The sequence below is a fragment of the Haliotis rufescens genome, unplaced genomic scaffold (genome assembly GCF_023055435.1).
Source record: "Haliotis rufescens isolate VD_foot unplaced genomic scaffold, xgHalRufe1.0.p SCAF_6, whole genome shotgun sequence".
NCBI lineage: Eukaryota > Metazoa > Mollusca > Gastropoda > Lepetellida > Haliotidae > Haliotis > Haliotis rufescens.
This window is the reverse complement of record NW_025964334.1, coordinates 16,747,023-16,807,970: the sequence shown is the minus strand read 5'-3', so window position 1 is coordinate 16,807,970 and position 60,948 is coordinate 16,747,023. Positions and strand designations below refer to the sequence as shown.

Genomic DNA, 60,948 nt, shown 5'->3' with positions numbered 1-60,948 from the left:
GCGGTCGGGTAGCCTAGTGGTTAAAGCGTTCGCTCGTCACGCCGAAGACCCGGGTTCGATTCCCGACATGGGTACAATGTGTGAAGCCCATTTCTGGTGTCCCCCGCCGTGATATTGCTGGAATATTGCTAAAAGCGGCGTAAAACCATACTCACTCACTCACTCACTCATTGAGACGTCCATGTGCACGTCACCTGTTACTCATTGATATGATACATGTAATATCGCCTATGACACCCGTATCAAATACATCACTATGGGGCAGCCATTGCTTGTTTGTTTCACTTTTAGCCACTACTAAACATGGGTGTATGCTTTCTTTTGCACGGCAGTTTATGAGGCATGTAGTTCATAAACTTAGGAGCAAAAGAAAATCATTTTCAATTGAAAATATCTTAGGTGAGGTGAGGTGAAACGGGGTTTAACGTCGCGTCCAAGATTATTGCACCCATATAGCGACGTGCATGTACGTGTGTGTGTGTGGCTGTTTGGACTGATGCCGATTTATAGTGCCAGCTCACTGAGATACCATGCCGCAGTTTAACATGAATACCCCACTCAGACACAGTATACTGACTCCGAGCCGACCAGTCCTTGATTTAGCCCCTTAATGCCGAGCGCCAGACAGGGTAACAACAAGTACCATCTTTTAACGTCTTTTGGTATGACGTGGCCGGGAATCGAACCCCGGACCTTTCGCTCTCCGGGCGGACGCTCTACCACTAGACCAAGGAGGCGGTCCTGAAAATATCTTAAGTTAGGCATATTATATCCAAGACATGAACGATCACTGGCGCTCAGTCAGCACTTAAAGAATACTTCTACATTGTTTTAATTTTTAGAATATAATTTGAAGTTTAACTTTTAATTTTCTTTCCGCATAATGCACATTTGCTGATGGGTATCTTAGATATATTATTATCTTTGAAAATCAGTCACTATGACTTTTTTGGCACACATTTACAACATTTCAAACCTGGTAGGGATCATGTTGTTGCAAGTTCATTTCTTTCCCCAGTCTTCATTGAACCAATTCATGTTTACACACAATTTTCCAGCCACAAATTACTTTTTACAAACTGTTGCAGGGATGCGTGATGGTTAAATATACATAATGACATTTAACAACAGTTCTTTCAATTGTCAGTTAGAAAATTCGGTATACTTTCTTTTGCCCTTCACTTTATTAAGTGATCTCGCATCACTGCCCCGCAATGGACTTGACTTTGCATGTGTTTGTGGCGGTTGCCACCGGTGGGGCAGGATACGTTCACCTGGTATCAGTTCTATGTTATAGTGATTCATAAATACATGCTCATGGTATAGTCGGAATCTTACAATGGACTCTGCTTATAGAAACGGCTTTTGTGGTTTTTATTCACGCGTGACAGATAAACCGGACACTCCAGTATCGAGCAGGTTATTCTGTATATTACACATCTGACGTAAGAACAAATCTACACACTCGGACTAAGTTAGCCTGTTGTTCAGATGGCAGAATGTTATCATTTTTTTACAAGAACAACCAGTGTCGTCATATGGTACTGTTTCTCAACAATGAAGAAATATCCTATCGCTTTAACTGACCAGTCAAAATTCAGACCTGCTAACATGCGCATGTACAGATAATGGAAATATCGATCATGCCACCGTCCTGTGAAATATGCAGGCTAATGAAAGGCTAATACACGGAGCGAATCTGGGATTCGGAGCTCAAAAAATGAAGCAAAGAAGTGAATCATAAACCCAAGACCAAAGTCATTTCGAAAAATAGTTTATTGTTCTTTATCAAATGCATTTGTGACAAAATAAATAATTCATGTTTATCACACAAGATATGTTATTTACAACGTAATATAATATATTTATTTATCACACAATGTATTTCATTGGTCAAGTTTCTAAGTGGTCCTTTCCAACCGGAAACAACACGTCAGGTTTACAGCTTTGCAGGTCTACAGCCCTGTTACGGCTTGTTGATAAATAATGTTAAAGCTCTGGTCATGTGTATACGTGTTATAAGAGCAGCAACAATAGGCATATGGCAGTGGCTTCAGGTAACTGGAAGTGTTTCGTTCTTTGCATGAAGCCGAGATGTAACACTTGATACACTGTCTCAATGCAATATGAAAACAGATAGATTTTTTGTTGGCACTTTAAGAGACCCTGTTTGGTTGTAATAACCGCATAATGTCGACCTTGTACCTTATAAAGTATATATATATTAGTAGTAATACACTGCAACGTCACACATCAGCTTTCGGTCAGTATAGTTGCTTGACTTGCCACTTGAACGAGAACACCATCACACCTTATTCACACACATCATCACCGAACATAATTCGGAACGTGTTCATTAATTCAGAGTTCATTTATCACCAGTCACTGTTACGCGAGACATGCATTCTTTAACGTGACAATGGCCAACACGCACTGTACTATTCCCCATTGTCCAACATTTGTATCGGGAATGTAACCGGCCTGGTAGCCCATACATAAAATGACCACTTCAGAAAGACAGAATATGATTCATCAAAGGAAATGTTAAAAAACACACATAAGTCACACAAAGGTCCATTTTTTCCTTTTATATCAAGTCTGATTGTCATGGCAACGGAATATGATTATTCTGTATACACTGATCCGGAAAACATGACACACATTTAAATGAATATATACAGATGAATTGAAAGACTGCGTAATGGACACCATCTTGCGAGTAAGGATGGCACTATAAGCGACGGGTTTGATGCTTCGGCATCTTTGAAGGCACATCGTCAGCTGCTTCGGAGTCACTGTCCGACTGTGAAGAGTCCAATCTTTGAAGCTCCCCCCTCACACGTTCCAACAATGCTGCCGTGCTGTCACTAGTTCGTGCTCTGGAAGATCTGGGAGCAGCCCGAGAGGAACCTGGACCACGTGGTACGGGTGGCTCTGATGGCTTTGGGTAATCATGCTTGTGTTTGCCAGAGGAACCTCCTGAATGACCCATACGAGGTCGCGGAACAGGCATTTCAGGATTCTTTGAACTAGAAGGCTTGGAACCAGAAACAGATGTCCCAGAGTTCTTTACTTCTTCCCTTATACGTTCCATCAAAGCCGAAGTAAAGTCTGATTGCGCTTCCCCAATTGGGGCAAGAGCGAATCCAAGTGCATGAGTCTGATTCAGAAGTTGTTGAGCTCGTTGTGTGGTCTCCTCTGTCTTCCTCACAGCTTCTTCCTCTTCAGATATTGCTTCCTGTTCTATATGTGCTGCGTGTGAGTGTTTCGATGAACTATCGTGAGTGTACTTGTGTGCACTAGTCCTCGGTTCAGGCTGCGATGATTCCACAACATGATCGGCGTCTATAACACAGCCTTGTGCGGGATAAATCTGCCTGTATTCTTTAGATGATTCACCAGATTCACTACCAACGTATGTAACGCCACTAGATTTCCTACTCCACGTTGTTGTCATCTCCGTTTGTTGGGCTATTTGTAACGGACCCAGAGCTAGAATGGCGTCCTCTAGACTATCGTCTTCCAGAGAAAGCTGATCTGAGTTGATGGTCACGTCACTGTCAGACTCCAGCGAACTGATGGAGGGAGAGTTAAGGTCCTGTTCGGCGTGTTCTGTCAGGTTCCTCCTCTGCTGCACCGCCTCCACCATCAGCTGCTGGGCCTGGGCACGCCTGGCTTCCTCTTCACGCTGAAACAGGAATTGGTGAAGAAAGGTTTAAGACGAAATAATAGAATACATGAGACTAGTCTTATCAAAAGATAATTTTAAAGGAATAACCATACATATGACATGCTGGTGCTTCACGGTATGCACACCTGTAATGTAGTAAAGTGTTTGGCGACGAAAGAAAAAAATATACGAAAGGCGATTATAAAAAAGATTTTCAAAGTCTTAAGTACAATTAAAGCTCCTTCAAAAGAACATAACGATAATCATTATCTTCAGGCTCTATGAGGGAGCTGATGACAGAATACATGTCTAATGACTATTTTCACTATAAAGGCAAAATAGACACAATTTATGGATAACAAATTCTTATTAACTGTTTTAGTATAGCTCCCTTTACCGTGGACAACGGCCGCCTATACAGTTCAAACGATTGTTTCTACTTTGTCATCCGTCAACTTCTAATATCAAATTTGCCATTGTCATTTTATGTATCAAGCATAAAGGTACCTATATGTACACCATGAACAGACTGTGTCCAGAGACATGTTCCCAAATAATTTGAACTAAAGTGTACTTTATGCCATCTTGTTTAACTTTTTATTAAAAACTGTTCTGCTGGTCTCCAGTGCAGTATGCTAGTGGTAAGTGGATGACTCAACTGGATACATGGGGATTAGTATGTGGGATCATGACCTGGTTGATTATGTGACAAACTTCTCGATTCCACCAACTATTAGTTTGCCTGGTCGGATTGATTTACATACTATTCTTATAGTGATGTGATAGTGAATGAGTGACTTGGGGTTAACGCCGTTTCGGTCACATCCCAGCATGTCAGTTTAATGTGAGAAGAAAGCCTAAAGTGATGCAGGTCTCAGATGTTTACCACAGTGGTGAAACCCATGAGGGGTATTGAGCACTGGTATGGTGCTGACACAGCTAGAAACATTTTATGTTAACTATTTTATTTTATTTTACATTGGGACCTGAGAAGAACCGGGTTATATGGAAACCCAAGCTTGTAAGAGGCGACTAACGGGATCGGGTGATCAGGCTAGCTGACTTGGTTGACGTATGTCATCCTATCCCAATGGCATAGATCGATTCTTATGATGCCAATCACTGGGTAGTCTGGTCCGAACACGATTATTTACATACCGCCATCATAAAGCCGGAATATTGCTGAGTGCGGTGTTAAACAAAGAAACAAACACGCTAACGTACATTCATTCACTCACTCACCCACCACGATGGCCAGATCAGATTAATGGGGGCGGTGGGGCAGCCTAGTGGGTAAAACGTTCGCTCGTCACGCCGAAGACCTGGGTTCGATTCCCCACATGGGTACAATGTGTGAAGCCATTTCTGGTGTCGCCCGCCGTGATATTGCTGGAATATTGCTAAAAGCAGCGTAAAACCACATTCACTCACTCACTCACGTTAATGTGCTGTTGGTAAATAGATCTTAACCGCATCCTACCTTATGTATAGTCAGCGTCTCGGGAAAGATGAACTTGGATGTTTCTCCAGACCCGGCACTGATGCTGAGCCGAGTGTTGACGGGGGAGTTTGGACAGCTGAGATCGTCGTCATCAATGAAGATGTCATGTGTCTCACGTCTGGTGGAGGAGAGAAGAACAGTAAAGGAACAAGAGCCTAACAACCTTCAGCCTAACCCCTTACCACGTAACATCCTGTAATTGGGCATGTTGATAATTCATGATGTGTGACGTTCTGGCTTCTGTTGCCTTGATATTGTAAAGGTCAGCACGTTTGTAGATACATAACGGCTGTTCACCTAAAACAGTCATTCATAAGCTACAGTGTTGGTGAGCTTGAGAGAAGAATGCACGCGTAACTAAACTTATACCCAAAAGCCAGATGCTAGAATACTGTATCAACAAGGTTGTTTAATGGCGGTCAGTTGACCATCAAACGTCTCTCACCTTAGTCCATTCGTAAGATAATGAATAAAGCAGACAGGCCAGTATACCAACAGCACCTTAGCGCTGGTGGAGATGCAGGCTACGATCGATACTAACTTACAGGTGGGAAGATTCCATTAGAAGGAAGGGCATTAAATAATTAATGGCTATTCACAAGAGTGGTTATATCAGCAGTAAACACGGACACAATGCAATATGATTCTGATAAATGCTGAAAATACCATAAGATATTGCTGAATATATCATAAGAATGCGTTCATGAATCACTATCTCTATCACCGTTGGGCGGGAAATGATAACCCTTTTCGGAAACACCTGGGGTCATCGCTGATTTTTCTTTCACCATCATTTTGTCTTTTTGAATAGAATCTGTTTCGGTGGATATTTTTAATACAGAATTTGACTGGTTGACCGAATTTGAGTTCGGTATATCCGACTTGCCTGCACATACATGCATGCATACATACACACACGCACGCACGAACGCACGCACACATAAACACAAACACACAGACACACACACACAGACACACACACACACACACAGACACACAGACACATACGCACACATAAACACAAACACACAGACACACACACACACACACAGACACACACACACACACACACACACACACACACACACACACACACACACACACACACACATACATACATACATACATACATACATACATACATACATAGAAACATACATACATACCACTAGACTAGAATGTGATATGGAAGAGCAATATCTTACATTTTATGTACCCACGGCGTTTGAACCTGCTTGGACTCTGTTCCAGGTTGACATCCTTGATTGTCTCTCATCTTCGATGTCTCTCCTTTCTCATCCGGGCTACTATCAGTGTCACTCGTGAGGCTGGCATCCTTTGATGTCTGTGTGTCCACGGAACGCGTCTCAGGACAGACGTTCAACGGCTCAGCTTCTGAAGCCTGTACCACAGACGTTGACAGAAATTCCGAAACTTTAGTCATAGAAGCAGCTGCATCATCTGATGCCGAACCTTGAGTAGAGATAGATTCCTTTTGGTTTTTGGCGTCAATCTTAGGAGATTTTGTCTTTGGTATAATAACAGTGAATTCGTCAGATGCATCGGTGTGGTCACCACTGTCAATAGAGCTGACCGTTGTCATGGAACCGGACGAAGGGAGAAGAGGACATTCACTTCCCACGGTGTTATACTGGGAGGACGCAGCCTTCCCTTTCCCCTTTTTGGATCTGGTTCTCCGGGGTAGTTCCAAGGTTTGTTCATCACAGGAATCTACTTCCTTCTGAATTTCATGAACCCCAAGCTTCTCCAGGAGTTCCTTCTCTCTGAGGATGAGGCTTCTGTGTGAGCCCTTCTCCTGGTCGGCCAGGAGCACTTGCTCGGAGTAGTCCGTCTCCGTGAGTTCCCGGTACTTGTCCGAGTCCTGCCTCCGCAGTCCGTCCCCATCGCCAACACCGGGCAGCACACACACACCACCCAGCAAGGGCACCTTCTTCGAGGTGGAGGAGTTCGACCGGGGGGTAAGGCATGGAGTGCTGGCTGGGGTCTTGTCCACAATTTCCCCCTTTTCGACGTCAACCGTTAGATTGTGATCCTCAAGGGTTTCTCCTCTCTATAATAACATTAGAACGTAGTTCATCTTAGAGGCATAATAATAGTAATCATCTTTGAGGCATGTTTAAACTGTGAATAGACAATGAGTTTTAGAACATGATCAAATGTAACATATGTTGTATTTAGGATTGCATTTATTTTGTAAAGTACAAATTATTGTGCTTTGTTTGGGTGGAGTCCAGGGATGGGTACACAAAGTAAGTAATATATACTACCAGTTGTCGGACTTCCATATCGTGGAGTGTATGAGTGAGTGAGTATGGTTTTACGCTGCTTTTAGCAATATTCCAGCAATATCACGGCATGGGACACCAGAAATGGGCTTCACACATTGTACCCATGTCAGGAATCGAACCCGGGTCTTTGGCGTGACGAGCGAACGCTTTAACCACTAGGCTACCCGACCGGGGGGGGGGGGGGGCAGAGATTCTGTGCTGACGTTTAGATGAGTGTGTGGTTTCCCATCCCGAATGGGACCCCGCTAAAATAACTTTACTAAGAAAGTGTAATCGTGTTTAAAACTGTCGGTCATCTGACTGATGTGTCCGAGTCCCATGGTTTCATAACACAGGTTGTTTTGTAACAACGTTTAATCTAAAAGACGGATGACGTTATGATAAGTGCTCATTTCTAGTGAATTTCTAGTTTTTGATTAACCAACATGGCAGTAGCAGAAGCAGATTGTTGTACGCCTTCATTATATGTGATTGAAATATCAAACCAGAACCCCCAATCACGTGCATATAACTTATAACGAGGATATATCAATGATTTCTTTCGTGAGCTTGTAAACTGTCTGTTGTGTCGGGCCAAACATACCTGATATCGAGGCGGGAGGTCCCCAACTGCGTTAGCCCTTCGTCTTCGCCTCATCCGGGTAACAAGGAACAAGACGGCAAGGATCAGTAGCGTTACAGGAATCACGATGCAGAGGATCAAAATGTAGCTAGTGTCATTCTTGTCTTCAAGTTGGGGTCTACTAGATGTCTGGGCGGCCGTGATTGGCTCAAGCACCTGGAAGTAACACATTCATTGGTAAATGAGGTTTGTCTTTTGAGATATCAGTGTATAAAATTCACCAAAATTTCAGTCAAAGCTACCAGACCAGATAAAATGTTGCCTGCCCAGAATTGTCTAGACTAACGAACACAGTGAGTGAGTGAGTTGGTTTAACGCCGCATTTGACAGTATTCCAGTTATATCACGACGTGTCAGCTTAATGTGGGAGGAAAGCCCGAAGTGATGCAGGTCTCAGACGTTTACCACTTCGGTGAAACCCACGAGCACGGGTATGGTGCTGACAAACCTAGAAACATAATCGGGGCGAACCGGGATTCGAAGCCACAATCATAGCTTTCTGGCGTGCCAAAGGGACGCAACTCTGCACAGCGAATTGCTAACGAACACAAGTCATAAAAGGGTAAACATAAAAATAGTATTAGGACAGAAATCAACATACGCGGAAGTGACTGAAAAATGTGTTGAACATTCACATTTCATTTACCTCTTATATTAGATTAAAACTAGCATGCTTAGGTAATTTAGGGAACGCAATAATAGCCCGACCATCGGGCGTGCAACGTTTCAAAACTGACCGTCCGTCAGCAAAAAAGATTTTAAACACTGGAGATACAACTAAAATGGTTAAACTAGTCATCAGCCACCAGTAACCAATCGGAATGAATTACGAGGTTTTTTCCAAGTTTGTGAGGATACCTATTTGAAGCAATGCGTTGACATCGTTGGTACATGTAGATACAGGCAATATACATGTACACGTAGACGTGTCCTCGATCTTGAGTGTTATTATCCTGACAGCAAGAGACGTAACGCCTGCTTCAATATATTTAATCTGGACCTCTGTCTCAACCGTACTAAACTAGCTACCTTATAAGACAGCTCCCCGCCTGTACAGACATCATGACGTCATAACGTTTGACGTGACGGAACTTGCTTGTCAGGTCACTGACAACGTGAATACTTCGTATAACCATATCCGGGTTAGAATTGTTCTTTTGATACCGTAATCTTCACTAAATATATGACCCGTGGATATCCGGGCTGGAATTGGTCTTAAACAGGGGTCTTCAGCAACCCCAAAGAGGGGACTAACAGGATCGGTGTGTAAGGCTTGGTGACTTTGTTGATGCATGTCATACCCAAGTTGCGTAGATAGATGCTCATGATGTCAATCACTGGCTTGTCTGGCTCAGACTCGATAATTAACAGCTCTGATTCACATACATTTACCTGGGGTATTGCTGAGTGCGGAGTCAAAGAAGCAAACAAAAGAACATACGAGTCCAATGGCGGTAACAAGATCGTCTCCTACAAATATGTCACTGAACTAATTCCTTGTAACTTGTGTGCACTCTTTATGATGCCCGTAACTCTAAATTTGCCACATCTGCTACTGACTGGATGTTGGGATTTTAAGAGCCCTTTCAGCTCGTAACATGAAAATTAAAATATCAATTTTTGTATGTTGATGACCCGTAACAACGTTGACGTACGGAATGGGCGAGAGCGGTAGAGATCTGTTCTTGGGACATCCTGTTGTAGACGGGGACAGCGACGTCGGCCGTCACGAAGTCGCCACCATCACTCACGGCAAACGTCGTCGTCACCTTGAAATCATCACCCGGATCTCTTTCATTCGAAACCACCTGAAACGGAGGTGTTGTGTTCATTAATTGCTGAAATTACTGAAAACTATGTAAATCGTGGCATGTATAGACATCGCCTCACCTAACAATGCCGTCCGGATGACGTACATAATGCACTTGTGCGCGTTAAGTGACATTTGAACCAGGGTACAAACGATTTTTATAAACTCGGTATTTCATAACCCTATGGGAAATAAAAGTAGTTATTACATGGATATACATCAACACTCAATAGTGGTATGCGAGGTAATTAAAAAAAAGCAGAGGTTATTCAAATGTGACGTAATTTTACTAATTAGGTGATTAACATGCTGCGCAGAGCTATGTTACTTGTAGATTTGCGCTGAAGGGAATTTGGTGAGGTGAAATTTGGTTTAACGACGAGTTCAACATTATTATTATATACATCATACATATATATCAGACAAAGTTCATTTTTACAATAAAATCTTGTTTGTTCTCATTTTCTGTTTCACAGTGAAAGACGACGAGCCAGCGTTAGCAAAAACATGAGGGCGTCGGGCTTGTGCATCTAATTTCGCATTTGTTGTTCTCCTGCTATGATTAAACATTACTTGTTTGAAAACAAGTCTCTTTGTTGTGATATTAAATGTTCACACTTAATATCCATATTCAATAATTTTGCATGTATTTCAACTGGGTGATACTGGGTAACATCTCACTACTACATGGCGTTATGTAGGTGGAAGAGACCTCAAGTACATGTTTCTCTATGTTAATATTGAATTGCCTGACGAGAAATGGTAGCATGGGAGGTAACTCGTGTCGGACTACTGACACAATGTCGAGGAAATTACAGCTAACGATCGAGGTGGTGAGCTCGCGGTGACTGCGTTGTACCTGACACTCTTTTAATAGTTAATTCAATTGACTTCAATGTTTTGCGATAATGGAGTTATAATCGTATACACCGTTGTGTACACTTTGCGTATATCCGCTACGCTAGGCGTATTAACAGTGTGCTCACCTTTTTTTTTAAATATTGTCGTCAATTCTTAAGTGAACAAAGGTAAAAAATGAACGAAAAATCACTTTCAAATCTGCTTTTCTCAGGTGTCCGTCTAACATACACAGGGTACTTCACGGCTGTAAAATCAACAAGTTTATTGTATATTCGTGATCAACTGGACTAATCAATACATTAGAACCATATCACTGAATGTCATTTATTTATCTCACACTAAGATATACGATTTGAAAATGTTTCATGTTCTGATTATGAATATTCACACAATAATAGGACCTTTCGTTTGACGAGTCAAAAGTCTCCAAAAGGGCTCATTAAAAGAAACAATCAAGAGAAGAGTAAAAACACTACTTCCTTGAATCAGGATCTGATATTCCTCGAATGAATACAAACATCTGCTTTTTGCAAATCACACATCATATTATTGTCTTGGACAGAAGTATCTCAAGTGTCATGCTATTTTAGGCATTCGACATGTCGACATGAATTAAAAACTTGAACATTTCTACATCATCACTTCTAAATCAAATAGGGTCGCTTTGCAGGAATGTGACTAAACAAACATGTCGGCGCTGAAATTGAATTGGACCGGCGATGTTTCACACGTAAGCTCCGTTAATCCTATATCAAACGCCTCTTTTGAATAAACACTAAAGACGAATGTCTGAATAACTCCAAATAATAAACATTTGTCTCCAGAATGTACACGATGTATACCTGAGCGTTAACGCCACTCTGACGCCTGTATCTGTCCAGCCGCTCTGTAACATCTCGTCTTCTCCGCTGTTTGAGGGCAGTTTCATACAACTCGGCCAGATCTGGAATGAGTGAGTGGGTTGTGTTGAAGTCGCTTTTAGCAGTATTCAGTTTTAACTGGAGAGCTTAATGTGTGAGAAAAGCCAGAAGTGTTTACTTCAGAGAAACCCTGGGCTACGGATGGTGTGTTGATAAATCTCGAATCATGATCATTGGTGCGCAGAAACTCAAATCCGCAATTATGTATCAAGGCATATATTCTGAAGCTATCATCAATGTAAGTTAGTGAGAGAATGTTGTTAAACGCCGCTGTCAGCAATATTGGAGCTATATCGGTGGCTTGTTGAAAATCGAGTCTGCACCAGGCAAACTAGTGACCGAAAGTATGATCCATGCCACAAGGATATGATGACACGGTCACATTATCTGACTGGTCTCCATTCTAACCAGCTTGGGGCACTGGGGACATTATCTGAATGCGAAATCATACATACAAGAGGGTGAATGAGTTTGGTTTTACGCCGCTGTTAGCAATATTCCAGTAATATCACGTCGGAGGACACCAGAAATGAGCTACACATCACCATGCGGGGCTTCGGCGTGACGAGCGAACGCTTTAAGCACGAGGCCATCCTACCGTCCACATACATGAGATGATCTCTCTTTCCATATACATTATCATTTATTCATTAAAGGCGATTTATCATTCAAAAACTGGCTTCCGCAGGACACAATGACAAAGTGTTGTGAGATCAAGCCATGTCTCCTTGGAGATATCACTTCAATGACACTGCATCCCAATGATTTTGCAGATGACACCTCAATCAAATGACGTCACTGATGTCTCTCTCACTGAAGCTGGATAGATGTACTGAAGTCACTGTTTATTACTGTTTACAAACTGGGAAAATTGGAAAAATTAATTTGGATGATAATTTAATCCCACTTTATGTCTTTTTCTATCACATATACCAATACTCGTCAACAACATTTTAACATTCAACCTCAAGCCACGGAGTTTGTAACGTCTATCGGCTCGTGTATATATATTTGATATTAAGGACACTCGAGTAAGATTCTATGTATATAGATTCAATTAGGTAAGAACCATACCTTTCTCCAGCTGGCGGCTGAACTGTGTGCTCGATATGTTGACATCAAGGCCTATGTTCATAATTAGCAGCATCAATGTATCAACAGGGGGGCCGTTTGCAGGACGAGTAGTTGTGGGGGGTGGTGAAGATGAGTCAGGGTGAGCGGTAGAGAAAACAGGGATGGTTGAAGATTCAGGGTCTGGTTGTTGAACCGAACTTGGCATTGTAGACATGGTTGGCTCAGATGTAGGAATTGTTGGTGGCGATGAAGATGGGTTGGTGGAAAGGGTTATTGTGGTTGAAGTGAAAGGTTCTCTTGAAGATGGTGGGTTAATGAAAAGAGTTGTTGTGGCGAAAGTTGAACGTCCCCCTGTAGTTGATGGGTTGATGGGAAGAGCTGTTGTGGCTAAAACCAAAGTTTCTCCTGTAGATGATGAGTTTAGTTGAAGAGTTGTTGTGGCTAAAACTGAAAGCCCTGGAGTTGATGGGTTGACGGGGTGACTTGTGGGTAAAACTGAAGGTTTTCCCGGAGTTGATGATTTGATAGGAAGAGCTGTGGCTGAAACTACAGTTTCTCCTGGAGTTGATGGATTGATGGGAAGAGCTGTTGTTATTGTAGGTGATATGTTTTCTGGAGTTGATGGGTTGATGGGAGGAGCTGTTGTGGTTGGAGCTGAAATCATTTCTGGAGTTGATGGGTTGATTGGAAGAGCTGTTGTGGCTGAAGCTGAAGGACCTCCTGGAGATGAAGGCCATGAAGATATTGCAATCAGAATCGAAGGAAGAACTGATTTAGACGAGGGCTGTGAACCCGTGTTATGTTCAGAAAGTGATGCTTCTAAGGCAGATGAGGCCTTTGTAGGTCGAAGTGTTGCTGTAGATGACGATTGTGTCAACTCGTGTGAATATAAAGTCACTGTTGGATACACAGGAGAGGAATTAATGTCCGAGTTTGTTGACATTGATGAAGAATGTTCATAATAAGGTGTTCGAGATGGAGGTAGAAAGATTGTTGTGGATGATGACCTTTCTGTAGAGAGTAGCGCTGGAGATGAAACTAAAGATCCTTCACGAGACAGGAGAAATGTAGGAGACGATGACTTCTCAGAGGACGGGGACATTGTAAATAAAGACGATGATTCTTCGGTAGACAGGGATATTGTTGATAAAGACGATGACTCCTCAGCAGACAGGGATATTGTTGACAAAGACGAGGACGCCTCAGTAGACGGGGTCATTGCAGATAAAGACGGAGACCCTTCTGTAGATGGGAACGTTGTAGATATAGGCGATGACCTTTCAGTAGACAGGGATATTGTTGACAAAGACGATGACCTTTCAGTAGACAGGGATATTGTTGATAAAGACGATGACCTTTCAGCAGACAGGGATATTGTTGACAAAGACGATGACGCCTCAGTAGACGGGGTCATTGCAGATAAAGACGGAGACCCTTCTGTAGATGGGAACGTTGTAGATATAGGCGATGACCTTTCAGTAGACAGGGATATTGTTGATAAAGACGATGACCTTTCAGTAGACAGGGATATTGTTGACAAAGACGATGACGCCTCAGTAGACGGGGTCATTGCAGATAAAGACGGAGACCCTTCTGTAGATGGGAACGTTGTAGATATAGGCGATGACCCTTCAGTAGACGAGGATATTGTAGATATAGATGATGACTCCTCAGTGGACAGGGCCAGTGTTGACAAAGAGGGAAATATTTTAGTGTTTGTTAAAGGTGAAGTAGATACCGATAACACTGTCCACACTGAGGAAGAAGTCATTGTTTTGGTAGACGACATGATCGACATTATTGAGGATTCAAAAGATGAGATATCTGTTACGGAATCCATGGCTGGTAAACTAGACACTGCAGACGTTATTGATGACAACTTTTGAAACGAGGAATATCTGACATTCGTTCCATATATTGTGGGAGTTGCACGCGAGGTTGTCATTGGTACATGTGTGAAAGATTTAGAGGATATGATATACCCAGATGACTCTTCTTCACCAGACAACAGGATGGGCGGTGGTTCTGATACATCCACACTTGATACTCGATATGTTTCAAGGGGTAATATCGGAGACGATTCTTCGGATGATGAAGTGGAATGTAATAGAATGTTTGGCTTGCTTGATAGTGAGATCTTCAAATCAGGAGGTGATGATACAGTACTGGGAATAGCACCTTTTGTGCTACTGACTGGTGTAGAGAAAGCTGTCTCAACTGGAGTTGGTGCTGTAATTAAGCTAAAGGCATCAACGAATATACGTGAAGTTGATGATGTTTCTTTTTGCAATGAAGCTGTTCCTTGTGACATTGATGCTATGACTGAGACAGATGCAGCGTCATCAGTGTACATACTCGATGACATCTGTGAAAGTGTGCGCTGAGAGTCTACTGGAGACAACATGGAAGCTTTCATAGAGAATTTCAGTCGACTTGAAGGCAACATGGTTCCAGTAATATGCATGGTTTCTGTTCCATGTATATTTGAGTCTATAGATCCTGTTCTTGAACTCCATTCATTCGTAAATGCACCTGATGTTGGATTTATAGCTAGACCTGTAGAATAAGATGCGAGGACATCATTTGATGAAAACTGCAACGTGTCTGGTTCTAATGCGTTTGCTACTGATTCACTCAATGAGTTTAATGCTGATTCACCCATCTCATATGTAGGAGTTACACCAGTGACGGAAGATGATATTGCAACGTTTGACGAGTCAGCACTAAATAAATCTTCAAACACGGATGGAAATGAAGACATGTCTTCAGAGTCCGTCCTTGTATCGAAAGGCGATTGCTGTCCTGGTGAAGATGAATCCGTTCTCGTTGCATTGCTTCTGTTTGCTGGAGAGAACCGTGTTATATTCATATATGTGGAAGAGGATGTATGAGATACAAATGTCTCCAACTTATGCCCAGAGGCGTCAAATAATGTGTCAAATCCATAATCAGAAGACATGGACGAGGATAACGTCTCTGTCTGATTCTCTGTTACTATGTGGTCAGACTTGATCTTGGAGCTCATTCCGACGTTGATAGACAGCGACACTTTACCTGTTGATGACGCAAAAGCATCCATGCCAGTTGAAAATGATGGGAAAGCATCAATCATGTCTGAGGGAGACGTTTCTTCAGAGTATTGGGTTGCCAACGAGGATGCAGATTTCAGTATATAATTCTGGGAGTCTAAAACACTGGATGATAGATATGTTATTGGCTTCAACGGCACCCTATGGGATGATGTCATCTTTGGTGTTGCTTGGATAAATGCTGTGGCAGACTTGTGATTAAGTGACGATGAAAATGATAGCTCGTAAGATGATCTGACACTAGCTGTATCAGAAGACAGTTGAGGATCATTTGTGGCCAATGTAAGAAATAGCTCAGTACTGGTTAGTGAGATGTTTTTAGGAATCAGTTCGTTTACTGTCGCATCTGGGGTCATTGATTCATCTATCCCTGACAAGGGTGATTCATTGTAGAGGGGAGTGGACGGTAATCTTTCATTATCAAACGTTGTGACCAGATTGTCATCCCAAGCAGCAACAGCATTAGGGAAGCTTGTGTGTCTCTCGGTTTCTAGAGGTGTAAACACTGTAGCCTGGTGATCATGATCTAAAGATTGGGAAGGTTCTCCAGAAGATGGTCGCAATTCTGATCCAAGTGGTGTTGTGACTTGCTCTAAAACGGAATAATATGTTGTATCCTCAGACATCAATGAACTTTCACTCAGAGTTACACTTGAGTGAATATGCCTGGTAGTGGATAAACTAGACTCCATGCTCTTCTGTTGGAATCCATTATTAATATCAGTTGATGATACTAACTGCATTTCTTTTGAGAACTCAGGCTGCCTTTGATTGGATATGATTACCATTTCTATTATGACATCATTTGACAAGGCACTGGATACAGATCTTTGATATTTATCTATAGATGTCATGACATGACCACTGACTTGTGTGTCAGTTGTAGCATGTGCTGCAGCAACCATGCTTATAAGCTTTGCACTAGGACTTCTCTCCGGCATCTCAGTAGTCTTTGACTGGATTAATACATCTCCACGACTGTCCTTTGTTTCCACAGTCGCCATCGCATCCCTTGCAGAAGTGCCAGGCTGTGGAACATCATTAGTGTTTGAGTTAATGTTACTTTTTCGCTGGGCCTCTTTGCCAGAGGCAGAGAGATCATTAACTAAGACTTGTTCTTGTTGCAGTGATGTTAACCCCATCATACCAAGACTCTGAAAAGGCAAAGATTTGGAGATAAATGCTGAATCTCAGCACATATAAATACACATCCTCGATTATCTAGTGGATCATATTATAGATTTGTAATGCGACATTGCTCTCACATTTCTCTTACTGGTAGCTGCCCACAGATTTCTCTCACACTTGGAAATAGAATGTATTTGAAGACATTATGAGACTTGAACAGCTATTTGTGAGAGATATGAAAATCTAGGTAACTGTGTGGTAATGGAATGTAACAGTAGCCTAAACAAATTCTACCTTCACTCCAGTATAATGATTGAGTTCTTCTGAGGATATTTTGTTGAAGGTAACTTCTGCATCCTTGGCAAGAACCTTTTGTCCATTTCTGATGACTGTGAACTCCATCTCCATACTACCGTCCGACCGAGGTTTGGTACTCTTTATCTATAAAGAAACAGTTGATTTTAAATATATATCACACATCACCACATGATCACAAATATAGTACACTTATATGTTTGTGATAGGAATAGGAATAGAAATTTATGGATAAAAACATTGTTGCTGTCTGAACAATCAGGAAACCCAGGATAGAATAGGTCCACAGAACGCTATTGCTTGTGGTAAAAGGCAATTATATTGGATCAGGTGGTGAGGTTCGGTCACATGTTTGACTTTATGTCATCACACGCAGCAATGTTTCAGTTGTATAACAGCGGTCTGTACATGACCAAGTTTGGACCAGACAATCAAGTGATTGATATCATGAGCAGCGATCTATGCAATTGGGATACGATGACATACATCAACCAGGTCAACAAGCCTGACCATCCGATCCCGTCAGTCGCCTCTTACAACAAGAAATGTCACCTCTTATGACAAGCATGGTTTTCTGAAGACCAAGTCTAACCTGGATTTTAATAAGTTACAGTTTGTATAGCCTAGACACAGTCCTTCAGCTTTTATTTCAGTGACAAAAATCATCTTACGGCAAGTCTGTCCAAACTTGTTGTTCATGATCTCTCTTTGTGTCTCATTTTCATTACGAAACTAAGGTAAAGGACTGGACATTACATAACGTTTAAGTCACGCATTATTATATTCCAATAGCAATATGTACTCACCTGTACATTGACGTTACTTGTGCTTACTGTGTCTCTTCGCAACCTAACATTCACTTGACGCTTTAACCCCTTTTCGTATGACAGCTCAAGACCTGAAATTATGAATATGTTAACTTGAGAAAGAAATCAACATTAAGACATGTGAAACTTCCAGTGATAGTTGAAAAAACTATGTCATCGTTATTTGATCACTTGTAGTTGGATTGCAATGATAGTTTTGATATAACAGGAAGTACTTTGCCTCTTCTACGGGAAAAAAGCATCAAGTATTTACCTTTTACTACTTTAGCCAGGAATTCTGCAGAGGTTACATCTTCTCCCTTGGGATCGAACACCCACTTTAGGATAAAGTCACTTTCTCGTGATTCTGTTTCAGGGTCTTGTGTGGGATTACCAACAGTTGGTTGTGGGTTAGCTGATGATGTCATTAATGTTGATGTTGTTGGAAATATTGACTTCATAATTGTTGAGGTTAATTTGTTGCTGCTCATTTCTGACAATAGTTGAGTCCCTCTGATACTTTGTGTGGGCCTTATTGGTAATGAGGAAGCATGTGGTGTGTATATAGACAAATCCTTTGTGGAGAGAATCTCTCTTTCCATTACAGTTGTGAAAATTTGCACATCACTGCTTTCAACATTAGATCCTAAGGATTCCGGTGTATCAATGGCATCATAACTAATCTGTGAGGAAGGATGTTCCTTTAAGAAGGTGTCTGAAATTGAATTAATATATTGCGATGAAGTAGCAATTGGCTCAAGAATTTTGCTTGTGTGGAGAAGAGGAGTCGTACTTCTGATATGGCCTGAAGATGTGCTGTGCTGAGGTTGACCTAACACCAAAGCAGAAGATGACGTAATTCGGTAACTCTCAGTATAGAGACGCGAACCAAAGTCTTGGTCATGATATCCAGTGGTACCTGGTGAAGCGCTTTCATAAGGTAAGCCCTCTGGCAACAGTGAAGCCATGTCAGATCTGCTTTGGAATTGAGATACTTCTGAATCTATTGTTACTGTTGCGGAAATAGCATCTGAACTCAAAGGTTCCTTCTTGTCTGCAACGTGTTTAACTGTTAGAATCAACGATTGTTCCATGATTTGGTCCATGTCTGAATTACTAACAATCATATCTGTAGACATGAGAAGGTCAGCATTGGATTTCACAGATGCAGTAGTTTTGGAGGAGCCTTGGTTGAGTGATGTCGATAATGGTATGGAACCACTATGAGATTGCATTCCTATATTAGGCAATGCTGAATTAATGGATTCACCTGCCATTCCCTCTGGGTAGAATTGGGTTGATTCAGGTTGATCTGTATGTTGATAGATGGAAGACGGCTGTTGGGTATCCAACACATCCATACCGATATCAGATGTCAGTCTGTATATTTCGTGTACGGTCGGGTCACCACCTCCGCTGGATCCGACAGAATTGACATAAGATAGCCACTGAGTAGCTGGCTGTTTAGGAATTGCACTGTCAGATATTGCAGGCCACATACTGGCTTGAGATCCTGTCACGGCTGGTTGGGGTTTTACGTTGTGTGATGAATCAACAATTGAATATAACGTAACATCAGCATCCTCAATGGTTCGGCTCGATTTGGTAATCTGAGCCTTTAGTGATTGATAATCTTCCACAGGCGATGATGTATAAAAAGACGAACTTTCTGCACCAAGGATATACTCATTTCTACTGATTGGCGCGTACCTCATTGTCGCAGCATATGGGACGATGATGTCAGCATCACGAGGGGCTGTTGCACTGTGGCCAGTATTGTCAGTTCTAGTAGTGGCAGCATATGGGACTATGATGTCAGCATCCAGAGGGGCTGTTGCACTGGGGTCAGTATTGTCAGTGAAAGTAGTAGTTGCGCGAAAGGGATCAATTCCATTTGACTGGTGCCCTGAAAGTCTGGAGTCAGCTAGACTGGAACCCACTGTATCTATTCCCGTGTCCGTCGAACTGTAATCATTAGGTGTTGTTGCACTTGAGCTTGACTTGATATACTTAGCAGCAGCATTGCGTGACTCTGTGTAATCGGGTGCAGACATGCTGTTATGCATGGTACCTACTGATGGATTGACACTTGTTTGAAGAGTATCTTCTTTCCTTATAAAGGTTGTGCTGTGTCCGTGTGCTGTAGACACAGCTGAAGGGGAATCTTTGTGAATGTCCCCACTGCTACCTTTCTTCTTGGAATGTTTTGTCTTGATGTTTATGGAAATAGATGGCATTTGCAAGAATGGTTCAGCATTTGATTTAGAATGTAATTCAGATGAATGCATTTCCATTGAAGTGGGTGCAAGTAATTGTGCTACCAATGACGACACTGTGATGTCACTGACTAGTGGATTACTGGAATAACCTTCGAAAGTCCTTGCAGTCGTTGTACTGATTTCGATTGGCAGATCACTGGAAGATGTAGTCACAACAACTGTTGATACTGTATTGACATCACTGGGTACTATACTTGAAGATGATTCCACTTCATTTGCAGTCATTTTGATATCACTGACAGGCAGGTGACTGGGGTATATAGCTATGTTACTTGACATCTTAACGGACTGATCACTGGAATATGTAACACTAGGACGTGTAAAAATGACATTGTCACCAATAGGCTGATTACTTAATTGTCTTGTCATGTCACTCGCTGAAATAGATTTGTAATCAATCAACAGGGTACTAGCAAATGTTCTCTTATTACTGGCAGATGGTTTAATGTCACTGACGATCCCCACACTGGAATATGATGCAATTTCACTCATTTTAACAACGGGTTGATTCCATGAATCCGTTACAATAGCACTCCCAGAGCTTGAAATTACAGAAGCATCTTCTTGAGAGACTGAGACTCCAACAGAGCTACTGATGTTGTTACTGGTCTCTGATAGCAATTGTTGTGATACGGAGTGGCTATCCAGGTTTTTAAGCAGAGATGAAAGGGAGCTATCACGCTGAGGAGCTAAATATAGTGGAAGATCTATATTGATGCTTGTGGATAGTAATGGTGATTGAGATGGTGATGGAACTTCGAGAAAGGGACTTAACTCTGACGAAAGTAATATTGGATTCGTAGACAAAACATTTTGAGAAATTTTTGGAGGAGCCATGCTGGATGAATATATAAAAGTGCCAGAAGACTCAAGCGGTAAGCTTGTCCATGATGTTTCTTCTACAGCTGATGACCTGTAAAGCCTTGTCGTTCTGTCTGTACTGTGTAATCCAGTTTGTAAATCACCTTTATCTGGCTGAAAGGAAGCGCGCAGATCTGTAACGATGTTTGGAAAGCCAGCACCACTTGTTTGAGACATAGATGAAATATCTGAGCTCTGGGTTCTCGTTGCATCAGTAAATAGAGTTCTCGAGGATGTAACTGATAGCATGTTTCTCCCTGTTTCGGATGAAAACGCTGACCTGGCATTTTCTGACTGCACTTTGGAAACACTGACATGATTCTCACTTAACTCTGATACAGAAGGTGTCTGTTCCCCAGGCCTCTCCTCAGGATCCTCATATGATTTCGTACTCAATTTATGGCTGCTTGTTTCACTCATAAATTGTGATCGAAGAGATAGTGTCTTTATAACTTCTGTATTTTCTGTAGATGGTGGTGCTGAAGACGATAGGGGTGACTGTAAAGACTTTTGAAGATCCCTTTCTAAATATGACTCCTTACTTTTGTCCAAATCACTAGTTTGCGATACACTTTCTCTCTGTGTCGTATGGGAAAGTGATGTATTACCTAACAGAGACGTAGTGTTTGCTAAATTGGTTCCCTTGGTCGTTTGTGTGACCCCCTCGTCATCTGAATGCGCCTTGAATACATTTATAAGAGAATACGTTACTAAGAAATCTGACGCTGATGAATATTTGATAGAATCGGTTTTCTTGACCATGCTCGCGACATTTGTGAACATAAAGTCGCTGGACGAGTATCTGCTACTGTCAGCACTTTGTATCGTGTTACTAATGCTGGTTGGGGTTGTGAGTAATGACAAAGGAGTTCCAGGCATGTCATCACTACCTTTGGAGTATGTAGAAGTATGCAAAGACCTTTGTGCAGAATTACTTTGGGGATCAATAATGTCTTTGTCAGTTTGGGCAGAATTATCTGATGCTGATGTAGTGTTTGATTTAGACTTGGACTTGGAGATGCCAGACTCAAACCAATCAGCTATCTGTGAAGCTGTGAAGTTATAGTCTCTTAAAATGTCAAACGTTGATACAGAAGATGTAGACTTTTGTGTCTGATGGTTCTTTACTTTCGAACTGTCTGCTACAGTTTCCAAGAACGTCTCGAAAAGATTATTCATTGTTTCGGTATTCACAGTTCCACTACTGGCAGCTTGACTTGAGCCAAGTGTATCCATACCATATTCCTCTGCAACCATGGAGCTTTGGAGGTGGAGCTTGGTTTGTGCGACGTCTGAAAATTGCATTGCAGGTGCTGTATGGGTGGACGAATCTGATGCTGAGTCACTGATTATGGGATCTGTTGTCCTTAAATTTGTATGATTATATGAATACCTCGGAGAGATCACCTTTGTTGCACTTGCTTGGTGATATGTTGTAGATGGCACGATTGGTTGATTTGCCGAGGTAGAAGTCGTGGTAGATATTGAGGATGATACGGATGAGGTGAATGGCGTCTGAACCGGAACTGACGTCATAGTTATATACGGTGATGCTCTGTTGTGCGATGACGTATATTGTGATCCATGATAATCTTTCAAAGGAGGCGTTCCTGACTGGTGAATCCATCGACTTGTTTCTGAAAGTAAACAGTTATATTAGAAGCGAAACTGTACCAAATAGTACACATAATTATTACCTGTTATTTAAATCATATTGTTTGTGATTGTGTCAGTGGCATAATAAACAAAAACATATTATAGTATTATATATAACATAAATAATATGTAGCATTGTGTGTATTAAATTGTTTCAATATTAAAAATTGCATTTTGTGTTCGTTATATAAGTATAATATGGCTTAAGTTTCGCTTCCGCATATTAGTTGCTATAATGAAGATTAAAACCAAGGTTTTAACCCAAAAAATAACTTCTTGTCTAACAGATATTTCATTTGCAAATTTTGATAAGATAAATAGTTTCAACAGAACAAGATATGTTATTCTAAACACATCAGGCCACGTCCATCTTTACGAAATGGGAAGCAAGAAGCATTGCCAAATTTGCTAATTACATATTTATTATTCATTAGCACCAACCATTTAATGGTTACTCTTCACATCAAAAAGCAGGAAGCAAGACGCATTGCTGAAGGTGCTAATAACATATTCACTAACACCAAACCTTTGATGATTATTCTTCACACCAACGACTCTATGTTGCATTTTGCTAATCAAATATTCAACTCGAAACATTAACTGCTCTGAAACCATATGTGTTGGAATATCTCCTTGTATAACTCAAACCAACATATTGTTTGGTCCTATTCTGTTTAATCTGTTACAACCGCCCAAGGCCGTCATGCCAATTTAACACACGTTCGGCAACATTTCATACCCATGATTCACAATATTACCCTAGCACTGTGTAATAAGCAGGAGGGGCACTGCTAGCGTTTTATCAATTCACCGCTTGTCTCAGCTCTCTAGAAGTGTCAGACACTGTAGAAGACTATAAAAGGAACAAGCTTGTGAAAATTTGGGCGATGCTGAAAAACGATCTTTTATCGCCGTGACAAGCCAGGGTTGCTATCAATGACATTCACTAGGTGGTAGCAAGTTGTGCGTAAATAAATCACAATCAACGACCAAACTAGAATTAAAAAGGGGCAGATTAGAGTTCAACTGGAATGCCTTTCTATCCAGTAAGACGGCTCTCAAACTGTAGTATATTGTTTGACACCTGGGTAAATATCACGAAAGCCCTTGATATCTTGTGTTGAGGTTGTTTGTACAGCACATACGGATGAATGGTGTATTCACAAGGCAACACTTTCGTTGAAAGCGTACATGAATAGACGTTTCAAGACGTGTTTTCTTCGAGTGTACATGTAATAGGGAATATCTATTATTACACTTCTGTAGTTGCCCTGTTGAATTATGTATCGTTACTTGAATGGATATTTCATAGCTTAGTTACACAGATTTGCGTAGACGATGTGAAATAAAGGATAATGTGTAAGTGCAAACATTAAACAAACAACTTGCAGTCATGTCTGATCTATAATACAATTGTGGAGGAAGTGATCAGGTAAGTGAATGATTAGGCTTTACATATTATTGTTTTGTACAGTAGAACACGGATATAACGAACACGGATATAGCGAACACGGATATAACGAACACGGATATAGCGAACAAACGGATACAACGAACTGTTAAAAAATCCCCGATTTTATCTCCTGTACAATATCATATAAAGTTTACGTACATGTATATAACGAACTCTCTACAGCGAACTAACGGATACAGCGAACTGATATCTTATCACCGACAAGCCCATCTATCACTAATTAGTGACGTGTATAGCGAACTGAGAAAAGAGTAGTTCGTTATATCCGTGTTCAACTGTAATTGATATTTAATGTCTGAGCCCAAGTTACAGATAAGACATGACACCCAGGGTATAGCCTGGCCCAAGTAAGGAAAGGCAATTCTAGAAAACACAAAGAAGGTTTTTAAAGTTCTTGAAGCTATAGTTATGCATGTTGATACTATCAGTAAAGTTACAATTACATGTATGAGTATTCGGGTGTGTTTTTGTAATTGGATATTAGCATAGACACTCATTCACACTCGCACCCAATCCCTTTCTGTATCAAACCATAAGAAGGTTTAATCAAGTGACATTGAAACATAACGTTGAGTTAGGCTTTACACATAATTGACGCGATCTTTGGGTCACCCCCATACTACACCGTCCACACTATCCAAGAATACTAATGGTATAAAGAAGCTATATGTACTGGTGAAAGAATCCCCTAAAGAACACCCAAACTTTTTATCTGACTAAAGTTAATCTGATATGACAGATTAAGTATAATCGTATGACAAATCGGGTGTTCTTTATTTAAGAATTGACTTTCACTTTGTGTGAGTTCATGAAATATGGACACTCAAAGAGTGAGGGCCAAACTGCCGGAGCTTCGGTTTGTTCACTAGGATTGGTCGTAGCGGGGATGTCCTTGAACGGGCATGCAATGAAACTCTCTGACTTATCCCATTGTATGCTAAAACGGTAAGTTTAAGATTAAAGTGTCTAAATGATCAAAACCAACGCTTCTGTATTTATTTGTGCTAGGGAAGTCCCAGGGGATTTCACAGGAATGTGCAAGTAGTCCGTCAGTGGTTACGTCATTTCAAGAATACATGTACAGTCTCGTGAAAACGTATGAACGTCAAAATGTGTCCTTCATACACTTATGAAAGTCAGTTTCGCGGTCATGTGATCGACCTGTCGTCGATGGAAAAGTCGTACATTGTATAACTTCACATTAAAAATATCTTCTTTTGAGTAATATATATTTCTTCAAAAGATGATGAACGTTTAACCTGCGGAGAATGTTTGTGATGATGTTGATCAACTGCATCCTTTGAACAAAACAATGACAGCGTTCAGAACCATTCGTTTCACCGCGACAGTAAACGTTGTCGATAAAACACAAAAAGGTATAATCATCACAGATATTATCAAAAGGTATCAGTGTATCACACTGAAAAGAACACACATGTAAGCGACACATATATCAGCGATACATATGTGAGACACATGTAAGAGCTACACACATAATAGATATAATTTCAAGGCGCCAATATCTCTTGCTCCAGATTTGTTTGTTTGTTTGTTGTTTAGGTCGCACTGAGCAATATTCCAGCTATATGACGGCGGTCTGTTAATAATCGGGTCTGGACAAGACAATCCAGCGAATGACATCATGAACATCGATCTACGCAATTAGGATAAGATGACATGCATCAACCAAGTCAGCGAACCTGATTGCCCGATCCCTATAGTCGAGTCTTACAAGCATGGGTTGCTGAAGACCAGTTCTAACCCGGATCTTCACAGGTCTCTTAAGACATAACAATATGTATAAAATATTCAGAAATTTGAATTTAAAATATACAAGCTGTCAAAGCACTTTTTTCTGTCAGCATTGCACAAACATTGATATTCCCTGACAGAACACGATCTAGACACGATTGTAAACAGGCAAACAGGCATCAGACAATATTTAACAATTAACAGATCCCAGTTGCTCGAAAGTCAACAAACAGCTTCCCATATCAAATGCTTCGGGGATAAAACAAATAGCCTAGGATTATCCTGACGACATCCCTCATTTGCTTCTTGTGGAAACAGTATCCGGATTTGTTGCCAGTAAACACTAGTGTCTGTTTCTCTCTCCCCAATATCTCACCACCGTGCTATTTAGATACCATGGTTCTTTCTTCAGACATAGCTTGTTACTGAAATAAAAACTGAATTCACTGTCCAGGTAAATTAGTACTACTCTGTAAAGGGAGTAGTTAGATACATGAGAGATCCACATTGAAGTGCTAGGTTTCCTGGCGTGGGATCATGTGGCGACCTCTGGGCTTGTCCTGCCGACTACAGCAGCGCTGTTATCGTGATGACGTATATGTATGGCGTTGTGCAAGAATAAAAACATGATACTCTTACCTTTAATGTCGCAATGTGTATTTGTGTTTTGGCATTTGAATTATATATTGAATTTGAAATTTGTGTGAAAAACGTAATCACAACAAAATGAATCCAACAAGCCACTTGTCAAATTGTTAACTACAATTCGTGTAAAACATATATCTAGTTTTATCACTTGTTCTGAATATCCCCTTACTTTCTCCTGTTTTTATTTTACACGTGCATTGGAAATTATATATATTGTACTACAGAGCCATAAAGCATCATGAATTATGTGGAGGCTGTGGGTAGCCTAGTGGTTAACGCGTTCGCTCGTCACTCCGAAGACCGGGTTCGAGTCCCGCCATTGGTACAATGTGTGATGCATATTCCTGATATTTCCCCGCGTGCTAATGGTAGAATATTACCAACACGGGAATGACTCCCAGCTCGCTTATGAATCGTGTAATTCGGTTTCAGAGTGTCACGCCTTCCTCCGGGAGAAACTGGATTATATTCTTTAGGCTGATGTTCCAATTCATTGGGCATGTCAGTTATAAAGGGATGCTAATTAATAAAATGTTATTATCAAATTGAACTCACTCCTCTCAGATGGCGTTCCTGCTTGCCTCACAGACTAATTCAACACACGTGTACAGGGTATACCATTGACGGCAATCAGTCAAAAACAAATAAAAGCGACAAAACAGTTTCCATAATCATAAGAAATCTCTGCTAAACGTCACTTAGCGATTCCGACTAAACACGTGTTTATGAATCGTTATCAAATAGCGATGAAACCAGCTGTTCGCGGAAGAAGACATCTATTGGGAACTTTTGCATAAATACAATGCACTCGTTCATGTTTTTAAAACATATCCATCGTTCCCTGCCATAAAACAACAAGGGGTTACAATGTTTACAAATATCGCGTGCTTCTGATAAATATGTATAAACTGCATGTCAGATAACACCAACCTATATGGAGCGAGAGATATTCCAACCCGTCTTCTACTTAACTACGTGCAGCAGGCACCGTTGTACAGATAACGTTGAGTAATGGAGATTAAACCATATCTAGTAGGGTTGGGTACTAGTTCGCATGTGTGTTTGAGCGCATTCTGAAGTGTCACCCCTCCTGTGCTAGAACAACTCATTAGAGTTGAAATACGCCCAAAACTGACCGGATATGAAAGGTTCCCCCTTACTTGAGTATTTTGACACTAAACGGAAAATAAATAGTGGAATTTACACAAGCTTTCACTTAGCATGCTGATGGCTGGTGTTGATTTTCTTCGAACCAACTAACCAGTTTAGCGTTTCACACACTTCTCGTCACAAAATTGCTATCGTTAATATGATCACCCAAAGTCGGTTATAATTGAACTCACAATACATGTCAATTTTTGACAAATGGTGTTTGATCTAAATTTTAAGTAGTCTGAGCATATTTAATAATTAGAATGTGTTTGCGTAACTAGACTATAAGCTAGTGTAAATTGGAATATATTAAAAAAATCACAGACATGAAGGGATCTATTGTTATAAAATGTTACCTCTTTAATCCGAACTGTCAGTTCCCCGTTAAATCATCCGGATTAACACATTTCTGGATTAGCGAAACACGTGTAGGGGATTAAATACAGCATACTTCCGGATGTGTGGTTTCTGTGCTGACGGGGTTCAGAGTAACTGTTTAACTGATCAACCCATCAATTGATCAACTCAGGGGTGATATCGGTAGTCACGAGGTCATTTGTAGGACCCAGAATACCTGCGTACGGTATTGTGTGTATCTTCAGTTTGAATTGTTAGTTAAATAGCCATCGTAGACGCCTGATATTGTTCCTATCAATTTCATGTGCCTCTCGCCAAACACTCAGTTTACCAGCCCTGCGTCACGAAGATGAACACCGAGAGGATATAAATTAAATCAATGTCAACACGTGCTTCTGGGTTACGGAAACGTGACAAACGGTGATGTGTATAAATATCACTTTCTATGTGTGTTTTTTAAATAATCGGGAAGGACAATATGCATGTTCTCCGCTTTATTTTGCAACAAGACGTGATGTTTCAGCTGATGCCTCTCATCATTGAACGGTTTCTACTTGGTAACGCCAAGAGGACATTTTGCAGAGCTGTAATGCACTGGATGAAGTTAACGTTGTTTCTTCTCAAATATGATGGATGATTGGTGATCTCTGCGTGCCACTGGGCATATGGCATCTATATTTATGGCATGATATATCAGTTTGTATGGCCAGAGGAGGTGTCAAGAGGTGGACGTGTTGGCAGGACCAGTTACACGTGTTTGATAATTACGTGATGATGCTATGAGTGGACATTTAACACGTGATAGATGATGATACAACGTGGTGATGTTATTATGGGACGGGGATACAACGTGGAGATGTTATATCCTGACTGGTATAACGTGGTAGATAATGATACAACGTGGAGATGTTATATCCTGACTGGTATAACGTGGTAGATGATGATGCAACGTGGTGATGTTATTATGGGACGGGGATAAGGTGATAAGATAATGATACAACGTGGAGATGTTATTACCGGACTGGCATAACGTGGTAGATAATGACACAACGTAAGGGTGTTATTACGGGAGGGGTATGAGGTGGTAGATAATGATACAACGTGGAGATGTTATTACCGGACTGGCATAACGTGGTAGATAACAACACAACGTAAGGGTGTTATTACGGGAGGGGTATGAGGTGGTAGATAATGATACAACGTGGAGATGTTATTACCGGACTGGCATAACGTGGTAGATAACAACACAACGTAAGGGTGTTATTACGGGAGGGGTATGAGGTGGTAGATAATGATACAACGTGGAGATGTTATTACCGGACTGGCATAACGTGGTAGATAATGACACAACGTAAGGGTTTAATTACGGGAGGGGTATGAGGTGGTAGTTAATGATACAACGTGGAGATGTTATTACCGGACTGGCATAACGTGGTAGATAATGACACAACGTAAGGGTGTTATTACGGGAGGGGTATGAGATGGTAGATAATGATACAACCTGGAGATGTTATTACCGGACTGGCATAACGTGGTAGATAACAACACAACGTAAGGGTGTTATTACGGGAGGGGTATGAGGTGGTAGTTAATGATACAACGTGGAGATGTTATTACCGGACTGGCATAACGTGGTAGATAATGACACAACGTAAGGGTGTTATTACGGGAGGGGTATGAGGTGGTAGATAATGATACAACGTGGAGATGTTATTACCGGACTGGCATAACGTGGTAGATAATGACACAACGTAAGGGTGTTATTACGGGAGGGGTATGAGATGGTAGATAATGATACAACGTGGAGATGTTATTACCGGACTGGCATAACGTGGTAGATAATGACACAACGTAAGGGTGTTATTACGGGAGGGGTATGAGGTGGTAGATAATGATACAACGTGGAGATGTTATTACCGGACTGGCATAACGTGGTAGATAATGACACAACGTAAGGGTGTTATTACGGGAGGGGTATGAGGTGGTAGATAATGATACAACGTGGAGATGTTATTACCGGACTGGCATAACGTGGTAGATAATGACACAACGTAAGGGTGTTATTACGGGAGGGGTATGAGGTGGTAGATAATGATACAACGTGGAGATGTCATTACCGGACTGGCATAACGTGGTAGATGATGATGCAAAGTGGTGATGAGATGGCCGTATGGGATGAAAAGAGTTTAAAATATCATGGGTGGTTCTTCAGAGTAACTCTCTGCCTAAATATAATACTATCTTTTCTGTTGAAATTTTCATTTCTTGTAACATAAATTATTTTTAGAAGTCAAATAAAAACTATTTCTACAGTTATCGTATTGATAATGACAATGGCGAAAGTCCAACTGTACCAACCCTTTAAAAACTTGATCTGTCCGACTCCCATGCTAATTCCCATGTTCGAGGATAAAACCTACTTGTTTCCCAGGAATATGCTTCTTCCTAGGCATCATAAAAAAATGACCTTCTAGAAACTACAATCCCAGAAAATATGCAAACAGCAGCAATGTGTTATGTCAGCTAGGTTTATCGCTGTGCTTCGTAAACTAACGAAACACAAGGCAGTTAGGCGTATTAACATTGTGCAGTCATTACCTTTCCCACACAATCTACAAAAGCACACAACATCTTTTTGCGCTGAAATTCTACACGAGAAAGAGCTGAGCATTAATCTTAGCGTATACACAGACAGTCGGCTCTACTTTCTCGTGGAAGCACGAACCAGTCATTAAACATAACACAGGGAACACAAGATCGTCTGAACAGAGTGTAAGTTGATTTCCTAGACTATCATACACATAAACTGATGTTCTTTAAGATAGTACATCATATGTGATTATGCTCAAAGGAATTTTAATAAAAGTCTTATCTTTCCTTAAAGAAGGGCGTTTATATGTGCGCGATATAAAGGAAAGCATGCACGGATATAATTACGAGTAAAAAATTATCAACGTTGAAATAACACAGCCTCCTTTCAAAAAAGAGGAATTTTGTAGACTGTAAATACAACGAAATGGCCATATCCTGTAGGGAGAGTAACTCGTTCCAAGCTCGGAGTTGTCGAGACTTATGGGGATTTCCCGTATCTTAGACATTGGATGAATTAAACTAGTTTAAGATTGATCGTAGTTAATCCTGATTTAATCACAGAACCTAATTTCTCAAAGCAGATGAACTAAGTTTGGAAAGTGCTTTATGAAGCAAGTACAATCGAAACAATAACGATACCAAGCACGGAAAAGATTAAAGGGACATTTCATTGATGTGACCAGCGTGAAAACGTTTGTTTACAACTGTTTACTAGTTGGATTAATTTGGGAGCAAATGTAACAGACAGCCAGGAAGCTGTCGCCGTTACTGGTACAGTTGCACAACTGATCGTATTTTGAATCCTTACCGAAAATGATATTGAGGTAAAAGTTAAGTTTCATAAAGAATGAATGAACATTTTATACTGACATCCCTTGGAAAAGTCAATGTTAAGCTATCTTAAGCGGCTAATCAATGTGTACAAGCCACGCAGAAGCCTTGGGTCAGCCGACCAGCTCATGTTCCAAGCTCCTTGAACTACCAAGACATACAGCGACATCGCTATTCAGAAAAATTATATAATTATATATATATATATATAGAGAGAGAGAGAGAGAGAGAGAGAGAGAGAGAGAGAGAGAGATAGAGAGAGAGAGAGAGAGTAAAATACATAAATGCAGCAAAGGGGTTTTGGGTTATCCTGGCACAGTCAGGATGGTAAGGCTCATCATCTGCTCAGGGCCCTTGCCCCCTCTATGCGCACCCCAGACAGCGCATGGGATTTCTCCAAGGAAGCGCCCACCCAGAAAGTGAAGACTCCCCAACACTGCAACCTTCTGCATTACCGATATTGTCAGAAGGGCTGTATTCCTGGCAGCAAACCTGGCTACTCTACCAATGTCAGCCAACAGATTTGGAGGTACCAAACCTAAGGCACCGAGGAGAATGGGGAGTCGGACAACTTTTGTGCTTATTATTATTAATAGTAGTAGTAGTAGTAGTGGTAGTAGTAGTAGTAGTAGTAGTAGTAGTAGTAGTAGTAGTAGTATCATCACCATCATCATCATCATCATTATTATTATTATTACGATGACATGCAATCAACTTAGCCATCGAGACCGACCACCCGATCGAAGCTAATCTTATGCGCAAACATTCCATGTAGCACCTGGTATAGAGACATGAGCGTAAAGAGTATATAGTCCCTTAGGCATGCCAAAATCCCATTATCATGGGTTCTAATCCCGGATTCCCGTTGATTATGGTTCTTGGTTTGTCAACACCATACCTGTGCTCATGGGTTTCGCATGTATTAGTGCTACACGCCTATAAAGATCTGCATCTCGTTTCTTCCCACAATTAGCTGTCACGCCGCGATATATCTGCAACTGATCAAAGTGTCGTCAAATAACACTAACTCACTTGCACACTCATTTCCCCGTGAAGATCTGGGTTAGAAATAAAGTGCTTTAACAGCATATATATTTTAAATTCCTAAATATTTGTACCATTTGTATGTCTTTATAGACAGTGGTCAGAAGATCAGGCTTAGAAATGGTCTTCAACAATCCATGTTTGTCGTATGAGGCGACTAACGGGGTCGTGGGGTCAAGATCGTTGAATTTGTTGATGCATGTCATCGTACCCCAGTTGAGTAGATCGATGCTCATGATGTCAATCACTGGATTGTCTCTTCCAGACTCGTCTTTACAGACCGTCGTCATATCACTCATCCGTTCTATCATTTTATACATCCCGACGAAACTGCGCAAAGATCGGTCAAAACTACGTTGTCTACACCTGTCCATCGTGGGAGGGGGAGCGTGGAGTACACAACTTACTTAACGATGGTCAGTCCCACCCAATCCGGCCAAATATCAACATGTCCAGGTCGGGATAAGTTCTGTGGTCAGTGAAAACACGACACGGTGCAGTCACTACCCTTCCTCTCTACACAGATAGTGTATTCTTACAGGAAGTGGAATATACACCGACACACACTCTCAGCCTAACCAAACGCACCTAACACCGGGGGCTTTAGAGTGTCAACACATTGCTGCTGCAACAGGCTTCTTTGTGACCGAGGATTGTACTGGTGATACTGTTTGACGACAAATCAGACGAACCTGTAGATTTCACATACTGTCCAAAAATATTGGTTGAGGAAGCGATTGAAAAACATAACACCATGAAGTTAGCCATCAGTCAGCGCACTTCAAGGAGATCATCCACGTTCGAGCCAAATGTCAGTCCCAGCAAATTTGAGTCAAGTCCACCAAACAACACTTGTGATTATCTGTTCCTATAAACCGTTGATCCCTGGTTATTAAGGATGACGGTTAATCTCTTGTTCTGAAACGCTAAAGGAGAGGTGAAATGGGATTCATGGTGGCGTTCAGTACACTATTTCACTGACATGTCGACGTGTTACGCGTGTGTGTGATTGCATGTACGCCGACTAACGCCGGTTTTACGCAACCACAGTATACTTACTCCGAGCTGACCAGTGCTTGGCTTAACCCATTAATGCCGAGACCCAGGCATGTAACAACAAGTACCATATTGTAAGATCTGTTGGTATGCCTCGGCCAGGAAATCGAACCCCCGACCTTCTGCTCACAGGGCAGACGCACTACCCACTACACCATGGAGGCAGTAAAACTGCTGAAACTTGGTATACATAGTGCTCTGTATGATAAGAACTTTATGTCCGAACGACATGAAACAGATTACCAGCGTCTTTGATGTATTGATCCAGAAATGGGTTTATCAACTCCTCCATGCTTGCTTGGACGTTTCAGTCGAACGCCTCATTTAACAGATTTCAGTTTTTGCACAAGCCAGACTGATATGGGAGGAACACTGATAGAACGGTAGTCTTTCTCACAGTCCCTGAACCATATTATTGTCCCTTCCGCCCAGCACTTGCTGTAATGCAAAAGCCCTAAAAGAAGCAAGTCTAGATTTCCCTCTAAATCTTCTATCTCACTGGGGCTACTTTTCAATTTAAATTATTATTTGTTTCTATCAATATTATTTAGTTACAGAGACTGAACATCAGTCTAATAGAACGAGTGAGAATGATGTACGTTGCTTTTAGCAATATTTTCCAGCAAAATAAAGGCTTGGAACAGAAAAAAATGGGCTTCACACATTGTACCCATGTGGGGAGTCAAACTTTGGTCTTCGTCGTGACGAGACGCCGCTTTGACCACAAGCCCCAGCGTCCCCTGACAGAACGAGCGAAAATAACCAGAGTGAAATATCCTCCCCAATAACCATCAAGATGACTACAACTAGTAATTAAGTCACCGAAACCCACACGACAAGATTAAACATAGTTCGAGCCCATCGGAAACAACGTCCCTTCTGTGATTAACAGGGCTGTCAGTAACGTTTACTTTTGCCTTATGAAAGAGTGAGTGAGTATGGTTTGCCATATGAAGTATAACGTTCACGTTCTTACTACACGGGAAAATTGGTCAACCGGGGAACTAAAAGGAAAACAAAGATTTGAAAATTTGATTTAACCAAAAACTTACTTACGTTCTCGAAACGTTACTTGGCGCAAGTGCGGTCGGGTAGCCTAGTGGTTAAAGCGTTCGCTCGTCACGCCGAAGACCCGGGTTCGATGCCCCACATGGCTACAATGTGTGAAGCCCATTTTTGGTGTCCCCCGCTGTGATATTGCTGGAATATTGCTAAAAGCGGCGAAAAACCATACTCACTAACTACTTGGCTCACACCGGTCGCCGAAACGGCGGAGCTGGGATCTTTTTTAAAGACAAATTAGCTTTTCAGGTACAGCTGCAAACCCAGATCTTTGTTTAATTAAAACAGTGAGCCGAAATATTCCAAAAAACACATACCTTGCATCAATGACAATTTCATTTGAGTCAACAATCTTTAGATTAAGGTTTTTTCGAGCATTTTCTGAGACAAATTATTTTTATTCGAAAATATCCCAGCCCCTACTCCCAACAACCCCTCTCTCAAATGGTCCGTCTCTAAATCCCCTGAAAGGGCACGGTGTCAACGGGTTTTGATAAGATTAAAAGGAGAAGGATTCGCATGCCTGCATAAGAGCTGTTGTATGGTATCATATAGCCTGGTTTCAGACACTGCTGATGCATCATGCCATGGCTCAAGCATGTGTTATGTGTTTTCCCATGAAACATTGACCGTCACGTACTGAAGCCTAACGATCAGTGTGATACATTTCACGAATCTGCCTACAGCTGTTTGTCCAGGCTTACATCTACGCACCCACGTCGACACGAGACGGCTAGGCGCCTTCGTAAAGTGTTTGTTGTCAAAAAGGGAACAAAACGCTTCTATATTTGTCACAGGCCATCGTCCGGCCATTTAACACTTGTTCCGATTGTCCCTCGATTTAACACCACAAATTCTCCAACAATCAATTAACATGGGGAAGTCGCCACTTGTTCCTACAACTTCCATAACGTTGAAGCTCTTTGACGTGCGCAGGGAAAGGTCAACCATACGGAAATGACCCCAGCCAAATTGAGAGTTATCTCCTCTTGTTGACAGTGCATTGTCACCGCGAGCCGCACAGCACCGAAAACCCTTAATAAGCCAATGTCAAATAGTGGAATTAGGGCCAAGGCGCTAAAAAGTAACTTGTTGTTAGGATAATCCTTTTGTGCGGATGTCTGGGACTAAAGACTGGCAGGGGAATGTCTCAAAGGTGATCGTCTACATTTTAAAAAGACTTTAGTTGTACACTGTACATCAAGTTCAAATTTTCAATTAAGTATGTGTCAGGTGTGATTGTCTTTCTCTTCTCCTTGCAAAAACGTGCTGCGTGTGTTCTTTTGTCACATAGTAAATCAAATAGTCTTTATTAAACCAGAAAATAAAGATTATGAGAAATCCTTCCTGGGGATAGCTTAGTACAAATCTCAAAGCTTTTTCACATTAGGGATTTGGCTTGGGGTTTTTTATAGGATGTGGGGAGCCTTCGACCTCAGACGGAAATCCTAAAAGCATGCACATATAGTTGGACTTTACCTTTAAAGGATGAAGTTCAAGCAAAAGCTGGATATCTATTTCAATGTTGGGCACTGGAATATTTCACCTCAGCTCAATGATTATCGAAAAATGACCCATAGACTTAAACATTATCGGTTATATACTAACGGAAAAGTCTAACAACAGTCACAAATGTAATGTTTGGAGTTGGACAATTATGAAATCTTGGTGGTGAATATTCTATAAAAAACGTTTCTTCAGACAATATCATTAAAACCTTAAACTAAACAGGGTTGTTTTTTGCCAGTGCACTTTAACTGGGGGTTGCTTAATTTCAAATCTACATAAACCTTTACATTAAATTCACACCCAGAATGCATATAGACACTACATCACATTTATCGAGTCGTTGGATGGAGCTGTGATTTCTTTATCAAAGGCGTAAACATGCTGTCATTAAAGCTGTGACATCGATCTCTCAGACATCAATAATCTCTACCACATGCCGCCTACAACATGAAATATATGCTGCCATTGATTTCCACTTTCCCTAAACGTACACCACACTATAGAATGCGGGAGAAGGGAATTCATGGGAACAGATGTTCACATGCAGGTACATACAACTGTCAACACAGCAAGACCAGAAAATGACTGTCGGCGTTTCCTACATATAGCCGACGTCACTCGGCTATGCCATGCGTGTTGATGTGCGACATTGTCTGTGTAATTAGTGTAAACTGTATCTGTTCGTGGAATATTCATCATACAATTTGTGTTGGAGACAAACAAAAGATGTTTGAGCGACTTAGCAAACATGCTCCGACCAGCCAATTTAACCCGGGGTTTGTAACTCTTAAATTGTGTATATACTGAAACAGTTTATAAACGCAACGGTTTTGATTCGTTATATACATGTGCATTATTTAAAGAATATTGATTTAGTTTGTGCACAATCTGATAACGAGAATTGTTAAACGACCACCCAATTTAACCCTAGGTTTTTAACTCTTAAATTGTGTATATACTGAAACAGTATATAAACGCAACGGGTTTTTTTTATATACACGTGTATTTTGGAATGAATATTGATTTAGTTTGTGCACAATATGATGACGAGAAGTGTTGAACTACATCTAACAATTCCAGTCGGCCGGTTGGAGGGGTTTTACGCCCTACTGTGTGGACATTTTGTAATTGTCTGTGGGTGTGGTCACAGTGGCAGAAAGAAAATAAAGCTCTGAAATGTGTCAAATCACCAAAACAATTTGTCACAGAAAGATGTAGATTTGTTACATCGGTGTGTAATTAACGTTGAGTATCTCAACCGTTTCTATCCCTAGTGTCTCCGTGATAGGGTAGTTAACATGGTTTGACCTGGCTAATTGTTTAGTCGTAAGACTATAGTTCGACTATAGCTCATGTTATCAAACACTTGTTATCCATTATCCATGTTAAATCTCCAAACTTTAGTCAGACATAAATCGGCGAATTTTAATTTTTGAAGGATATTGTGTATGTTATTTGCGTAATTCAGAAGAAGTCGATATATATGTGTACTTAATACTTGTTTATTTTGCATTTGTACATATGTATATATGTTTTGTGCTAAAACCGAGGACAAGAATCGAACAAATGTTACATGACATATGGGCATATCGATTTTCCAGCATTAACCAATTCGTTAGCAATGCAAAGGAAGTAATTGATCGCCTTTTGAAACAATCAATTTCATTCTCATATCAACATTCCCAGTACCACGCACATCAATACCATACACGCCCACTCAGGCAGTGACAGAGGAGTTCTCCATAAAAGAAAAGAACTGCAGGTTCCTTAAAGGTGTGGTCAGGTGAAATGACGTTCAACGTATAGCAAATAGCATTTCGCCGATATATCGACGGGCATTCACGTGTGCGTGCGGCTTCTTGTACCTGTATGGACTTTATCGGTTTTATAGAGCTACCGCACTCAGATACCACGCCGAAGGCTAACATGGATAACCCACTCAGACACAGAATACTGACTCCTAGCCGACAAGTCCTTGTTTTAGCCCCTTAATGCAGAGCACCAGACAGGGTAACAAGTACCATCGTCTGACGTCGTTTGCCATGACACGGCTAGTGATCGAACCACCGACCTTCCGCTCTCAGGGAAGGCATTCTATCCATGTCACCACGGAGGCGATCGCAGATTCTTTAGAGTTGTGTACAATATCATTACACTGACTGATCACACTTCAAGATTAAGGAATTTTTGTAATCACAGGCGATGCTACTTCCACGGAACCATGGAACATGGACTCGTTGGTTTGCGTGCAGAGTGCACCCCCTCCTACACCTCCCCCACCCCCTCTCAGCTAAGAGGGTCATCAGATCATCAGATTCAATTCCCAAATCCGTCAAGACCACCCCCCCAACCCCCCCCCCCCCCCCCCCCCCCCCCCCCCGCGCAGATTCCGATGTTTAATAGGCCCCCAGTAACTAATGCGTGTCGTTCGAGCACAGGATCAGAGCAGGGTGACTTGCGTGTCAACTTACACCGACGGCGTGGGATTAATATTAAGGAAATAGTGTACAGACTTTTGTGTCAAGCAATATATTGCCAAAACAGTAATAATTCATCAGTGTGTGCCTGATTGTACACGTGCATTTCATGTAATGACAAATGAAAGACTGCCTGCATTATATGGACGTGTCGCACGATGGCTGAAATAAGGCCGATGCTATGTTAAACTGTAAGTCATTCACTTGTATTGGCGTCACTCCCTGAGCAGAGTTACTCCTGTCAGTTTCCGATGGTTCGAATGTCATGTTTACCCCGTTTAATAAGTGAGTGAGTGAGTGTTATGGTTTTACGCCACTTTTAGCAATATTCCAGCAATATGACGGCGGGGGACACCAGAAATGGGCTTCACACATTGTACCCATGTCGGGAATCGAACCCGGGTCTTCGGCGTGACGAGCGAACGCTTTAACCACTAGGCTACCCGACCGCCCCGCCCAGTTTAATAGCCTTGATCAGTCAGCACCAGACCAACTGATTTCACAAAAATGTTAAATGTATACGAACTGATGTTTCCTCCCAATATAACTGACATGGCATGACAGAAAAGAAATGTATTGTTCAAAGGGACGTTACATAACTCGCTCACCAACTACGGCCCTTATACAGCATTGCGTAAAGATTTCTTCAAATGAACTGATTATCGGCAGCAAAGTTTAGATATTATGTTGACTGTATTCCCCGATACTTATGCACGTGATGGAGAACCTGGTAATTTCCTCTGAGCCACTAATTAACCTAGCTCTATTTCTCCCACGGAAACAGCGATACACATCTATTGTAGTTCTCACGGCATTACAAGAGGGCTTTTATTGAAGAAATAAAGGAAACACTAGCTGCACTATTGAGGAAGCACCGTGAAGTATCGGCACCGCTCGCGTGGCTAGACGAGACGTGCCAGGAGATGGAAGCGTAACAAATTGGACTTATTATAGAGCAAAAACAACTTCCTTCAGAGCAAAACAAGCATAAGGTGTCGAAACAAATATAAGCACTATGCTTTGTGAGAAACAAGTTTATCTTCTATTTCCTCCTCGCGTTGTGTTTGTCCTAAACTTTAAAAAAACTGAACGGCTTACTCTCGAAGCACTGCAGTGGAATTGTAGATGTCTTGGAGAGGGTATTATCTCGTTATGGCACGGCAAATGTGGAGTACAAAAACTTAACAATTGGCATTCATACGCGATTATCTTTGAGTTCCGTCCGTGCAATGTCTCCATCATATATGTGGATTAACAAACACCAGGCAGGTTCTTAAAAAAATGGCTGCCATCGTTTCCTGTATTTTCATCATCATCTCTCAAGGAAAGCCTCATCCCTTTGCAGCAAACTATTTCAAACATTTCAAAGACGTCCATCTTGTATTTGCACAGCGGGTAATTCACACAGGAGTCTTATTGTGCATATGTGCCGTTACATGCTCCTGACAAATACACCTCTCTCTCAAGTAGTTTCAGACATACCGCCCTGCCCAATATATTTCTGCTATGGCTCTCCACCGTGAACCAAGTGTTTATACTTGAATGTAAATGAGGAAATTGATAAGATTATTTTAATCTTCGGATGAAACAAAATTCATGGAAAGGGGAAGTTCATTACGTAAACGCAATAAATTGTGCCATTTTGTGGATGATAAGTATTGCTATAACTAAACATTGCATCATTGTGCATTTTGTTTTCATGTAACCTCCAGAAACACCGTTCCTACACACATTTCATGACTTAAATATAACACATTTGTCTTTCAAAGAGCGTCATACGGCTCTTGCTAAGAAGTTGTTTGATCAAGGTTAAAACATTCAAGGCCTCAGTAAAGCTTTCAAAAGGTTTTGTGGTGGACATGTGGAGGACATTTCCATATTTGACCCATCAGAGACAAAAAATGATGTCCGATGCAATTCCCTATTTTGACTTGTACGATATGTTCCCTTTTTTCAAAGTGAACAATTGACTTGCTTTTGCATGTGTTTGTGACGGGTGCCACCGGTTGGGTAGGATATGCTCATCATTTTGCGAACACCTGGTATCATCACCATGCCGCTGTTAGCAATATTCCAGTAATATCAGTTGTTGTTGTTGTTTTTGTTTGTTTGTTGTTGTTTTGTCTTTTGGGGGGTAGGGGGCACACGAAATGGGCTTCACACATCCTCTGTATGTACGGATTTTTTAATAAATATTAAAATATTAATATTATGGATACCTACAAACACACGAAAGATCAAATATAAGCGTCATGCAGAATGGTCTTAGTGGTACTGCCTCATTTTACTTGCTCTTCTTAATTTGTAGTTCTTAATTTCGAAGACATTGAAAGTCTGTGAGTAGGCATTCCTAAACTCCTTTGCCTCACTGAAACGTGCTTGAGTATTTTCTCGTTGTCAAGTGAAATGACCGGACAAAACGATCTCCTTGCCGTAGACCCGATATAGAGAGTTTTAACATTCAACAATTGGAGGTCCTGCTTGTCAAGTACTTGTTAATTAAAAAGTAGAGCAAGTACCACATTCTCTCCATGTTTAGGAACTATTATTGCCCAAAATGGCACAGCTATTAGTTCAGGAAAACGTTTGTTTCAGAAAAAGAAAACGTAACGACAAGGTGAGGCAAAATGGGTTTTAACGTCGCGTCCAATTATTGCACTTATATAGCAACGTGTGTGTGTGTGTGTGTGTGTGTGTGTGTGTGTGTGTGTGTGTGTGTGTGTGTGTGTGTGTGTGTGTGTGTGTGTGTGTGTGTGTGTGTGTGTGTGTGTGTGTGTGTGTGTTTGTGTGTTTGTGTGTGTGTGTTTGTGTGTCTGCTTGTACTAGTCTGGACTGACGCCGATTTATAGTGCTAACTCACTGAGATACCGTGCTGCAGTTTAACATGGATACCCCACTCAGACACAGTATACCGAGCGCCAGACAGGGTAACAACAAGTACCATCTTTTAACGTCTTTTGGTATGACGCGGCCGGGGATCGAACCCCGGACCTTCCGCACTCGGACGCTCTACTACATGAACTCTAATACTTAAAGATCTACATGACCTCTATAACGACATGAATGTTCAAATATCAAGCTTTAAAGAGCTACATGACCTCTATATCGACATGAATGTACAAATACCAAGCTTTAAAGAGCTACATGACCTCTGTAACGACATGAATGTTCAAATATCAAGCTTTAAAGAGCTACATGACCTCTATATCGACATGAATGTACAAATATCAAGCTTTAAAGAGCTACATGACCTCTATATCGACATGAATGTACAAATATCAAGCTTTAAAGAGCTACATGGCCTCTATAACGACATGAATGTTCAAATATCAATATTTAAAGAGCTACATGACCTCTATAACGACATGAATGTACCAATATCATGCTTTATAGAGCTACATGACCTCTATATCGACATGAATGTACAAATAGCATGCTTTATAGAGCTACATGACCTCTATAACGACATGAATGTACAAATATCAAGCTTTATAGAGCTACATGACCTCTATAACGACATGAATGTTCAAATATCAAGCTTTAAAGAGCTACATGACCTCTATATCGACATGAATGTACAAATATCAAGCTTTAAAGAGCTACATGACCTCTATAACGACATGAATGTACAAATATCAAGCTTTAAAGAGCTACATGACCTCTATAACGACATGAATGTACAAATATCATGCTTTATAGAGCTACATGACCTCTATATCGACATGAATGTACAAATATCAAGCTTTAAAGAGCTACATGACCTCTATAACGACATGAATGTACAAATATCATGCTTTATAGAGCTACATGACCTCTATATCGACATGAATGTACAAATATCAAGCTTTAAAGAGCTACATGGCCTCTATATCGACATGAATGTACAAATATCAAGCTTTAAAGAGCTACATGACCTCTATAACGACATGAATGTACAAATATCATGCTTTATAGAGCTACATGACCTCTATAACGACATGAATGTACAAATATCATGCTTTATAGAGCTACATGACCTCTATAACGACATGATTGTACAAATATCATGCTTTATAGAGCTACATGGCCTCTATATCGACATGAATGTACAAATACCAAGCTTTAACGAGCTTCATGGCCTCTTTATCGACATGAATGTACAAATACCAAGCTTAAACGAGCTACATGGCTTCACTTAAAACAATGCATGTAAGTATCATATTAGTCCCGTATACATCGTCATATTCGTCTTAATTATTGAAATCATGTTAACTAACCTATCCTCCCCATATTTGCCATGTACTGAAAGGAGATAAAGATTCATGACGTGGTGATATGTAAGTTAGATAGAGGTTTGCTAAGAAATTATCAAAGCATTTCGTCCTATAATGTCTGAAACATATGATGTCCAGATCACGCGACTTTCATGACAATTTGATCTGGCTAATCACCCGGATGAAATATGATTACGTTCCGATTTAGTTGTTTGCAAATCAGTTAAAGTTGTCAGTTGAATAATACAACCATTGTCATCAGCTTATTGCTGTGTCAAAATAGCCCTAAATTGATGATATGTTTTTATTTCCGACAAAGTACACGCATCTGTCCAAACACTAAGAGGATTTCGGCTTTGCATTCTGTTAGGTAACGCGTCTCTGTAAAGGCCATGGTGAAGCTCTTAAGTCGTATCGACTTGGATTATTTTAGATGCAGTGAGCTTCTTTGCCATAATGCGATATGTTTACGGATAGATCAGGTCGACCCTTTGTGGCCGTGCTAATATTTTATGTGAAATCATCACAGGACTGAGAGAGGAATATATAGAACGATCTGTTTTGAAAAAAAAGAACAGTGTGGATTTATTCTCTGCGATATTACTACACCATATTTCAATGAAAAGATCACTTCAATAATAATTTAATGATATGATAACAATACAAGTAGGATTAGTTCAAAAATAACGTGTAATTCCTATATAAGGATGAGATAATAGTCGGCGTGCTTGAACACATTTTCTATGCGACTCTGGGTGCAATATGCATTTCCTTTTCATTTCGCTCACCTTAGCCCCAAACATGCAAACACAATATATACGAACAACTGCGAACAATGAGGAACCAGGACGAAACTTTCAAGGATCCCAACATCTAAACCCCTCTGTAAATTGGCCAATAACAAAACACCGTCTTAAACAAAGCATTTGTTGATATTTGAACAAATGGTTAATGGGCCCCTGGGCACTCGACGGCAGTTGAGCCAAACAAACTGTTTACCCGTGTGTGATATTCCGAAGCAGACTTACTAGTTGCATACCAGTTATAAACAGTTGAGCGCTTTTGACAAACTCCCTAATTACATTCTTAGTGAAGCTGGGAAGGTCGGGGAAAAAGTGTCATTGTTTGACCAAATCCAAAAGCACATAAAGGAAATTACCATCAAATCTCAAACAATAGCTTAAGAGTCAAGGTTAAGGCTAAGGTGATGTTAGCAAATGTTAGGATTATAGAGTTACTGGAATGGCCAGAAATAGTTATGGTAATCTTGGGAATTAGTTAATCCAATCATATTGTTCAACTCGACTTTGAAAGGATCTTTCAAAAACTCATTTGCCTTAGAAAATCAATGATTATAGTTTCATGCTTACAGCACCGACATTAGATGCAAGGCATCATCTGAAAGTAGCATTTGGAATTTGAATTACACTTATACTATTTGAAAAAAACCCATATATATTTGATCAATCAGAAAATGATCACAGTAACATTTTACTTTGAGTATAATTAATATGTTCATGTTACAAATTGTATTGTTTCATCTACAAACCGTGCATGTACGGTTAAGAAAAACATCACGAGGAAACTATACAAAATGATCCAAGGTGTAAAGAGAAGATTATCGTCGATGTCAAAGAGGTTAAAATCTTGGCATGCCAGCATCAGGTGTATTTGAAAGGACCTGGGCGCTCTCAGTTATGTGTGTGATGAAGCCAATGTGGTTCTCTTTCCAGATTCACACCGTATCCCCAATTCTGAACATGACTGAAATCCTAACTTTCCTAACATTGCAATTCACACGCATGACCCACAGAAACACACAGGAGTCGAAGTGATTAGTCAAACACAGCGAGGCTGGGATATCTGCATTTAAAGTGATAACAAACCATTTAAATGATAAAAACGGGCTAGCTGTATATATACTACTCAAAAGAAGTTGAAGAACACCCAATTCTTTCATACTACTATAGTTAATCTCACATGCCAAGACAGATTAACTATAGTAATATGAAAGAATTGGGTGTTCTTTAACTTCTTTTGAGTAGTATAGAATCACCATTATGAGCCATTGTTTAGTATATTGTGTCATAAAAGACGTTATAGACAAGTCTATGGAAGTGTTATACGCAATTAATTAGTGTTCTATTTGGACTTCATTGAAAGATATTTGAGACAGAAGGTGTTATACGCAACTGACGTGTGTTCAATATGAACTGATGAAGGATAGTTGATACATACACGACAAAAACGTTTAAAAATCGGTCAACGTTGCTAGTTTCGTTTCCCATTTCCACTATTTTCGTGGCGGTGTTAGTCATTATCCCAACCAGTTGACACGGACCAATTAAACAACCCGTAACGAAATTGATCAAATAAACTCAGCCATTCCAGAAAATACTTAAACAGTCGAAACGGTAGTTACCACATTGTTTTACTTAACGGTCTCATCTAAATTAGCTTTCACGCCTATCAACGGGAACTCAAATTCCACGCAGACCTTGGCATGTGGGTGTGAAGAAATCCTTGTTGTACATCCCAATATCAGGACTGTTTGCCCCAGCCACCTTCCTGCCATCGACCCCTCCCAATCATTGTTCACACAGCCCCGGGGTCACTGTTGGGGAATACTGTGGGGTGGGGATGGGGGTAAGAATGAAGAAGTCCCAGACGTTATTGTCACGGGGGTGAAAAAAGCATTGGGCAAGATTGTGATTGTTTATCTTTAAGGATTCAAATAGGAAGTTAGAAATTTCCTGTGACAATACTAAATACAAATAACATGAGATTTAAGCTTAAGCTGCTTCTATTACAGGAAACGGAAATTGAATTACATACATTGTTTTCTGTTTTGATATGAAAAGTTTACACGTTGGCAGATATCGTGTCTGAAACTGACACAAAGAGATTGGCAAATAGTGTTTATTTTTCCCGTAATACTAAAAAAAGGGAAGTGTATCTAAATATTTGTTGCTTCAACAACCATAGATAGTAGACAGCATCATCTTACTCTGATCAATATGATGTTTTCGGAAACTGTGTCAGCAGAGGGGAAGAGGGAAGCACACATAGGTGAAACATGTAGAGCACTTTGTAAAACATAGTGTAATGTCGATTGGAATGGAAATATTTCAAGACGTTGTTTGGTGAGCATTTTGCGATTAGAGAGTCAAAGGATATGACATCATTTGTAGACATATGAGATTTTGGCTTGAATGTGAACTCATCAATAAAGTATCATAGCTTTCAAGGGTTAACCGGATGCAGTCACGTTCATAAAATGCATGGGAAACATGACGTATTTTTCCTGGAGCGGGAATCGGGGTTCAGGGAGCACTGAGCGGAGCGGAGCTGTGTTTGAGCAAACATAATTTGACATAATTCGTATACCTTAAAGTGCATACGTCAAGCCAGTTCAACATTCCCATGTCAAGAAACATGGGGATACCTCATAGCAATGTCAGCTAAGATCCACATAAATCTTGCTTTGGCATTAGAAAAAGTACTATTTGTACGTGTTGAGAGGTGAGATGAGGTGACTACGTGAATAATTAAAAATCTCATATTGGATAGAATAAAACATTAAATAACCGTCATGTGGTAACAATATACACACGCGGGTGCAAGTACACACACATACACACACACCACACACGCACATACACACACACCGCACACACGCACGCACAAACACACACACACACACGCACAAACACACACAAGCACAAACACACACACACACCGCACACACGCACAAACACACACACCGCACACACGCACAAACACACACGCACACACGCACAACAACACACACCGCACAAACACACACACCGCACAAACACACACACATTATTTTGTTCGTCGTTATTTAAATATACTTCATTTTGTATTCTGTTCATCATGATTTTAATATCCTTCTTTGTTTTGGTGATCATTTGGGGCATCTTGCCTTGTAACGTTCCTGTTCTAAGAATAAAATCCAAATCCTGTTATGTGGGAAGGTGTGTCGTGTTACGCTGAGATTATTGTGAAGATAATGGATAGGGTTTTGTCGCTTTTGTTGTAAAACATTATCTTCTAATCGGGTTACAACATGTTTGTGTCAGGTGAACGATTGACTTGCCTTTGCAGGTGTTTGTGACTGGTGCAATCGGTTCTGCAGGATACGTACACCCTTTCGCGAACACCTGGTGTCATAACACTTTTATGGTGATTCATAAACACATCCCTTTTTGTAGGGATCGTACAATATATTTTTTCAGCAGAGATATATTATGATTATGGAAAGGGTTTTGAAAGCATTTTCTACTTGATGTGTCAGTGAACATGGCATATCCTGCCTTTGTACCATTATTTCCAATTTCTGACACAGAATCCAGTCAACAAGCTTCACCCTGTTTCTACATAGTTTACGAAACTGTAGGGATAAAAACCTACATGTCAGTGGCGGAAAGTAATATAATCGGAAACCTCTTGTTATTTCCGATCTGTACACCCTGTTCACATATGACTGGTATTTCGACCCCACTTCAAGCCGTGTGCGTTTGTGATACTTCCGCATTATATATGATTGTATTAACTTTTGCTCTTGGTGCAATTTGCAACTGATGCTATCTAAAGCATTCGCTGGATCGCACGAGGTTAATAACCATTTCGGGCCCGCTGAATAGTCTAGATGATAAAGCTTTCTCTTCGTCACATGGAGGAAGGTTCGGTTTCGACTCACTCACTCACTCACTCGACAAGTTTTACTTAGCTACAAATACAGTTACTGACAGTACCATGAAAGTTCATACTATTGTTTATTTTATTGAATTGACGTTTAACGCCGAAATTAGCAACATTCCATCGATATCACGTCGGCCTGTCAATAATAAAGTTTGAACCTGACATCCAGAGATTGATTTTTGTGATCAACGTTCCAGGCCGCCCAGCACGATCACCATGTCCCTTTAATCGCCTCTATGGACAAGCATATGTTACATATCCTGACCCTGAATACCCTTTGGAAAACAATGGGATCAGGGAAGTGAGTGAATGAATGAGCCGGAGTTTACGTCGCTTTTAGCAATATTCCAGTAATACCACAGTGAAACACTAGAAATAGGTTCATACATCGTACCCATATTGGGAATCGAACCCGGGTCTTCGGGGAGACGTGCGAACGCTTTTTACCACTAGGCTACTCCACCGCTCCTGGGAGGGCAGGAAATTTCGGAGAACACATAAGGAATTTACCTTACATAACATGTAAAGTTTCTGTATACGGTCTATTTTAAATGAGAAAGTTCACATATTTCAATTTTCTTAACCCTTTTTAATCTCTGTTGTAATCGTTTTACAGTGTTGAAATATACATCACATGAGCTGAACTCAAACTGATATGTTGTTTAACCATTCTATAACAAGTGCACCATCACAGATGCGCTACGCTGCAATGGTGGAGTCGCGATGTCAAGTGCGATTGTGTGAGTGAGTGAGTTATGCCCTGAGTAGAGTACTGCGGATATATCACGGCGGGCGTGTTCGTTTGGTGTGAGAGGAAAGTCAGAAGTGGTGCACTTACTGAAATTCACGCGTTCGGATATGGCTGTAATGGCCTGATGCTGATGATCATAATTAGGGCTAAATTTGGACTCGAACCCACGACCATAGGATCATGACACGTCTAAGGGACGCAACTCTGCACAGCAAATTGTGGCGTTGTAGACGACTCTGTCATTCGTGACACTCATTGGTGTTCAGCATCGCGGTTACAGACATGAGAAAAGTAGGACAACTGTTCATTATGTGGCTGCCGGATATATAGAATTTGACCATTTGACTTGCCTTCGCGTGTGTTTGTGACAGATATGACAGTCGGTGAGGTGGCGTGAGGGGAAATCGGGCTTAACGTCGCGTTCATTTATTCATATCTACCAACATGTACTTGCATGATTTGTGCATTTTTAAAACTGGTATAGAATAAATGTTACATGCCACACGAGTACTTCGATTTTCCAGCATTAACCAATTCGCTAGCAGTGCAAAGGAAGTACTCGAACGCCTCTAAAACAATCAATTCAGTTCTTGTATTGACATTCACAATTCCACAAAAACCTGATAAAATGACACCACTAATCTCAGCACAGAAGCCGGTTAGCTGTATACACTCAAGACACTGGTTATTACTGTTTACACAAACTGAAAAAGTGGGAGAAGGAATTTTGATGATAAATCGAATTCCATCCGCGTGGCTTTTGATACCAAGCATTCCTCGGCGTTTTAAACTTTTATCGACTGGTGTTGATATATTTAATTTCAAAAGGCACTCGGATGAGATTGTCTACATGCATGCATAATTTCAATATTTTAATTTCCCCTTTGAAATCAGCACTATGGCAGCCCTGTCGAAAGTATTAATATTTCAATTAATTAATATATAAACTAAAATGACATTTCTCATTATGTCGCGTCATTCTTCAATGTAATTAAACAGTTCATTAACATACATATGTATACGCTGAATAAGCATAGACTTATACATAAAATAGAAAGCAGAAACGTCAGGGATATGAAAGAGTTTGATAACAGTATCGTATTGTCTGAACTGATATTTCCCTGAATCTGACAAACGGAAGGAACCCGTACGGGTAACCGAACAATGTATATCCTTGTTTCGTGTTAATGTGACCGGTAAGGGGCGTGGTGTTGAAGATTGTATTGCTAATATCATGTTCATAAATAACCCCTTCCTCTGTTGTTCTGAAAATTAATTTTAAATGTTGAAACCGGATGCATTGACAGCTTTTCTTGAAAACGAGTCTCATTCCTATTGTACAGATTTGAAACATGCTTACATATGCTGTTTTGTTTTTAGATGCTTTTCATTTCAAAAGAACAAAATAATTTCAATTTTAGAGAATTCATATCACGATGATGTCCAGTCTGTATTAAAGGTTTCAGATTTTTAAAAAATCAATGACGCTTCACGCTATTTAACTTTCAGAACACATGAGCGTGATAGTTTCACAAATGTTTAAAGAGCTTTGCGTGGAACTTTTGGCTTCCTCCTTTGCACTGTATGACGTTATCTGCCAGGCCCACCAAACAAAGATTTGTGGGAATTTCATAAAATGAATTTATCAAATTGAAGTCTTGAAAAGGGAGGAATTAATAAGATAAAGGTTTAAAAATGAGGAAAGTTCATGCGAGCAGCTTATTTTTTATTACTCATTGAAAATTATTAACCTCAACATTATGACTGTTGGTGTGGGATGTGGATGGAGTGATGGGGGGGGGGGGGGGGGGGGGGTCGGGGTTTGTGGGGTGTGTGGTGGGTAATTCTTCGCATGCCATAATCGGAATCAATGGTAAATAAGTATGCATATGTCTTTAAGCAAAGCATTAACTGACACCTGGGTCAAATTGTGAACTTTGGTTTTAACGATATCGGTTATGACAAACAGTCAATCAGATATGACTTTCCAGTATTCGGATTTTACTTTGACATCAATTATCATTTCTTTTATTCAGAGCCCATCCAGTTATCAGTGGGTAATGGTTACTTTAAGGGGTGATAGATGCTGAAACAAGTATTACCTTAAAGAGGTGGTATATGCTCAGGTGCATATTAAAGAGGTGGTATATGCTCAGATGCGTATTACGTCAAAGAGGTTATATATGCTCAGGCAAGTATTTCCTCAAAGCGGTGGAATACACCCTAATGATAATTACTATAAAGAGGTGGTAAATGCTCAAGCAGGTGTTACTATAAACAGGCAGTGCATATTCAGGCATTTCATCTGGTCTTAAAGCAACACTTTACTACATCTCAAATTGGTACGAATTTCGAAGCTTTTGTATCAATAGATACACGGTTGACATGGATTTCCACTTTTTAATTCTTTCAGTACATTGTGTCGGTACATACACTGGTACTTTCAGATCTTGCTGCTTGTAAGTACACCCAGTTGCATTTTACAATTACCGATTACTTTAAATACACAGGAACATTGTCTACACATGTATGATGACCGTGTCTAACCTTAGTCATGGGCACCAGGCTTTCGAGCCCAGTTCATCCTTAAATACATGGACATTGTATCAAGTCATTATCTGCTGTCAATGTCACAATGTGTTGCTGCTATGATCAGGAGCACAAGTATTTATAAATGTTAAGTGTTTACAAGGTCTTGAACATGTAACGACCCCTGGTTTACCTTGAGAAGACTGTCAATGAACCAGTGCGAAATATCACTAACAGGCCCTTGACACTACAGTATAGAAGCAATCAATGAGGGTTTTTATTAACGTGAGCGGAGATGTCTGTTTAGCAAACTATCCCCCAAATTCCTGTGTAGAATGTTTACTGATATCCAACGTGCTGAAGAACCACATGTCATATTCATACAAACAGTATCGAATAATCGAGCAAAAGAGAAGATTTCAATAAAATGGCATTTGAAGCTTGTTTTTTCATAGAGTTTTAAATAGTTTGTGTTTCGCTGCATGGTTCAACACAACAGTGTCAATTATACAGTGTGTTGTATGTTTTTTTAACAAAACGGAATCTGTATTTGAAGATCGAATGAATGCTGGTAACTACGTACACAGTAATTCCATACTACCGGCACTCAACGAACCAGGTCATGACCTGTTGTAATATACTGCTATAAGATGCATCTACAGTATATGGTAGCGTATACATGTTAGTGTACCATTGGTAATAAGTATATATACGACATAGGCATACCTTACCAGTCATTTAAAAAAAATGAAGTTTTCATTTTTTTAACTCTTCTAGGGTATTCTGAACATACAGGACGATTCGAATATTCCTGAACAGTGAAAATGACTTACATGATTAGAAAGCAACGAGTACTCCAAAAATGCTATCAATGATTTCAAATTCAAAATCATACCGTTGCATTAACATTTAATTAACATAAACTTGATTTGGAACAGAATATAGCTTCGCGTTGGGGCAAGTTCCGAATATAATAATAAACAATAGCATTTTGGAAATAGTGGACATGCAACCTCGAGTTCCATTGGCGTTGCAGATTTGTTATAAGTTGAACGGTCACTATTCATTTTAATCCTACGTGAATAACAGTTCCCCATCAATACATGTTACATGAACTGTAGGGTGTGATACAGAAACGGCTGGCCTTACCTGATGCAATAATGATAGTCTTGGGTGTCATCCCTCCCAGGGAGATGCAGATGTTGGTAAGGATATACACGGAAAGGAGAATAAAATCCATGATCACAATGTCCCGTAAACTGCAGCTATGCACAAGAGGCAGCACACACCACTTTCCAACTTCCAGGTACCATCTTTTTCATTGTTTAACTGACAATGAACTTAGAAAGAGGTAAACGTGATTTAAATGTCGACATCACTCCATTAAAGCACGCTCGGTCAGGTGGTTATTCGTTCATAGCGCCCAGATCGTTGTACACACATGCAGTAGAAGTCAACACCATGCCAGAGGGTCGACATATCTATACGCCGAGGATGTTCCTTTTTGTTTGAGGTCCTCGGCCAACCAATCAGAACGGCGCCGGCTGCTGTAAGCGTAGCGTGTCTACCGCTCGTCAGCGTATATCATGTATTCAGGTTTTGGGCATGTCGTTATCGAACGAAGCCCTGAAACTGTATGTGAAATCAGTTTCCTCTGCACTCAGGCCATCCAGTGTCGTCTGCTTAAGCGAACAGACGATGCTGACGTCACAAGCACAAGCAACAGTTGTCGTCTGCTCTTTACCGCCCAGTCAATATTGACGATATTTCAAACACAACTTGAAGAGGAGCCTTACATGGTCGATGCTTTATGTTTACTGATGTGACAGATGCAACAAGTTTGCCATTTGCTTTGGTGTGATAATTACATTTTGATATTTGCAGTTTTTATTTGTGCCTCGCTCTTGAAGGCCGCTATAAAATGAACATAGAGGTAGTCAGTGAGCATGATTACTTTTTGCTTAACTGGATAGTGAGTCGGTCTTCTCGATAAACATGCCAAGGTTGTCATTAGCAATTAACTGATTACTTTGCGGATTAATCAAATTGTTATTGTCTGAGCTCAATTAAGTTCAAGGTAATAAGTTTACTTGATACAAGGAAGTCTCACACAATGGATGCCTTCACCTGCTGACGTGTTTAACGCTTAAGAAGATTTACAGGTATGAGACATATTTGATATTCAAGTGTTACAATGGTAATCAATATTGTCATGGGAAATATGGAATTTCATGTCAACATCGTTGTTTTTCCTTCTAAACACAAGTGAAAGTCCTGCAAGTACAGTATTATCATATGAAAGTTGTATTTATAGAAGTATTTCCGCTATATTGTGGCAATATATATTTTCAGCTCTGTTCATACTGCACACGTTACTAAAATAGTATATTAGTAACACGAATGCCATATTATCCTGCAACCGCACATATAATTGAAAGGGAAGGACACAGTCATTGTTTCAAGTTTGTCAGGCTCCACTGACGTTCTACAGAAAAAAATTCAACAGAGCATCTACTTGGTGTAGTCTTGTTTGCGATGTATATTATTATAATACCATTATAAAAATATTTTATAAAGAAAACGTTGAGATGAATTCGTTATCAAACAACAGTGAATGTTTATTAAATAATGTATGTAAGTATTAATTATTCGTCTGTTTGTTTGTTTTAATTGTTTCACGCCGGACTCAACAATAATAGAGTCTGGACAAGACAATCCAGTGATTGATATCATGAGCATCGATCCTCGCAATTTTGACACAATGACATGCATCAACCAAGTCAGCGAGCCTGACCACCCGATCCCGTTAGTCGCCTTTTACGGCAAGCATAGGTTGCTGAAAACTTATTCTAACCCGGATCTTCACGGGTCTATTAAGTATTCAGAAACACGACCAATGTATTTTGTTATATAAGGACGAGGAGATATATCTGACATTTCGATCACAAACAGTACGGAACGAGATACAGAATACGAGGGAATGAAGCCAAAATATCCCTCAAAGAGAATGATCTCAAGTAAAATTTGTAACATCCTGTGCTATGACGTAAATGAATCGCGGACGTAGCGTTCTGACAGAAATTAAATCTCAATACTCGTAGAATATTTTTCGTCCATTTACATTTTGCATACAGCTGCGTAAACGACCAGGGTATGTGAGATGACTGGGTAATAATCTATACATCGGCTTGGACCTGTGGAACACTGTTGACAAGCGGATAGGTGACAAACACGTTGCATCAATATAAACACATTGTCCACGTCTTACTCAGCGAGACAACTGAAAGTGACATTTCAGAAGATCATTCGTCCCTGTTCAGGCGTTTTGCTTAAAGTGTTAACAGAGCTGGTGAAATATCTTAAAGGTTTTTTACTTTTGTGAAAATAATTTGCAATTGGTCTGATTTGTTGTTTATTTGTTTTTCGGAGAACAAGGTGCGAGAACAATGGCGATGAGATAATCAGCTAGGCTCTTTTGTGCATGCAGTTGGGACATTTCAAACTACTGACAGCAGTTTTTCAAACTTTGGCAAATTGAATGTATTTTGATCTGGTTGGGACGAAGTCCTTGTGGTTCTTTAGGCCATCGATTCTAAAGTGTTTCATACTGAGGGGAGACAAAACGAAATTCGCTTTAAATTGGGTAATTTTGTTTTTAAACGCTATCCTCCTGAGAAGGTTTATTCTTATTTAAATAATCTAGGAATTATGATTTAAACTAACAATAATTGTTTGGAGACTGGTGCAAGTCTACTGTTAAGGGGAATAGGTTATTAAGTCCCGTGTTTTATTGCAAATCCGGAGCTCTACAAGTGAGCTTTTTTCTAACATAGAAGTAGAAGAAGAAGATGATGATGATGATGATGATGATTAATTTATTTAAGTGTTACCAAGGGCTGTATAGAGTAGAACAAAGCTTGATGTAAAAACATACATACAATATACGGCCTTAGGGCCTATGAGACACTAAATTCATTAAAATAATACTTTGTTATATAGTAGAGTACCCATAATATACCACTCAGAATGCACAGAAAACTATATTTAACATCATCAAAAGCCATCAAACGGGCTCACTGCAGAAACATGTCTATTTGTAATTTGTGATAGTTATGTGGTATATTCCCACACTATATTTTGGGGACGAGTGTTAATTATTGTAAGAAACATCTTGATTACCTGCTTATATGAACCTAGGTTATAACTCCCACACGCAACATGTATGTTTCACAGACCTATGGATAATGCAAATTGTACGTATGTGAAGGGGACGAAATACTCTCTCATCTCATACAGAGGCGACAGCAAAAACAAAATAATATCGGGTTTTACTTTCTTTGAAAACCTTCAAAGAGACCCTTGTATAACAAGGTTTATTTTTTCGTATTTAAGAATCAAATTCGACATTCCACTTTGATTGAGTTATATACATCGGCCAAAAGCGATTTGTTCGATGCATCGATGTTGCTTTAACACCGGATCTCGTTCAGCTATCACATCTCGCCAAGATATCGATGTATCATCACGTGATTAATGGCTGCAATATGTTGACGCTACGGCCTCTCCTTTTAATACGCTTTATCAATTTTCCTTCATTTCACATGCATATCAATATCAACCTGGATATTCGAGATTTTATGGGAAATAATTTATTACGAGGCAAAATTTCAACAACCTACACTGTACCAAAATGTTATCATCATGTATCTTCACGGAAATAATCCGTCACGTATTTGAAACATTGCTCTGCCGTACAAGTATATAGGCGTCTCCCTTAACAGAACTGAAATAAAACAATGTCATGTTGGGGCTCACCCTTCTAAGAGTTGCTTCCCTTTAGGCGTGCCACAAATCTATGATCATGTGTTCGAATCCCGAAGTATGTTTGTCAAAACCATACCGTGGTTTCACAAGTGGCAAACGTCTACATATAGCTACAACGTCCTTTCAATGGCAACAAGAAGTCTCTGCCAAAAACATGTGTCACTTTCTACCCAAGCTGACGCGCCGTCTTATAACTGTAATACTGTTCAAAACGGCGTTCAACACAACTTACTAAACGCTTTTTGGACTTTAACATGGTTGATAGTGAAAAAATAGATCAGTGAATGTTAATCTATTTTTTTATTGTTTGAAAGTAATTCGTATATAAAAAATACCATCCGCTGCTATTGCAGCAGTTACGGCTCTGCCTTACACTTCGGCAACCACGACACCGTCTTCTGCTGGCTTCGTCAACAGTCACTGTTCACTGGATAAGACCCGGTCGGCTGCACTGGGGCGGGTGTGATATCTGTATAAATATTTTAGTCATTCAGCTGTTAACAACAATGACATATGGCAAGTCCCATCGTACAATCTCAAGGTAATAACGAAACATGTATTATTAAAAGGCCAGCAACCGAGATGTGTTTGTATGACATGAAAAAGCAGTTGACCTGCACGGAGCTTATCGATTTGTCCTGATTGACTGCCTGTTTAATGTCGGAATGACCTATTTGAGACGTTATTGAAACTACTGTTTTTAACACAGGAACTCGATGATAGCGTGTATAACATGATATCTTCGTATAGAAAACATCACACCCCTCTATATACATGTCATAGCTTTCTTCTAACACCAAATTCCTATTAGAAAATATATATCAATCAACCTAACTTATTTTGTCAGCTACGATCTTAATACGTTAGATGTAGGTTAGATCTATTTCGACTATATCGTAGCGTTGTGAAAATTATCATTGACTTAATATCCAGACAATACTTCCTCTCGCGAACATATATTAGTATATTAGTATATTAGTATATTAGTATACTAGTTGCACGGCAACATCCCAATATGAGTATGTGTACCAATGTCAATAACTTGTACGTTCCTACATTCAGTGACACATACTCATAGCAATGATTTGCCTGCAACTTAGTAACATTGAAAACTGAGTCGGCCAACATGTATTTATGTTGTCTCTTATAACAGAATATCCACGCATGACTGTTTTTCTACTGTTTTCTACCAGACATATTTTCGCGTAATTAATGCCTTTTAATAACCATCCGTTACACAAATATATTGTACATCTTTACAGTCATGTTATTACCGGTTGTATGCCGATTGTATTATTATGATCGTACGTGTTGTACACGTATTGAATTGTTATAATTACATGTATGCAATTAGATGAATGTGACTCAACCTCTTATATATATTATCGTGCCATTACAATTAAATGTATTCTGTGTAAACGTCACTCTGCTTCCACCAATAAACGCCAACAACTCAACAGCCTTCTCTGTCCTTCAAGGTGATAGCCAGTCGTGACCGCTGCTACCGACTAATTCCCCCAATTAAGTAGTACACCCAAAAGACAAGCTACGTCACCCAAAAGACGCCCTACGTCAACTGGTGGAGAATCCGGGTATGAAAGGTGAAGAAATGATTTGATCAGGATCATTAAGTAACCTTGGCCAACCCGACATCTCAACCCTCACTGGCATTGCTCTCACACACATGGTAACGGGACAATGGAATTAACTCTTATTGAAAAAAAAGATGCTTAGACCTACGTTTACGCTTTTTGCCTGACTGGTTTTTTCGGATATGAAAATCCTGTTTCAAACCTTGCCCAAGGTTTTCCTCCGGTTCCCAGGTTGGTGATGGGTAGTTGCGCCATTTGATTAAATAGTGGCGTTTACCATCCACCTGTTTGCACCGAATAACCTTCTGGACAGGGTATATCTGGCTCGGTGTCTGTTGTGATGAGGATGAGGGTGAGGATGTGCTTGGCACAGGACGATGAGATGGTGTGTGTGTTTGTGAAGATGACAGGTTTTGTTGTGATGACTGCAGTGTATGATTTGTTGGCCGTGAGATCACTTGATCTCGCAATGATTGACTGGCTGGTTGAGGTCCCTGTGTTGAGGCTGACCTGCTGATATCAGAGCCTGTGGGGTCCAGTGCTGTATCGTCCGATGTAGGGGGTGCACGGCCCGGCTCAGTGGTTGATGGTTCGTTGAGGTTGGTGCCTGACTGGTTTGAGGCATTTGATAAGTCCGCCCGACTTAGGGCGTCCGATAGTGGTTGCTGTGGCCCGTCATTTAGTCTCAAAATGACTGGTTTAAGCCGATTAGCATGTACCATTGATTTATGTTCCATGTTATCAGAACATCTATGAAGTTTGAAGGTGTGATTAGGTCCAATGGCTGAGATGTAGTATGGACCTTTCCACGGTTGGGTAAGTTTAGGCGACAGACCTTTTGTCACAGCAGGATTGTGTAAGAACACTTGCTGGCCAAGAGAAAAGTTTGGCTCTTGTGATTTAGGATGTTGATACGCCTTGTTAATTTCTTGACTTGTTTCCATGTTTTCACGGGCAATTGCTTTTGCAACTTTGAGGTTCTCAAGGAGATGCCTCAGGTGGGATTCTGCATCTTTACCAAGTGATGGTTTTGGCAGTAATGATATATCAAATGGCAGATGCATTTCTCTGCCAAAGAGGAGAATTACAGAGAGAAGCTGAGGAACTTTCAAGGTGAGTTCAATAGTGAACCCACAAATATCTCTACTCTTGAAAACCTATCAGAAACTGTTAATCCAACACAATTGCCAACTCCTGACAAAAGACCCATCACTCCTATTACGTCACTGACGCCGGTTCAAACTACGTCATCAACGTCCGCGTCATCAACGTCCGCGTCACCAGCACCGGTTCAAACTACGACATCAACGTCCGCGTCACCAACGCCGGTTCAGACTACGTCATCAACGACAGCGCAGACGTCAACCACTTCCACTACATCGTCAAGCACGACCACTGCATCTACCAACAGGACCTCCGTGACTACATCTAATCCACCTCATATCAGTACCACAACAACACCGTCGGCCATGTCCCACCTACAAATACCACGCTATTCGGGATCCCAAGATGCAGCTACATGGTGGTCAGACTTTGAAACGTGGACACAGCTGCAGCAAGCGTCCGATGGAAAGGCTTGTTTGATGCTCCCCTTCCTTCTGGAGGGCCCAGCAAAACATTGGCACCAAGGACTCTCAGGTCAAAACAGGTCTGACCTGAGAGAAGTTAAACAGGCATTTCTTCAGCGGTTTAGCCAATCAGGACATTTTGACTTGGCTGTTTTGTCCATTAACCAGAGACCAACAGAGAGCGTGGAAAACTACCTCAGCAGAGTTCAAGAGGCTACGCTCCATAAAGACATTCCGGTACACCTTACTGTAGCCATAACAGTTAATGGACTTCTCCCATCATTGAAGCAGTGGGTGTACAACAAGGAACCAAAATCTATGGAGGAAGTGCGCCACCATGCCCAACTTGCTGAGAAATCAAACCAAAGCACTATGGCATCACAAGTCAACCTGATTGATCAAGTTGACAAGCTGTCTGGCCTGGTGAAGTCTCTCTTGGAGGTCAGACATGAGCAGACAGTAGCTGCTGCGGCACCTGCCCCTAGGCCAGCCCCACGTAAGAGATACAGGCAGCAGGAACAGACCCCATATCAACCAAGTCACTATGAAAAATACCAGCCACCACCCTTTCCTTACCAGACTTCTCATCAACAGAGCCAGTTTTACCCTAGCCCACCCCAACAAGTCCAAACAGCCCCTCCTAGCCAACCAAATTTTCCCAACCATCCACCCCAATCTTATCAACCAAATTTCCCCAACCATCCACCCCATTCTTACCAACCAAATTTGCAGGCAGGTTACCACAACAAACCTCAGCGCCAGTCGAATTTTCAAAACCCACAGTCAGACAGATCTCAACGTAGATGTAGAGGCTGTGGAGGATCATGTCAGGATCGTACCCGCTGTCCTCATTATAGCACATTTTGTGACTTCTGTAGCAGATATGGCCACCCCCGTTCCCTTTGTATGACTGCTCTTTTTGCAAATAGGAACCAGCAATAGGAACTCGGGCCTGATGTTCAGAGTTCCTCTGAAGTCAGGCAGTTCAAGAAAAAGTCTTCATTTGACTCAAAAACCCAAAAGTCCCCAGCATCGATTAGTTCTACCAAGTCTGTTCCCATTACTTCACATCCAAAACAAGCATCAACTAGAACTAGTCAACCTATTCCCAAGACTACAGAGTCAGAACAAGCCTCTATAGTTACCTCCCTTACCAAAAATACTATCCAAATCAAAGTGAAACAAGTTAAGACTACTGCTTTGGTAGACACAGGTGCTACAATCAGCTGTATACACATGAAATTCCTACATAAAATAGGAATTTCAGAACCTGATTTACAACAATCCCATTTGACAGAGATTTTAGGTGTAGGTGGTGAACGTCATCCAGTCCTTGGGTCAACAACTCTTGACATCAATATAGGTCATGTTAAGTATACTCAAACATGTATATAGAAGGGTGTGATTTTTTTTCTATACGAATATATTATGTAAAACACGCTATCATCGAGTTCCTTTGGTTTTTAACTGTAAGTCATTATGTATATAAATAGGCAGTTAATTAATTATATACACAATGGTTGTATTGTGGCCTTTAATGTGTTTTGTTGGTGTTAAGTATACAATATATTGAGTGAGTGAGTTGGGTTAAACACCGCTTTTAAAAGTATTCCAGGTATATCGCGGCGTGTCAGCTTAATGTGGGAGGAAAGCCCGAAGTGATGCAGGTCTTGGACGTTTACCACTTCGGTAAAACCCACGAGCACGGGTATGGTGCTGACAAACCTAGAAACATAATTGGGGCGAACCGGCATTCGAACCAACAATCATAAGTTTCCGGCGTGCCAAAGGGACGCAACTCGCAACGAATCACGGTGCCTTAGACGACCGAGCCACCCGTGCACCCCGTAA

At 40.6% G+C, this 60,948-nt stretch overlaps 1 protein-coding gene across 1 annotated transcript; it reads right to left on the bottom strand.

Annotated features, from left to right (window-relative positions):
* Nucleotides 1-1,758: 1,758 nt before the first annotated feature.
* LOC124140566 (uncharacterized threonine-rich GPI-anchored glycoprotein PJ4664.02-like) lies at nt 1,759-52,589 on the bottom strand. Its single transcript, XM_046508208.2, has 11 exons — nt 52,263-52,589; nt 18,380-22,882; nt 18,106-18,197; nt 17,279-17,425; nt 12,768-17,010; nt 11,616-11,716; nt 9,758-9,910; nt 8,064-8,258; nt 6,377-7,242; nt 5,151-5,289; nt 1,759-3,688 (listed from the first exon to the last, which is right to left on the bottom strand). The coding sequence occupies exons 1-11, from the start codon at nt 52,351-52,353 to the stop codon at nt 2,732-2,734; spliced, it is 11,487 nt and encodes a 3,828-aa protein (XP_046364164.2). The 5' UTR covers nt 52,354-52,589; the 3' UTR covers nt 1,759-2,731.
* Nucleotides 52,590-60,948: the final 8,359 nt, after the last annotated feature.

Excerpts from the sequence above, each read along its gene's own strand:
- LOC124140566 (XM_046508208.2), bottom strand. The coding sequence starts at position 52,353 with ATGGATTTTATTCTCCTTTCCGTGTATATCCTTACCAACATCTGCATC. Across the intron at positions 18,198-18,379 it reads CCTGGCTAAAGTAGTAAAAG|GTCTTGAGCTGTCATACGAA; the intron begins GTAAATACTTGA and ends TCATAATTTCAG. Across the intron at positions 3,689-5,150 it reads AGACGCTGACTATACATAAG|CGTGAAGAGGAAGCCAGGCG; the intron begins GTAGGATGCGGT and ends TTCCTGTTTCAG.